This window comes from Bos indicus, chromosome 9, assembly GCF_029378745.1.
Source record: "Bos indicus isolate NIAB-ARS_2022 breed Sahiwal x Tharparkar chromosome 9, NIAB-ARS_B.indTharparkar_mat_pri_1.0, whole genome shotgun sequence".
Lineage (NCBI taxonomy): Eukaryota > Metazoa > Chordata > Mammalia > Artiodactyla > Bovidae > Bos > Bos indicus.
The window spans coordinates 92,698,361-92,770,449 of NC_091768.1; positions in this window are offsets into that span (position 1 = coordinate 92,698,361).

Sequence of the window (72,089 nt, forward strand, 5' to 3'; positions counted from 1 at the left end):
AGGGGACACGGGTTTGATCCCTGGTCTGGGAAGATTCCTCATGCCACAGAGAAGCTAAGCCTGTGCATCTAGAGCCTGTGCTCTGCAATAAGCAAAGCCCCTGCTTGCAGCAACTAGAGAGAACACTCACACAGCAATGAAGATCCAGCACAACCATAGATAAATCAATAAAATTCCAACAATATAATTGCAAAGGATTTTGATGAAAAGGGAAGGGGAATCCTTAGAACTTCCTGTGGCTATGTGACTCCTTAGGGGCTTCCTGATGAGCTCACACTGGATGGAGACACACCTAAGGCATGAAGGGAGTTGATCCTGAATCACGAGGAATGACACCCTTTTTAAAACTGATTTCAGGAGGTGACGCTCAATAATTGGTTTATTCCACAGAATATTGTTTTGCTTTTGAAAGTGAAAGTCAGTCATGTTCGACTCTTTGCAGTCCCATGGACAGTAGCCTGCCAGACTCCTTTGTCCATGGGATTCTCCAGGCAAGAATACAGCAGTGGGTAGCCTTTCCCTTCTCCAGGGGATCTTTCTGACCCAGGGATCAAAGCCAGGTCTCCTGGCATTGCAGCAGATTCTTTACTGTTTGAGCCACCAAGGAAGCCCTGAGTTTTGCTTTTATCTCATGCTAAAATAAATTTTGTATTACTGTTCTGTATACATTTTAAAGAGAACATGTTACTTATTGTGATAGAACTTTCTAAGTATTAACATTTAAATTAAATTAAAATTTTTTAATTAAAAAAAAAATTTCCCCACTGCACCATGTGGTTTGTGGGGTCCTAATTTCCCAACCAGAGACTGAAACTGTGTTCCCTGCAGTGGAAATATGGAGTCCTAACCATTAGACCGCAGGGGAATAGACTGAGACTTGCAAAAAAAAAAAAAAAAAAAACAAGCCAGATAAAACAAAAGACTCTTTAAAACTACATTTGGAGCAAGAGAGAAACAGAGAGGCCCTCTGCCTGGAGCAGATGGTATGATGCTAACAGATGATGCACAGAAAGCACAGTCCTTCAGCTTCAGTTCTGCTCAGCCTGTTCCATCAAGGAAAATCCTGTTCCAATGGGGAAGATACTTGAGAACAAATATTTTGAAAGAAATCAAAGCCTAAGAAATTGAAGAAGTCATAAAGCACCTGTTTTAAATGTATTAAAATTCAGTTTCATCTTTGTTCATTCATTCATCAAATGTTAACACATTCATACACTGGACTGAGCAATGAGAAATGGTCATTCTCAGTTCCTGCATTTTAGTGGAAATAAACAAATGAAATTAACTGGAATATCATACATCTGGTGTTCCATGTACCATGTTAGGGTCATGTATAGGATTCAGTTGGGGCTCTCCCTGGTAGGTGGAAAAGTGATGGGTAGGGATGGAAAAGAATGCTGCTGATATAGGACAGTGAATGCTCATGGACCAAAAATTACATCATGGACTCCTGAGGGACTTTGCCTGTGTGACGACAGGCACTGTCGTGCCGCTGCTGGCACGTTTTGAGAAATCATGATGACCGGAAGTAGTTCCAGAAGACTGAAGATGATTAAAAACTTGATTTTTAAAAATAGGGTCATGCAGAAGAACTGTTCCTCCTGTTCACATCTTAACTGTCTGACTCACACATTTGGTGCACTTTGTTCCAGGCACTTACAAAGTAAAAGAAAGGCCTATTTCACATGTGGGTTTGTTCATGAAGACAGAAGAGGTCCCAGTGATGCCTCTCCTCCTCCTCCCACGTCTGGATCTGGTTGGGATGTTTGTTTCTAGGTTCAGATTTTCTTTCTTTCTGGGAAGAATCACCTTATGACACTTAATGATTCTGGTGGGATATGCTTGGAGGATTGTGTGGTAGGTGATCAGGCCCACCACCTACGGTCAAGCAGGGCACCAGTAGGGTACCAGCTGTGGGGCCCCACAAGTGGAAGGATTAGGTGCAGGGACACTCAGCTGGTAGAACAATTTAAATTAATGTTTGTAGATGTGTTTCCACTTCCAAGCAGGAAGTCTCTAGTGAAGTAAAACAGGACTCTTTCATTCTGTTTCAGCAGCACTATTTTGGCATTGAAATGCAGTGGCCAATATTACAGAGGATAAATAACGAGAGATAGATTGTAAGTTGAGTGAGAGAGTCAAAATTAAACAACTGCCGGCTTGCAATGAAAGACCAGAACATAGAATGTGATATTTATCACAAGTTGAATATAAGGCTCTGAATTTTGTTTGGAAAAAAAATCAATTTTGAGTATAGGCTAGAAGAGACAAAGCGATTTATGTATAATATAAAAAGGCTTGTAAAGTTTAATTAATCATGAGCTCAATATTAACCAGTAATGCAATTGTGGCTGCTGAGAAAACAAAGGTGAGATTTCTTTCCTCTTGAAATTTTTCTCTCTTGATGATTTGCAAATTAAAAAACTAAGAAATGCTTATTTTTAAAAGTGAAATAAAAATAAAATTCTAAAATGATGTAAAAAGGAAATGCTAATCCTCTCCTTGTTTCTATTTCTTGGCCCCCTCACGACAAAAGATTATCCTGCCAGAAATGTCAACAGTGATGAGGTGAGGAAACCCCTCATCATATTAGCATATTCAGAGTATTTCTCTGCATACCCTGGGTGTTGGAAGTTACCCCCAAGTACATTTTTCATGCCAGAGTTTCTCCTTCTATAAAATGGGAATAGTAATAGTACCTACTTTGAGAGTTGTTCTGAAAATTAGATTAAATAAAATATGTAAAGCATTTAGACCAATGTTGAAGACAGTCTAGCAGAGCTCTGTGCAAAGCAAGACTTTAGTCAAAATCCGTAGCCAGGGAAGGCACTGAAGGAATGTTCTGCCTTGGGGGAAAGGATGGAATTTTTACAGGGCTTGAACAAGGAGAGGTCAGTGGAAGTTCAGCTAGTTTTGGGAGTAGGTGCTGAAAAAAGGCTCCTTAGAGGAGGAGGAGTTGATCTTCTGGACTAGCAGTTGGCTGAGGAATTCAGGTTTTATCAAGAGGAAGGGGGAAGAAGAGATGAGGCACAAAGGCCACCGGAGGGCAGAATGGAAATTAGTCAGTCCTTTGTGTGCCTGCTAAGTCGCTTCAGTCATGTCTGACTCTTCTGCGGCCCTATGGACTTAGCCCACCAGGCTCTTCTGTCCATGGGATTCTCCAGGCAAGAATACTGGAGTGGGTTACCATGCTGTCTTATGGTCTTACATTGGCAGGTAGAATGTGCTCAAAAATGTCGTAGATGTCATTCTGATCTCCTGACATCCTAGAGTGATTGTAAAGTGTCTCACCCCCGGGAGCCATTTGGAAACAAGCCAGAAGGTCTCCATGCTCCTGGGGCTCACAAGGAACCTCCTCCTTCTGAGGAGGGAGTAGCTCCCCTTGGGCACTCCATCACCCTTTTGTGGAAATAAACAAAGATCACCTAAGTGAGAAAAGCAAAGGCTATCAGTTCAGAGCTTGCTATGTATAGGAGTTCCAAACTCACCGTCGCTTGAGTTTGGGCAGGGACCCAGTGACAGCATTGGGGTGGGATGGCTGGGGTATGCCCTGATGGAAGTTGTGGGCACAGGGATGCTGGAGGTGACTGACTAGGACCAGTGGATACAGGTGATCAGTTAGGGGTGTGCATTTAACTTTCCATAATTGATCCTAAGTTGGAAGTGGAGAAAAAATTAGGGAAGTTCTTGGTTACCAATCAAGACCTGGCTATTTGGGGCCAATAGGTAATAGATGTTTTTGTTTGGCTTCCTGGATTGTTACTAAAGATGGTTACATGGCTTTCTGAAAGTCTGACTTAGAGCAGACTGGCTTCTTGGGTGATTTATTATAGATAAGGGGTTAGTTTCCTGAGTAGGTGTGGGCCAAAGTTCTATTTTCATATATCTATTTTTATATAGGGTCCAAACTTTGTCCATTTATACCTTCAGATTCAGACTCTTACTTTGTTTTTCCTCTCATTATCTCTTCCTTTCTAAGCTCTAGTTATTTTATCTGGTCTGGGAACAGGATAAAAAAAAAATGCCTTTAATTGATTGAGTATTCATTCAGGTTTACTGTTTCTAAAATAAATTTTGTGATATAAAGGGCTAAGGAGTTTGATGCTCATTCTTGAGACTTGATTCTTCACATTTAGAAGCTAAGAGTTCTTATTCTGTCTTCTTAGGGACAATGACAAGGGCTTCCCAGGTACCTCAGATGGTAAAGAATCTGCCTGCAATGCAAGAGACCTGGGTTCAATCCCTAGGTTGAGAAGATTCCCTGGAGAAAGGAATGGCTACCCAATCCAATGTTCTTGCTTGGATAATACCATGGACAGAGTAGCCTGGTGGGCTGTAGTCCATGGAGTCACAGAGAGTTGGACATGGCTGATAGACTAATACTTAACTGACATACAGTCAATGAGAAGGAATTGATAAAGGACAACATGTGAAAGGGAAATAAAGAGCTAAACAGTCCATAGCAAACACATATGACATAAGACTTACTATATGTGCATTATGTAATACCAAGTTCCTCTCCATAGAACTTCCAAACAAATCAAGCATGATTGAAAGAATTGTTGAAGAACAAGATTTTAGAACCAGGATATTGAGTGTAGAATGCTGCTGCTGCTGCTAAGTCGCTTCAGTCATGTCTGACTCTTCTCGACCCCATGGACTGCAGCCTACCAGGCTCCTCCGTCTATGGGATTTTCCAGATATTTGGTATTTGCTATATTGATCTTCCCTGGTGGCTCAGATGGTAAAGCATCTGCCTGCAATGCCTATCACGTGGGAGACCCGGGTTCAATCCCTGGGTCAGTAAGATCTCCTGGAGAAGGAAATGGCAACCCACTCCAGTATTCTTGCCTGGAAAATCCCATGGATGGTGGAACCTAGTAGGCTACAGTCCATGGGGTCACAAAGAGTTGGACACGACTGAGCGACTTTACTTTTATCACTTTATAGGTCTCTGAGTGCATATGTTGATGAAGGCTACTGTCTGGATGCTAAAACTGAAAGGTATTTCAAATGAGTTCCTTGAATGTTGGCACATGCATCGTCTGTAATTTCTCATCAGGGTGATTAGTCTACAGTTAATTTCTACTTGCAATTCTCACAGGGCACTGGCATTTTCATTTCAGTATCAAGTTCATTTTTTTGTAATGCAAGTGCTGGAGCATGGTTATAGCAAATTTTCTTGACCATTACCGAATAAAATACAGGTTGCCAAATAAATGAGAGCTCCAATAAGTTGGAACTTTAGTCATATTTGTTCCATTTGATTTTGAATTAAGCAATATTTCCTAAAATATTTACAAACTAACTTTTGGATGGTGCAAATGATAACATTTAAAGATAAGGATATTAATATTATAGAAGTGCATGATAAAAATAAACCATGGGGAGTAGTCTTTCAAGTATCCCTATCATGCTGGCACTAATGAGAAATTTTTGCAATAAATACATTTTGCATGTGACATTTAGAGCAGTTGATTAAAGGAAAGGACAGATTGAAAGTGAGCCAGAGCAGAGATAAGATTGGTATTTGGTATAGTCTCTCTTTTCTCTTTATGATTGCATTAGTGAGCTACTGATGGACAGTGGCTCATGAAGCCTTCCTTGTAACCTGCTGGGATGCTTACAGTTAAATGGTTGCTAAGTTCTGTTTTCTTGGTCCTAATATCTCTTCTTGAATAGCTTGGGGTGTATAAGAGGTGTTTTTATTGATTTGTATGAGTGCAGTTGCTTTCAGAAGACTTATAATTTGACTAAAGGGGGCATCTGTGAAAAAGATATGGTCAGGTATGTCCAGCTGAACAGAATACTAATATACCTTCGGTAGAGGCACATTATGCTTTTATTTCTGACTATACATTGAATTATTTACACCTTCAAGGCAGCTGATTGAACTGTAGCATCAGTCAATTAGCAAATCAAAAATTTATATGATTCCAATTTAGCATGGAGTCCTTCTCTCTCTCCTTTTTTCTTTTTAGATTTTCACCCTGACAGTGACAAATTACTCCTCTGCTGGCTGAGATTGGAAATTAAAAGCATTTAGAGTTGCTCATGCATTTATGCTAATGAGAACTTCTGATATGATTTGCATGCAAAAGAGGACAATCTGAAAGCTCATCAGTTTTTCAGGCTTCCACATTTTGATGTAGCAGAATTTTTTTTTTTTTCTTCTGTTTTTCCACGGAGCAAAATTTTTTCTCCAGGAAACAATACAGAATGTGAACAAAAAGAGTTCTTTTAAGTCAGAAAGTTCTCCTTCGTTTTTTTACCCTCCAGATTCTTGTCAAATCGTTTGCTTGCTCCTTCAGAACTGCAGCCCACATTCATTAGCATTTTAGATGTTTATCAAAGGAAGGATCCAGTATCTGCCACACAAGATTATAGCTCTGCTTCATTTTCAATTCAGCAAGGGAAAAAAAAAAGAAGACCTGAGGACAGACAGGAAGAGGGACATGCACCCTGACAATCTTTTTCTTACATCCACCCGAATTAATCCCATTTAGAGAAAATTTGATTAATCACCAAAGGTGGCAGTTTTACCTTTCATAGAAGGCACTGACAAATTTTAAGCTGAGACGTAGTATGAAAGTCCTACCCTGATATTTGTATAAAACAGAGCAACGTTAAAAATGAATACAGAAAAGTGGACGGGGAAAATGAGCGGGGAAGAAATGTACTATCCAAAATTTTTGAAAGGGATTTCATTACGTCTATAGATGTGCAATTATTAGACCATTAAGATGACAAGGGAGGGGGATTGAAAGAATGGGAAATGCTTCTTTTTAATTTTTATTTTTCTTAGAAATGACTACCTCTCTTGAGATTCTTCTAATTTGGTGAAAGTTAAATGCCATCTTATCAGAATGTCGTTGATACTGTGGGAATTTTATTTTGCCAAAATAAGCCTGCTTTGTTAATTGATTTCAACTGTTACCACTGGAGGGTTTTATTTATATTTAATACAGTGCATTTTGTGCCAACTATGTGAAGGGCAATGTATGCTACTCCATAAATATACTGTCCACCCAAACAGAGGCATTGGGTTGGGGGACAGGGAGTTTCTTCTGCTTTAAAGGCATATGATTTTCTTATTTACCTAAGATATTTTAGGGGTGATCAGCACTGGAGTTTAATGATGGAACTATGGCTATCAATTTGTCTGTTAGCATTTGGTGTCCTTAAGCTGTTTTAATATAGAAAAACATGTGCAATTCCATTTGAAGACATCGCCTGGTCTTTGTAATTCATTCAGATCACTTTCTACTTCATCTGTTAGGCTTGTGCCACTCCCTACCCTTACCCTCACCCCAATACCTCTTTCAGGAGCTTGGACTTTGGTGCTTCATCTGACTTGACTGAAAATGTCTATTTCCAGGAATCCAGTGTCCCTGGATTTCTCCAAGCGTAATGGACACCCAGATCAGGCATTTCATTTTGGGTACCACCTAATATTGACTGGCTGGCACTTTAACTTCAGGTGAAAGACTCCTAGCTCTGGGTCCTCCAGATTTTTCCTACTATAACTAATTGACTGGCTGGGTCAACTAATAGTTTAGCTTAAGGGGATTGAACCCAAAGGGGTTTTCTATTTTGGGTTTGGAAGTGGCATAGGTGGAATTGTGCCCTCCCCCCCACACACAATTTGTATGTTAAAGCTTGAAGTTTCTATAAGAGTGAATTTAGAAATAGGGCTTGTATGGAGATAATACAGTTTAAATGAGGTCATAAGGATGGGGCCCTGGTTCAAAAGGATTAGCATACTTACAAAAAGTGACACCTGAATACTTACACTCACTATTCTCATTCCTCTCTCTCTTTTCTCTCCTCTCCCTCCCTCTTCTTTCTGCTCTCCCACCTCCCTCTGCCCCAAACCCACCGAATGAGGACACAGCAAGGAGGTGGCTGTCTGCAAGCCAGGAAGAGCCTCTCACTAGGAACTGAGTTAGCTAACATCTTGATCTTAGAGTTCCCAGCCTCCAGAACTGTAAGAAAATACACTTCTATTATTTAAGCCACTCAGTCTATGACATCTTGTTATGGAAGCAGAAGCAGACTAATAATACAGGGAGAAGAGATAAGAAATATATTATTTCTAGACTTGGAACTTAATTCTTTATTGTGATTTATCTTATGCTTCCTGACTATGGTCTAACCTAACTGATCTTATGAAACAAACTTTTGATCTATTATCTTCCATGATCATTTAATTAAGTTATTATCTTTGTATGAAATTATATAAATGAATATGCAATGGCATAAAATTCTGTTCACTGTAGATAGATGTATGTACAATATAATCATTGAGCAGAGTTTTAGCAGTAAGATTACTTATAGAATCTATCAGATATCTGTATACCCTCCCACCTATTCAGCACACAGGGAGGGAAGTCTTTTCTGCACAGATATAATAGGGCAATTTGTCACCTTGGAGGAGAGTTACATAATCTTATGCTCAGAAGTTGTATGTCTTCATTCAACAGCTAAAAGGCAAGAACAAGCCAGAATCAGCTGTTATTACATGAAAGCTGAAGACTCTAAAGCTTAAGTTTTAAGACATTATATTTAAAAAGACTGAGAATTCTCTATAGTCAGAGTGTCAGCCATACTATAAAATTATATTGAAATTTTCCTGGTAGAATTCATGATTTCCTGTTTTGTAGGCTATCTGTACAAGGGAAATGACTGACATCTTTTTATTTAAGCAAGGTGAATTGTTTTCCTTGCAAACTTTCTAAGAAAATGAAATGACATTTTGGTGCTAACCTCTTGGTCTTGGTCGATTCATTTATCTTTTGATGGCTAGAGAAGTCTTAATGCCAAACACTGTGAAGCTGAAATACAGCTGGGATAGAAGGGGTGACAGCCAAGAGGGGAGGAAGTGGTGGCAAGTCCGGGCAGCCCTGTGGCTGAAACAAGCTCCTTGCCTATCATAAGGTACAGGAGCCCTGAATTACTTTTCCTACCTGACTTTGCCCTTGTCTGTCAAGAACTGTGTTTTTAGTATATTACTGGTATAATTATTTCCTCTTCTGTCTCATTAGTTTTTTTATTCTTTTTTTTATTATCTATTTGTTTTTCATTACAAATGATCTCCAATTCTTTAAAGGGGTGTCAGTAAATCTGACAATCACTAACATTTATTGAAAGCATACTGAGTGCTCAGTGTTTTAAGTGCTAACTGTTGACATGTGTTGCGGTTCTGTGAAGAAGATAGTATTTCACAGTTGGAGGAGCAGCTGTAGACTTAGAAAGGATTCACAGTTCGCCCAAGGCTCAGAGTTTCTGTACGTGACCTAGCCAGGACTAACACCTGGGCTCATTTGTCTCTGAAGTTGGCAGTGATATTAGTGGTAGAAGATTGCTACCTGGAATTCCTCAGATAGTATCTCCTGAAGTATTCATTGAAAATACCCAGCTTTACAAAGAGATAAAGAAACTATCTCTTTGGAGAGGCCCGCTTGCTGGATTCTGTCCACTGCATATAAATGTGCGGAGTAGTGTTTTGCTTCTACATGTTGAGTTACGGTTACTTGGCTGTTCCTTTTCGGTGATTATTACAAAGAAAACTTTTCAGATTAAGGATGCAGATCATGTTCCTTGGCCCTTCCCTTATCAGTACAGATCTCCACCCTGAGTCAAGACAGTCCTCTAGTACCTGCACCGATGTCACCTCATGGAACATGCCTCTTGTGTAGCAAAAGCACCATCCATTTTCCATTCTCACGGATCCTCCTACGATATAACAGCATAAGCTCATACGTACCCTAAGCCATTGTCTGTGTCCAGCTGATCATTCATTTACTGAAGGCTTTTGAATGTGCTTATGCAAGAGAAAGCAGGCAGACAATACTCCCTATTTCTCTCGAACACGTGCTTTCATGGGCACAATTCTTACTTTGACAAATTACAATGATGGTTTTGCCAGATGGAATATGGACTCCCCAAGGAAATGTGAGGACTCTGCAAAGGCAGCAAAACTTGTTCTACTTGGAACTGGAGGTGATAGTCAGAAGTCAAATAGAGGTTGTACCAACAACCATTTTCACTTATAAAGCCCACTTTACAAAGGAGTCCCAAGACACAGTGCGTTTAGACTTTTTAAAATGTCAGTGGTTAAGGACAACAGAGAGCAGCAGCAAACATAACCTTTAGTGTAGCCCTGAATGCTGACAGGGAGGAAGAGGCTGTGTGCTTTTTATAGGAAGCGTGTTACACGCTTTTAAACCCACCATTGTTCCAAATGTGAAACTTCAATCAGATGCCAGTTTGAGTTTTGTGTTATTGTGTGATGATGGGATGTGATCCTAACTCAGAACTTCCAAGCATTTTGCTACATGAAATAAAAGTGCTTCAAGGCAGGTCTACTTTGTAGAGACTAAGACTTATGGCCAATCATTGTTCTTTTAAAACAAAATACAGCACAAGCATCTTATACTCTATTTCTAATATTTAAGCATGCATTTCAATTCTTTATCAAAGAGATTGTTGTGCTTTTCCATTCCAAACTAATGGCACTGATAATTAACAATGCCCATGTGGATGTCAAGGGGCTTTCCTGTACTGTGTATGTGTAAAATAAAAATTTGCCTTTTATAGACATAATAGTATAGTACATTAAAGATCAGTGGTGTTACATTCTACAATTTCAGATGCATAATTTACTTTATGGTTTCTTTAAGAAAAAGCTGCCATTTTCTAAACAATGCAACCCATAAAATATGGCAGTTGATTAAATAAAATTGTATATATTTATATAAAATTATAAATCTATAACTTTATGTATTTTTATTCAACTGACTGTTTCTACTGATACTAAGTCACTGTAGGATACAAACATTTTCTCTGTGTACTTTTCTAATCTCCCAAAGGTTGAAATGAAGAAATAGCTGACAAATTAAGCAGAGATCAACAAGTAGTTTAAGTAAATTTCATTGCTTCATATTATCAATTCCTTCACAAATACTACTCCTTCCTCTCCTTTTTGTGGTCATGATGGGTGAATGAAGAAATCAGATACTTTTGCAGTGAATTTTTCAACTTTGATAATTTATTTTATAGGATTTCCTTTGATTTATCATTATGATTCAAATTTTAGTCTCTAGAATTATGAAATTGGATTCATTTTATCTCTAAATATAAATCAGAAATAATTGCCAATAGTTTCCAAATTAGTCCAAGTCCATCATGAATCTGACTCTTGAAACACAAACATTCTTTTCATGGATTATAGATCTTCAAATTTTATCATAAAGTACATAAAATTTAGTGATGGGAAAGGTTTGCTATGTTATATATCTCAAGTCTGACATGTCACATCATTTCTGTGGTCAAAGACCTAATAGAGTAGAAATTAATTTATCTTTTTCTCCCAGATGGCTGGGGACTCTGCTTTTAGGTTTGCAAGTCTGCAAGTTGGCTATGGAAGTGTCATGCTATACCTCTGATTTGGATATTCTTTACCTTGAAGCTCATGCTGAAAGAGTGTTGGCTATTTGGTGTATGTTTTCTTAGACATGGCAGAAGCCCAATAGAGAAACCTATATGTATAATCACCTCTGTTTCTGTCATGTCATTAACTTTTCATTTGCCAAAGCAAGTCAAATGGCTAATCCCAAGTCATGGGGTAGGAAAGTATATATTGCTTTTCACGAGACCATGGCAAATATGTGGATCATACTAATACAAGGGAGTGACAGTTGTGGCCATTTGATCCATTTCTGCTTAAACCAGCTATAGCGGATTTTGTTACATACAGGTAGTAATATCACAGACCTCAATGAGGTGAACAGTATTACTGACATTATTTTATAAAAGAAGATGCTGTGGTAGAGAGGAATCAGTTACTTGCCTAAAGTCACATGGCTAATAAATGTAAGAGCTACATGGATTCAAATCATGTCTGGATACAGAATCCTGAATATCCTCCTGTATGGATGATGGCCAGCTTGACACAACAGTTTCTGTCATGAAAGTTTGAAAGTGAAGTCGCTTAGTCATGTCCAACTCTTTGCGACCCCATGGACTGTAGCCTATCAGGCTCCTCCATCCATGGGATTTTCCAGGCAAGAGTGCTGGAGTGGATTGCCATTTCCTTCTCTAGGGGATCTTCCCGACCCAGGAATCAAACCCAGGTCTCCTGCATTGCAGGCAGACGCTTTACCATCTGAGCCACCAGGGAAGCCCTGTTTCTGTCATGAGTTTTGGTGAAGATGAAGCAGTTTTATTAACATTATTACTAGTCTTTTGTTTCTGTCATGAGTATTATACAAAAACAAAAGATTAGTAATAATGTTACTAAAACTGCTTCATCTTCACCAAAACTAGGAGATAGAATATTGCATTATGTTGTACTGTGCTATATTGTAATATAATATAGTATATGAAAATGCACAAAGTATACCAAAAGTAATCAAAATTAGTACAGAAATCACAGGAGTGAAGAGGTTCTGAACTCGTTAGAAGAAGTAAAATTGAGGTGATCAATGATGGCAGAGCTCAAGAAAAATTAGGGAAAAAGTAATAAGCCAGTGTCACCTACATACAACAAAAGCTGGTCAACCTACTAAGGACCACAGAGAGATGGAGCAGAAAGTGTATGAGGGGAGAAAGGTCAAAGAATAATGAGATAGCAGGTCTAAGAAAATACTGGCATTAAGCTGGGTCTGGTGGCTCAGACGGTAAAGCATCTGTCTACAATGTGGAAGACCCAGGTTTGATCCCTGGGTGGGGAAGATCCCCTGGAGAAGGAAATGGCAATCCACTCCAGTAATATTGCCTGGAAAATCCAATGGACAGAGGAACCTGGTAGGCTACAGTCCATGGGATCGCAAAGAGTCGGACATGACTGAGCGACTTCACTTCACTTCTTCAAGCTGGGTCTAAATTTATAAAAAGGAGATGTCATAGCATTGATTCACAGATGCCTGTGGGAAGTAGGTGGGCAGGGACAGCACAACTTGCTCTTGAGGAACACTCACTAGAAAACATTGCTCTGGCCAGATTAAAAGGCTGAGATTTTGCTACTTAATACAAAACGTTTAAAGGAGGGGGGCTAAAAAATATTTTAAAAAATCACAAAGCACAAGCACAACTTAAAGAAAAGATGGTGAAGAAATAGGGAGAGTTGAAACATGACCTGGCAGAATTTAGGAAAAATGTAATAGAATAAAAAGTCCTGATAGAGATACAGACAGGAAATGGTGAGAGGCCCAAAGGAGAACATACAGGGTAGTAGGTACAGACAGAGATCCAAAGGCTTGACCAAGAATAGTGACCAAAATAAAATGGAAAATTATGAAAAGATTAGGGAGAACACTCAAAATGTAGTATAAGGCAAAGAAAGGGCAACATATACACAACTGGAGTCTGGAAAAGGAAAGAACAATGGAGTGGAACAAATATTTAAAGATATAAACAGATTTAAAAAATGAGTCTCTCTCTACACATATGTTTATAGACACTGCATGCCAAAGGAAATAACACCAGACTAATCAATACTGAGATGCAGTCTAACAAAGTTTTGATGTTTAAAGGAGAGGAAAGAAGCCTCTATACAGACAGATTATAGGGGAAGGTATTATAATCCCTGGTTTCAGACTTTTCTATAGTAACATTTGACTCTAGACTTGAGAAAAATTACATTATCATAAAAATATATTATAATATCTGTCATTATTAGAAAAAGGAATAAAATAGAATGTCTACATATAGACACTGAATACAAAGTGAATGTAAGAAATAGGACAAAATGGTATCACAAACCAATGGGTACAAATAGATTCTTCAACATAACTAATGTTGTGACCTCTGAGTGGTCAACTGAAAAAAAAAAAAAAACTATATAGTTTTCGGTAGGATAAAAAGCAAGAGAGTTCCAGAAAAGCATCTATTTCTGCTTTATTGACTATGCCAAAGCCTTTGACTGTGTGGATCACAATAAACTGTGGAAAATTCTGAAAGAGATGGGAATACCAGACCACCTGACCTGCCTCTTGAGAAACCTGTATGCAGGTCAGGAAGCAACAGTTAGAACTGGACATGGAACAACAGACTGGTTCCAAATAGGAAAAGGAGTATGTCAAGGCTGTATATTGTCACCCTGCTTATTTAACTTATATGCAGAGTACATTATGAGAAAGGCTGGACTGGAAGAAGAGCAAACTGGAATCAAGATTGCAGGGAGAAATATCAATCACCTTGGATATGCAGATGACACCACCCTTATGGCAGAAAGTGAAGAGAAACTAAAAAGCCTTTTGATGAAGGTGAAAGTGGAGAGTGAAAAAGTTGACTTAAAGCTCAACATTCAGAAAACGAAGATCATGGCATCCGGTCCCATCACTTCATGGGAAATAGATGGGGAAACAGTGGAAACAGTGTCAGACTTTATTTTTTTGGGCTCCAAAATCACTGCAGATGGTGACTGCAGCCATGAAATTAAAAGACGCTTACTCCTTGGAAGGAAAGTTATGACCAACCTAGATAGCATATTGAAAAGAAGAGATATTACTTTACCAACAAAGGTCCGTCTAGTCAAGGCTATGGTTTTTCCAGTAGTCATGTATGGATGTGAGAGTTGGACTGTGAAGAAGGCTGAGTGCCAAAGAATTGATGCTTTTGAACTGTGGTGTTGGAGAAGACTCTTGAGAGTCCCTTGGACTGCAAGGAGATCTAACCAGTCCATTCTGAAGGAGATCAGTCCTGGGATTTCTCTGGAAGGAATGATGCTAAAGCTGAAACTCCAGTACTTTGGCCACCTCATGCGAAGAGTTGACTCATTGGAAAAGACTCTGATGCTAGGAGGGATTGGGGGCAGGAGGAGAAGGGGCCGACAGAGGATGAGATGGCTGGATGGCATCACTGACTCAATGGATGTGAGTCTGAGTGAATTCCAGGAGTTGGTGATGGACAGGGAGGCCTGGCGTGCTGCGATTCATGGGGTCGCAAAGAGTCGGACACGACTGAGCAACTGAACTGAACTGAGGATAAATTTTAAATAAATTAAAAATGTGAGAAAACTATAAATGTTCTAGGAGAAAACATGCAATAAGTCCTTAAGAAGAAAGTGAAAAAGTCTTTCTAATCATAACTCATAATTCAGAAGCTGTAATAGAAAAGATTGATAAAACTGCATAAAAATGAATGTTGTACGTGGTTAAAAAGGAATATAAGTGAAGCCAAAGGACATTCAATGATCAACAGGGAAAACGTATTTTCAACTTATATAATAGATAAAGAGTATGTATAAAAACCTCTCATTAGTCAACAGAAAAAATATATAAAAGACAGTTTACAAAAAAACCTTATCAACATATGACAAGAAGTCAGTCTCAGCCTTAGTAAAGAAATCCAAATCAAATTTTATTAAAAAAAATTTTTTTTACCCTACTGGAAAAAAATATTTAACTTACTACTGAGTTACTGCTACTTACTACTCAGTACTTACTACTGAGTACTAATGATAACTTACTACTGAGACTAAGGAAGCTGACATTCATTACTGTTGAGAGTACTGATTTGTACTACAACAGAGGGCACTCATACCACCTTATAATATTTGCAATTTTATCCTTTTTTTTCTTCTTCAGACTTCACTTCTGAGTATGGAATTTACTTTTATTTCATCATCATCAAATATTAAATTTTGTCAAGCACTTCTTCAGCCTCTATTAAGATCATCATGACCTATACTCAATTAACAAATATTAGTAGAGATCACCTGATTAAATCATTCTTTTTGTATCTGTCAGGGAAGCGTCAGAAAAATGCATGTTATTCCTGGTCATTCAAAAGTATGAACTGAACTTCAGGATGTCTGACTCTTTGCGACACCATGAGTGAGACTGAAGCATGCCAGGCTCCCCTGTCCTCCACTATCTGGTTGGAGAACTAACCATAAATTTTCTGCGACTTCGGCCCTCCAGTTTTCTGCCAATAACTTCCATGAACCAAACCTAACCAGAAACCAATATAATGTGAAATCAAGGAAATGGAGTTTGCATGGTTTAGAACCCTTTCGAACAGCTGAATGGGAAAAGTTAGGGATGCTTCTGAACGTAGTGAAAGTGAAGTCGCTCAGTCGTGTCAGACTCTTTGTGACCCCATGGACTGTAGCCTACCAGGCTCCTCAGTCCATGGAATTTTCCAGGCAAGAGTACTGGAGTGGGTTGCCATTGCCTTCTCCAGGGATCTTCCCAAGCTCTGCCAAACCTTTGTTACATCTCCTTTCTTACCCCCATTGTTTCCCTTTCCTTTTGTTGTTGTTGTTGTTCAGTTGTTAAGTCATGGCCAAATGATTGTGACACCACGGACCACAGCACATCAGGCTACCCTGTCCTGTTTCTTTTTTAAACTTGGACATTTATTCTTTTATTTCTGATTAGATTTCCCAGAGTTGGCATTGTATTGTTAGTCTGAAGTTTGAAGTTAGCTTTTTTAATAAGTCTGCTGTTCATTTTTTGCCTTTCCCTGTAATTTTCTTCTTTTATGCTTATTTAGTTCTTTTGAATCTAAATGATTGTTCATTTTCTATCACCCTGGGTTGAATGTTTCTTTCATTTATTATCAGTAAATTTAATTTTGTCAATTTAGTATGCATTAAAACTTCATTTTTCTCTGAATACTGCTTAGTCAATATCCTATGAATAGGTAAAATTTTTACTTCATTTATTTCTAAGTAAAAAATCTAGTTTTCTTCTCTTTATAATGTAAAGTGTTAAAGTTAAGTTTTGAAATGTTTACATGTATGGGAAGTAGTGAAATGGTATGATTATCTAATGATCACAATAAAGATTAACTACAAATAGATTTGAAATTTGTCTTATTTTCATTTTTAGTTTTTTAAAGAAATGAAATAGTAAATAAAGTCCAAACTCACCAGTTATTCTCACTTTTCTCTTGCTAATGGGATAGATGTATATCATTTTATGTATTTTTAATAATTTTATGTATCAAAAATCAATATGTAGTGACTTTTGTGCTAAAATTTCCAAAATTTTCTCATATACTAAACATTATTATACATAGGTTTTTCACTTAATATTAATATTTTAGGTTTCTCATAGGTGTTGGTATTCATGTATCTAGTTTGTTCATCTAAGTTTCCAAATGGTACTTAATTGTATAAGTAAGCCATTGAATGTTTTACTACAAGACAGTTTGTTTCGAAATTTCTTTTTACAAATGGTGTGACAATAACAACCCTTTTGCATGTTTTCTTTTACAGATATTCACTCTAACATAGCTATTTAGAAATAAAACTGCTTGAAAATAAGATATTTCTAAATTAAGCTACACTCAATATTGCTAAATTTTCTTCAAGAAAGTTTTATCAGTTTACACTTCCACTAGCAACTCCCACTGTCTTACAACCTCACCAGCATTTGATGTTGTCACTTTAAATTGTGATAATGTATTTTTAATTTCTATCCAGATTTTTAGCTCTGTAGGTTGCTTGTTAATATCCTTTGTTAATTTTCCTGTAGGATCTTTGCATTTTTCTTATTGATTTGTAGGTATTCTTTTATCCTCTATATTCAAATGCTTTACAAGTTATATTGGTTACAAATATCTTTTCTCATAAATGACTTCCCACTGGTATCTGTTACAAAGTCAAGGTTTTAATTTCAATGAAGTCCTATTTAATGAAATTTTCTTCGTTAGATATGATTTTTGTTTTAATTAAAAAATCATTTCCTACTGTAATGCCAGCAAACTATGCTGAGTGCTTCATAGTTTTACTTTTTATTAAAAGTATTTATTATTAAAGGGTGTGCTTATTAAAAATACAAGGCAAACTTAGGCTTTAATCCTTCTGAGCTAAAATTTAGTATATGGTGTGAGGCAGAGATTTTGTCCTTTTCTGTATGAAAAATTGTTTCACTGACATTTACTGAATGTGTCTTTCTCCACTGATGTATGTCTTCTCTGTCACATATGAAAGATATCATTTATATGTGGATTGGTTTCTATGTTATATTTTCTGTACCAATATTTGGACATCTTTGTACTTGTATTTTCAGTTCAGTTCAGTCGCTCAGTCGTGTCTGACTCTTTGTGACCCCATGAAGCGCAGCACACCAGGCCTCCCTGTCCATCACCAACTCCTGGAATTCACTCAGACTCACGTCCATCGAGTCAGTGATGCCATCCAGCCATCTCATCCTCTGTTGTCCCCTTCTCCTCCTGCCCCCAATCCCTCCCAGCATCAGAGTCTTTTCCAATGAGTCAACTCTTCGCATGAGGTGGCCAAAGGACTGGAGTTTCAGCTTTAGCATCATTCCTTCCAAAGAAATCCCAGGGCTGATCTCCTTCAGAATGGACTGGTTGGATCTCCTTGCAGTCCAAGGGACTCTCAAGAGTCTTCTCCAACACCACAGTTCAAAAGCATCAATTCTTCAGTGCTCAGCTTTCTTCACAGTCCAACTCTCACATCCATACATGACCACAGAAAAAACCATAGCCTTGACTAGACAGACCTTTGTTGGCCAAGTAATGTCTCTGCTTTTCAATATGCTATCTAGGTTGGTCATAACTTTCTAGTACAGAGTATTTGTCTATCTTTGTACCAATTTCTCCCTGTTTTAATTACTATATTTTTATAGTAGGTCTTGACATATAGTATAGAAAATCCTCCATCTTTGTTCTTGAAAATTGCTCTGGATATTCATCACCTTTTTTTTTTTTTTGGTATAAATTTTAGGATTACTTAATTTTCATGACAAATATTAGAGTTTTGATTGGAATTCATTTAATTTATAGGTTAATCATGGGAGAATTTTACAATCAGTGCTTCTTATGTTTCTTTTTATTTGTATTTTCGACTGTGTGACTTTCAAAAGAGTTTCATAACTTTCCCTATGAAGTCCTTGTTTGTCTTTTTTTCTGTTTATTCCTGAATATGTTATTATTGTTGTATATGCTATCTATTAGGAAATTAAAGTATTAACTATGACTATGGGAAAGAAGAGAGCTAAACAAGCCAATTGAGAAGGAAATACAGAGTGAAACGAGATGAGATCTTTTCAAGTAAGATGACTAAAGAACTGTTGCTATGTCTAAATTAGGAGAGGGATGAAAAGACATACTTGCCAGCATATATTTGACTTCATATGACCAAAGCCTAATTAGAGAACTGGTACACAAGGAGATCCAACCAGTCCATTCTAAAGGAGATCAGTCCTGGGTGTTCTTTGGAAGGAATGATGCTAAAGCTGAAACTCCAGTACTTTGGCCACCTCATGCGAAGAGCTGACTCATTGAAAAAGACTCTGATGCTGGGAGGGATTGGGGGCAGGAGGAGAAGGGGATGACAGAGGATGAGATGGCTGGATGGTGTCACTGACTCGATGGACGTGGGTCTGGGTGAACTCCGGGAGTTGGTGATGGACAGGGAGGCCTGGCGTGCTGCGATTCATGGGGTCGCAAAGAGTCGGACACGACTGAGCGACTGAACTGAACTGAACTGATACCTCATGTGTATCTAGAAGGACAGTTGATATGTGTCACCTTATCTGAAGTTTGCTGGTCTGAATGTTTGGAGCAATAGCAGTAACTAAAATGAGGAACACCACGGCCAACCCATGGCAGTAACATTGACATTTATAATATAGTAACAGTGGCTCTGTTTGGCTAGAGATTGACTTTTGTGTGGACCATAATGGCCTTGGGCATCAAATCTCAAAGCCAAATTCCATACTAAAGTACTCAGCTCCTACAGAAAGTGAGGTGGCTTAGTAGAAATATTTGGGGAAGAGGGAACAGAATTTTGATAGTCTTGATATTACATATTGAACTGTCTCTCAGATGCAGAGGAAGTACCTGAGCTGCTGTCATTCAAAGGCATTTCACAAACTTGGTTTCATGTTCCTTTCTTCCAATTGAAAGTAAAATCCCTATATTTTACACTGTTGACTCAGGCTTTATTGATATTCTTTTTGATGCAACATTATTCCACTGTAACATACCTACAAAATCACAAAACTGAAAGTATTCAAGTAACTGCAGCATGACTGACTATGAAATGAAGAAAATTCTGATACCCAATAAATCAAGCTCATTCACACACACACACATACACACTCACATCCTCTCTCCCATACACATTCAAATCAGCCTTTCTTTTTAAAAAAATACTCAGAAGTTTTAATATTCTATTAAAGAGTCCTTTAGAAAGTCATTTTATGAATATTTATGGGAAATATTTGCCAGTTTATCTAGTATTTTTTAGATTCCCAGTTCCCAGAGGGCTAAAAATTCATATTTCTTGTGGTATGGAAATCCACATCATACCTAATGTAGTGTAATGTATGAAATAGCTTCTTAGTGCCACTTGCTTCTCAAAGTCCATAATCGGTAGAGAAAGTTCTACCCTTTATAAAAGCTTCCTATAGCAGTAGTTTTATGTTGCATTTTTGCCTCCTGCTTATTCTACATCAGGCAACAGACAGAGTGAAATACAGGATTGGAATGAACCCATTGCTGATCTTGTAAAAATTGAAACAAAATTGTTAAACAAAAAGGAAAATTCCAAAGAACTGCAGGTGCTTCCATCATCGAAAGATTTATAATTTTAATTTCCCTACCTTAACAAATGCCATGGTCATGCTTGGGATATAGATTTTTTTTTTCTCCAAAGAAGTGTTTGGGAAACTCCATAATGCAAATAACACCCAATGAGTGAGAAGGTGAACATCAAAGTCTAGAGCAGGCAATGGGATGAAGAAGATATTTTAAGCAAAAAACAAACAAACAAAAAATGCATAAGCAGTTACAGAGAGCAAGGAGACAAAGAAAAAGAATGGAGGAAAAAGTGTCATTGCCTAATAAAAGCTCAGTAAACAGACACTGATGAAGAGAAGCTGGGTGTATACCAGCAACCACAGTCAGATTCAGAGAATGCTTTGAAAGAGAACGACTATTGTTATTCAAATAGCAAACTGATGCTCTTGATTTGAAAATTTAATTTATTTTAAAATTTATGTTCAGTAAAATTCGTTCTTTGTGATATGGCTCTCCTCAATTTCAATATATGTCAATAGCATCGACCGATCACTCTAGTCACCTGTCTAAATAAAATCAGCAATGAATGAACACACACACACGTGCACACACACACACACACCCTGCAACCTTCACAAAATGTCATGAAATTTTCTGGCCCCTACACACAAAAGACCAGAACATTCACTGAGAAAAGGACAATAGTGATCTTGTTAACATTCTAGTGATCTCCAAGGGCATAGTAAGATTGTCCTGCCCCAGAGACCTTTCCTATTGTCCTAGTGACAGCAATTTATACGCCTGCAGTGCGGAAACTCTGCACCCAGCTTCATTGGAATCACTGTTTTCATGACTTAAACTTTAAGGTTTTCTGGGACAACTTGTCACTGAGATTTGTACCACTGAGATAAATATTAGTGAGTAAAAATTCTCTACCTTTTTTGATGAACTCTCTTATCACGAAAGAATAGCCTAGAAAAGGGTTATTTCCAAAAGCTTTTGAGGGAGTTTTTGCAATAATATTGGATTGAAAACTGGCATCATGTCATTATTTTTTTATATAACCCTGCACAGTCATAAGCAAAAATATTGTGATGGCCTCATCAGAAATTCCACAGTTAAATTATTTCCAGATAAATAATGTAAAAGATGACAAACCCCCTTTTCATCCAGGAGAATATGTTCTTCCTAGAGACAGGATTAAAAGACTGCAAGGTATAAAGGAAATTTCTATCCATTTATACTCAGAACAAGGCTCTTACACACCATATAACGTACAAGTGAAAAAGAAAGATGCTTCTCTGGTATTTATCCACCTTGATACAGATAAATGAGAGCTTTATATGACTTGAAATGGTATGAAAATGAAAATTGCTCAGTCATGCTGACTTTTTGTGATCCCATGGACTGTAGCCTGCCAGGCTCCTCTGCCCATAGAATTCTTGAGGCAAGAATACTGGAGTGGGTAGCTATTACCTTTTCCAGGGGATCTTCCCGACCCACGGGTAGAACCCAGGTCTCTTGCATTGCAGGATTCGTTACTGTCTGAGTCACCAGCAAAGCCCTTGAAATGATATACATATTGGTATTTCATTCCCTTCTAACACTAAGACACAATAGAGTGTGGGTGGGACTTCTGATAGCAATTAATACAGAAATGGACTTTTTTTTTTTTTTTAACAGAATACTGGTAAGATACTGCTCTTACCTATGTAGTACTGAAAACACGCTAGCTGGGTCCATAACATTAAATAATTTCAACAGCATCACTATTTGAGTTTGAGATGCGGTCTTCTGTTAGGTGCTCCTTAGAATTTTTTTTAAGAGATACATTATTTTCACTTTCCAAATAATGTTTTAATTTGGCTTCTTAGTATATACAATGCTATTTCCTACTCTTTCCCGCTGGCTCTCAAATCTTAAAATTCAGTTGGGATCAAATAAGGGCATGAGGTCTCTCTTCCAGGTCTCCACACCTTATAGGGATAAGAAGAGCCACTTATGGCCGCATATCCAGGAAGGCTTTATTTGTTTGTTTGTTTCTAAGTGAAACTTCCAATTTTCCTTGTAAAGGCCCCTATCTATTCCTTCTTTGTAATACCACCACCAACTTGAATTTACATGGCAAGAAGCTGATTTTCCCTGTATTGGGAAAAAGAGGCTCAAACGGTCTGGATTCAACAGCTGTTAAACATATTTATTAGAATTAGACCTGAGTGAAGATTGTTGTGTGAGCCAACATTTTTCATACAGCTCTAATGAGCCCCGATTGTACTGGTAAGTCTTGACCTCTAAAACTCTCAAGTTTGCCATGATGGAGGAGACATATAGGAAATTGTGAATTCCAGTTAACACTCCTAAAAACTGTAAGAGATTTAGCCCCAGCTAAATCTCAGAAAACAACTAGAGAATTCTGTGATTGTACTGTCTTGTATCATATGAGGTCTCAGAGATGGCTTCGGGGAATGCATTTAATCCATCTTTTGTCCTTCCTTATAGGAACAGGGTCTGTGCTAAGATTCTGATTGCTAGCTTTCCTGAGGGACCATACTTTGTATGCGTCAATACATGCTAAGTGTTATACCAAAATAATTGAACACGTGATTAATAGCTCCTACATATATACTGAGCACAGGGTGGTAGTCTTCAAGAGAGTGTCTATTCTTCACTGAGAATTGAGTTTAAGCCAGACATCACTGAACACAGTCTGGGGACTATACTATTAATGAATGCTTGACTTTCTATTCAAATTTCCTCTGCTGCTTTAGAAATTTTATTTTTATTCACATGAAAATGTCTGTTAGTGACTGACAAGATATCCCTTATGTCTTTCAGACAGAATGTCACCAACATCATCAGATATATTGCTAGCTCCATGAGGTTAGTTTTATCTAAAGCACATATGCTGGATCATCAAAAAAGCAAGAGAGTTCCAGAAAAACATCTATTTCTGCTTTATTGACTATGCCAAAGCCTTTGACTGTGTGGATCACAATAAACTGTGGAAAATCCTGAAAGAGATGGGAATACCAGACCACCTGACCTGCCTCTTGAGAAATCTGTATGCAGGTCAGGAAGCAACAGTTAGAACTGGACATAGAACAACAGACTGGTTCCAAACAGGAAAAGGAGTATATCAAGGTTATTTATTGTCACCCTGCTTATTTAACTTATATGCAAAGTATGTCATGAGAAACACTGGACTGGAGGAAGCACAAGCTGGAATCAACATTGCCAGGAGAAATATCAATAACCTCAGATATACAGATGACACTCCCCCTACGGCAGAAATTGAAGAAGAACTAAAGAGCCTCTTGATGAAAGTGAAAGTGAAGTCACTCAGTTGTGTCTGACTCTTTGCAACCCCATGGACTGTAGTCTGTAGACTGTAACCAGGCTCCTCCATCCATGGGATTTTCCAGGCAAGAACACTGGAGTGGGTTGCTATTTCCTTCTCCAGGAGAGCTTCCTGACCCAGGGATTGAACCCAGGTCTCTAGCATTGTAGGCAGACACTTCACCATCTGAGCCACCAGGGAAGTTTGCTGGAACTTCCCAACGAACTTCCCTGGTGAAAGAGGAGAGTGAAAAAGTTGGCTTAAAGCTCAACATTCAGAAAATGAAGATCATGGCATCCAGTCCCATCACTTTATGGCAAATAGATGGGGAAACAGTGGAAACAGTGGCTGATTTTATTTTTTGGGGCTCTAAAATCACTGCAGATGGTGATTGCAGCCATGAAATTAAAAGATGCTTGCTCCTTGGAAGGAAAGTTATGACCAACCTAGATAGCATATTCAAAAGCAGAGACTACTTTGCCAACAAAGGTCCATCTAGTCAAGGCTATGGTTTTTCCAGTGGTCATGTATGGATGTAAGAGTTGGACTGTGAAGAAAGCTGAGCGCCAAAGAATTGATGCTTTTGAACTGTGGTGTTGGAGAAGACTCTTGAGAGTCCCTTGGACTGCAAGGAGATCCAACCACAGTCCATCCTAAAGGCGATCAGTCCTGGGTGTTCATTGGAAGGACTGATGTTGAAGCTGAAACTCCAATCCTTTAGCCACCTGATGCGAAGAGCTAACTCATTTGAAAAGACTCTGATGCTGGGAAGGATTGAGGGCAGGAGGAGTAGGGGACGGCAGAGGATGAGATGGCTGGATGGCATCACCAACTCAATGGACATGGGTTTGGGTAGACTCAGGGAGTTGGTGATGGACAGGGAGGTCTTTTGTGCTGTGGTTTATGGGGTCACAAAGAGTCAGACACGACTGAGGGACCGAACTGAACTGAAAGCATATAGACTGATGAGTAAATGAGTGAACAAATTAATGCTTACATTTCTCATAAGTATTATCAGGTTTCAAACTAAATCTGCTTTTGTTGGTAGATGAACATTTGATGAGAATTGAGGGAAAGGCCAGAAAGTTCTCCAGAAGCCACTGAAATTACTCCCAGGCCACAGTGGGCTTATTTGATTTGCAGGATGTTTTTGTTTCTAAAATGGTCATTTGGGATTCAGACATGGACTTGGCACATGAGTGTTAAATCCTGGTTCTAGGCAAGGGCCACTATTTCTCTTTTCTATTCTTTTTCAAAGAATATTACTGATTAATTAAGTTCTTTCAAAGACCAGTTTTGACTCATGAGTTGCACTCAAGGGTCTATAATTCTGGACTCCACATGGATGTGGCAATCTCATAACTATTGTAGGGAACATGTAGGAAGATGCAGATACATTTGATTTGGTTTAATGTAGAAAGTTAGAAAAGATAGCAGTCTAATTAAGGAGGTGCAACTATTCATCTGTCAACAAAGATTAGAGAAAATCCTAACCCTACTGGAACTCATTGCATAATACTATAATACTCGAAGAAGGCTTTCAAAATTTTTTTCCCATTCAATCCAATTAGCAGATTAACTAGCAATCTCCAGTGCTTGAAAATGCAAAAATTAATGGACTTTTATAAAGATTCCACACTAAATGTAGAATTATTGAAGAGCATTACCAGTGGCTTAGCAGTAGCTTTTTTCCTGAAGCATCCCTGAAGGCATCTAAGAAAAAATTAAAAATGCCACCTATATTTCTTTTAAAGGTAAGATGCACTATTCAGTAAAAATACCCCAGCGGGACATTTCTGCCTAAGGCTGAGATTAGAAGATTTCATGTTCAAACCCAGTCAAAGGCCACTGACTGCAAGATGCCAAACTGAAAGTTAACATTAAAACCACTGTAAACATAGAGCTAATAATTAGCAGTTTGAAGAATAACAAAAATTATATGGCTGGAGTAACTGAAGAATAAGAACATCATCACAAGGGCATCAGAATGAGAATCCAGAAACATGAATTATATACACATTTGACTGAAGGAAAGCCACTCTGTCAGTGGAAAGTGTGCTCTTGCCCTAAATTCTATGATTCAGTGAAGCCACTAACAGAAAGATAAGCCTGTTAGACATCCCTGGTAGCTCAGCTGGTAAAGAATCTGTCTGCAAGGCAGGAGACCCCAGTTCAATTCCTGGGTCGGGAAGATCCACTGGAGAAGGGATAGGCTACCCAGTCCAGTATTCTTGGGCTTCCCTGGTGGCTCAGCTGGTATAGAATCCACCTGAAATGTGGGAGACCTTGGTTCGATCCCTAGGTTGGGAAGATCCCCTGGAGAAGGGAACGACTACCCACTCCAGTATTCTGGCCTAGAGAATTCTATGAACTACACAGTCCATCAGGTCACAAAGAGTCAGATATGACAGAGCCATTTTCAGTTTCACAGACACTTTCAGTGGCAAAGGTAGATGGCCACCTTGGGAGACTGAGAGTAGTGGTATATTAGTTAGGGCTCCCCAGAGAAACAGAATCAATTTTTATATCTACTTCTACTTCTGTATTTCAATTGATCAATAGGAAAAAAATTATTTTAGGGAATTGGCTCATGCAGTTATGGGGGCTGGCAATTCTAAAATATGTGGGGCAGCTGAGTGTGCTCAGTCGCTCAGTTGTGTCTGACTCTTTGTGACCCTATGAACTGTAGTCTGCCAGGCTCCTCTGTTCATGGGATTTTCCAGGCAAGAACAGAAAAGTGGGCTGCCATTTCCTTCTCCAAGGGTAGCTGAAAGGCTGGAAATTCAGGTAAGAGTTGATGTTGGAGTCTAGAATCCAACTTCCTTCTTCAGGAAGCTCTGATCTTTGCTCTTAAAGTCTTTAGCTGATTGGATGAGCCCACTCACATTATCAAGGGCAACCCACTTTACTCGGTCTACTGCTTTAAATGTTAATTACATTAAAACAAATACCTTCTTAGCAACATCTAACCTAGGTTTGACCAAATATCTGGGCACTATAGCTTAGTTATATTGACAGATAAAATTCATAGTAGGCTTCTAGAATTTTGCCAGAAGGCTATTTTAATAGACAATTCTGGTGAACTCAACCCCAGGCTGTAGTCTCGTCTTCACTTGAAGAGACTTAGAAACCTGATTTTATCAACATCTTGGGAGGTATATGCCTTTCAAGATAAGACCCATAGTAACAAAGCTCATAAAACTGATAGTCAAGTGGGAATGCCAGCTTGTGAACTTCAAGTACACCTGTCATGGGAACTGAACACTTGCACTGGAATGACCAGCACATTCTCTTTGGGTTGACACATCTACTTAAGAGACCAAATTGAAGCAAAAGTTAGCTTATTGGACAAGAAATCAGGACAAAGAATTAGGTAATTCAAATGTTTAGTAGCACAAGGTTAAGACAGGTTGACATAGGTTTTCACAGTAGGAATATTTTCACCAGGGAGGTTAGCATTTTGCTAGGTGTTTGTTTTGGCCAAGCACCCACTTTCTTGGATGGGGACAAAGGGACAAGGAGAATTACCGCTTCCCATACTTTGCTCTGATCTTTGCCTTCCACATTTTAGGTTATGAACTATTATAAAACTTCTGGAAGATGAATGTATATTTTAAAACAATTTCTATAAATGGCAGAATATGACACGATCTAAGAAGCCCAAGTTGGGAGTCTGATGATTTGGTTTATTTTCTCTCAGATAGGCTGAAAAGACTTTTCTAGACTTGCATTGCAGACACTTCCTTTTTTGATTGAAACCTTGTTAAATATGTTAATATATTTATCATGTTAAATTAAGTTTTACAGGTCTTGTATTCCTTCTAGTTCTTTAAGATGACTACTTATTTTCTTCAGATGTATTTATCTTCAAGAGTGAATATTCTGTTAGTTTTAGTGCTGGCATCATTTACCAATGATACTTAATATTTATCAAAGAATAGAGGAAGGAATGCATGTACAATTTCAACTCTAAATTTAAAGTCAAGTTTAGAATCTAAAGAATAGATATTTAACATGGGTGTTGGATAGGACTTGGCTCAGAATGCTATTACAAATGCTCTCATCTGTAAGATGAAACTAATACACTTAAAACTTGGGATTATTTTGAGGATTAAAGTGAGATAATGTAGACAAAACAACCAATACTGTCATAAAGGAGGTGATTAATAATCAATCATGGTCAGAAATTGTCTGAATTTTCTCATTCACCTCCTTCCTTGCCTTGGAATTTGTATGTATTTGAAGATGGACAATAAGGGGAGATATTTATCTTTCATGCAGAGTCAGGATGCTAATACTTAGCAGAGCTGGAGCTGGAGCTCATAAGAAGACTTATAAGACCTCCTCCCTCAGTTCTTATAAATTTTAGACAAATTGGCAATGAACAAACAGATGATGCTCTCTAGTCATGCTCTGAGATAAGGTATATCTGAGCAGTTGATGACAAAGCTGAGCAGGCCTAGGTCTGAAATAGATGACGAATCTAATGAAGAATATTGAAGCAGATGACTAAAGATGAAGGATGTCATGAAATAAAGCAATCGCTCTCTAACATAGAAGGGGACAAGGAGAATTACTGCTTCCCATACTTTGCTCTGATCTTTGCCTTCCACATTTTAGGTTATGAACTATTAATAAAGCTGCTGAAAGATGAATATATATTTTAAAGTAATTTCTATAAATGGCAGAATATGACATGATCCAAGAAGCCCAGGTTGGCGGTCTGATGATTTGGCTTATGTTCTGATTTAGGCAAGTATTAGCTGTCCAACCTTTGGCACTTACTTGAATGCCTTAAACTTCAGTTTCCCCATGTTAATAACTCCCTTTAGGGTTGTATTGAGAATTAAATACTTAGAAAGGTCTTTTGTAAGGTGCTATTCAAATGTTCATCATTCAGATATTCAAGTATCAGTTATTACCATAATTAAATAACTTTGTAATTGAAAAATTTTATGTACAATATTCATTACATTTCTTAGTACCTGTCATATGGGATCATAAATTCCTCATGAACCTGAATAATACATGTGTTTTATACACAATATATTTTTAAAAATTGATTTTAAAAGATATGTGGTTATCCAAAATGCAAGTTACTTTAATTTGAGAGGCATCATCATATTTCATATTTAAGGGTACAAATATTTGTACACATTTCATAGTCAAGTATTTAATGTGTTTAGATGATTTTAGGTCCAAAATCACAAGGAACAAGATTTCACTGTAAACAAAGGGACCAAGAGGAGTTAGCATGTTAGATGTAATCTCTTAATTGACCTGGAAACTGGTTTCTATTTTCAGTTCTTAGCTGGAAGGGAAATGTGTGTGGACCATAACTGAAGATGTATTAATAGTCATTGTATCCACCAAAAGCAAAAATTTTTGGACCAGAGCAGTCGTCACGTCACAGGCAGAGGGCTGAGGAAGCACATGGTGATGTCTGAAGGAAAATCAGGGCAACAGGCTTCTGTATCCCAGGTCTTTCTGGTTATGTTCTCTTTGTAATTCTCTCTTCTGCCTCAAATTTGTTCTTAAAAAGGTTTTCATCCTGTAAGAATCAACTCAAATTCTGCCCTCAGTGTCCCTCGTCTGGGTTTTTATGACACATATTGTGTGACATTCCTACTCCATCTTTTTTTTTTTTTTTCTGGTGGTACCCCACAGCCTGTGAAATCCTAGTTCCCCAACCAGGGATCAGACCCAGAGACCCCACAGTGAAAGCACTGAGTCCTAACCACCGGACTGCCAGGGAATTCTATTCCACCTTGTGTCATAATTAAAATTATTTGTTTATATAGACTTTTACAGCCTGTAAAGTACTTACACATATATCATCTTCACTGATGGTCAAAAGTAACCTGTAAAGAAGGTATCCTTTTGGTTCTTGTTGGACTGAAGAGGAGACACCTTTCATTCAGGGAGGCTCAGAGTTGGAACTGAAGCTCCAGAGGCAGAACCTTGGTCTTCTGCCCCAGTTCAGATCATCTCCAGTCTAAGTGGCTGCCTTCTTGCTCTCACCATCACCACTGAGTGTGATTAATCTGAGGATGAAGGTGTGTCTGAACTGTTTCCCCCCTCTCCTCTGCCTCATGCTTTCTGAACTGGACACTGCTGGACTCCCACCCAGGTCCCTGGACTAATTCCCATTTGCTTCCACCAAGCCCCTGTGAATGCTCTTCTTCTTTCTTATTTGCAGTTGCCTAGAGTTACTCCAGAGAAGGCAATGGCACCCCACTCCAGTATTCTTGCCTGGAAGATCCCATGGACGGAGGAGCCTGGTAGGCTGCAGTCCATGGGGTTGCTAGGAGTCGAACACGACTGAGCGACTCCCTTTTCACTTTTCACTTTCATGCATTGGAGAAGGAAATGGCAATCACTCCAGTGTTCTTGTGAATCCCAGGGAGGGGGGAGCCTGGTGGGCTGCTGTCTCTGGGGTCGCACAGAGTCAGAAACGACTGAAGCGACTTAGCAGCAGCAGAGTTGCAGCACCAGCTTTGCCCCAAGGAAGAAGGCAAAAAGAAGTGCCAGGGAGTTTAAGTCCCCTGAAGGGTAACTGACAATACTCTTGCTTCAGATTGGGGTGACTCTTTACCTTCCAGAGTCCTTTTTTTGAAGAGTCAGGCTGTATCTACCTGCTCTGAGACTCCTGGAGATGTGTCTGTTTGCTCCTCCCTATCCTGTCCCCTCAACCTCTCACTCGTTGTTGTTCAGTAGCTAAGTCCTGTCCAACTCTTTGCTACCCCATGGCCTACAGCATTCCAGGCTTCCCTTTCTTCCAGTATCTCCCAGTTTGCTCAAATTCATGTCCATTGAGTTGGTGATGCTATCTAACCATTTCATCCTCTGCCGCCCCTTTCTCCTTCTGCCTTCAGTCTTTCCCAGCATTGGAGTGTTTCCAATGAGTCAGTTCTTCGCATTAGGTGGCCAAAAAGTTGGAACTTCAGCTTCAGCATCAGTCTTTTCAATGAATAGTCAGTGCTGATTTCCTTTATTGACTTGTTTGATCTTCTTGCAGTCCAAGGGACTCTCAAGAGTCTTCTCCAGCAGCACAATTCAAAAGCATCAATTACTGGGCCCTCAGTCAACTCTCACATCCATCCATGGCTACTGGAAAAAGGATAATTTTGACCATACAGACATCTCACTATTGTAGTTTTGTTTTTCTGGGAGCATTTTCTTAATACATCATTTGCATATGAATTTTCTTCTGAGAAACTGACCTTCCCCACTCCCAGACCTAAAACATCTGACCCAGACTCCTTCCCTACCCTCAGACCTAGCATAACATGTTCAACACAGTAGACATAAATGTGAAAGGGATAAAAATTGGCTGTGAACTAACCTTACAGCAGATAACCAAGAAACGGATGTATATGATCATCATCATTGTGTAGCAAACATAAGTGTGGGCCTGCCTGCTATTTATTTATTATCCTAGTCATAAAAATAAGCATGACCCCTTTTTAATCAGTTACAAGAGGATGATTCTATTTTTAACTAAGGGTATTTGTTACCTAAGAGTTATTTTTTCTCCCCCATAGGATAAATAGTAAAAATATGTTAGATTTGTCAGAGACACTAAGATTGACTAGGGCATTTAATTATTATATGATTTTTATAGATAACATGCAAAAATATTGCATATAATATTTTTAACTTTAAGTAGCAATGTCTATTGCTGTCGAAGTAGAAGACATTTCTTTCCCAAGGTAAAAGCTTCGTTTTGTTATCAGTTTTCCAAGTGATCTAGATGTATGGAAAAAGGCCCATAGATAATGGAAAGGACATTTTCTAATATCATTTAGTTTTCCCAAGAAATCCCATTCTCTATTTGAGTAAAAAGACAAACACACGCACACACATGGGCTCATACACAGCTCAGAATGTGTTAAAGTATATGTTTTCCCAACTCTATATGCTATATGCTTAAATGTCTACAAAGCAGAATCTTCTCAACCCATCTTCAGCCTCCTCAACCATCTAAGAGGTCTCTGCTTTCCCAAGATTTCCACACATGCCTCTTGTGGCATGTGATGTGTCTTCCCTGAAACTATGAATGTTCTCAACTAGTTTTATCCTTAAATCCAGCCTATGGGCTTCTTGAGATAGTCTGATACATATTCACAGCCATCACCACATTTTTAAAAGCCCTTTGAACATCAGAATTACTCATAAACCTTTATAACTCAGTAAATTTAATTTTCCTGATTAAAAACATAACACTCTTGCAGAAAAGGGGTTTCCAGGAGATGCAGTGGTAAACTGCCTGAGAAGTCAGGAGACATAAGAGACACGGGTTTGATTCCTGGCTCAGGAAGATCCCCTGGAGGAAAAAATGGCAACCCACTCCAATATTCTTGCCTGGAGAATCCATGGACAGAGGAGCCTGCTGGGCTGCAGTCCATAGTGTCTCAAACAGTCGGATACGACTGAAGTGACCGAGCACAACTAAACCCCACTTGGATCAAGATGTTAGGTTGATCCCTCAGTTGGGAAAATACCCTGGAGGAGGGCATGACAACCCACTCCAGTATTCCTGCCTGGAGAATCCCATGGACAGAGGAGCCTGGTGGGTTACAGTCCATGGGTCACAAAGAGTCAGACATGACTTATTGACTAAACAACATATTATGATAGATATTTCCTTTCATCATCTTTTCTATGTATATCTAATATATATACAAACACATTTAAGTATTGAATAATTGTTTTTTAGTTATATATTGTTGCAGCAAAATAGTTTGGAATCTGACTTTTCTGATTTAATATATCAGTAGAACTTGCCATTGCTTTATTCTACAAATTTATGACTTTTATATGTTATCCATTATTCCATCACATTGCAATATCATAATTTATTTAATCTGCCTCATATTTTTGGGCTTTTGCATTGTTTTCAATAATTTATGCTTGTAAATAATACTGTAATAAATATAATACTGTAATAAATATTCTTGTACATGTAAATACAATCTTAGAAGTAAATGAATATAACCCCCAAAATATATTATTTTTAGAAAGTATGTGCCAATTTATGTTCTCATGAATGGTGAGAGAACTATTGCACAATCCCCCAACCAGCCAAAGGCAGTTTCATTAAAAAGAAAGCAAGCACTTCAATTTCACAGATGAAAAGTCTACCTCATTATTTGTTTTAATTCACATTTAATTTATTTTTATTATTATTATTTTTAAATTTGCATTTTAGAAGAGTGGTAAAGATGAATTATTTTCACCTTTTCTAAGGGCAGTTTAGTTTTTCTTAGTTATTTTTATGGTTCAATATGGTAAAGATATTAAAACTTTGTTATATATTGATACATTACAAATGTTTTTATTATGTATATTATACTTAAAACTGCATATAACATATGTACAGTTTAAAGAAAAGTAATGCAATGAATGCCCATGATTTCTAAACTCAACCTTAAGAAACAGAAAGTCACTCATTCATTCGGGCCCTGTTTATACTTTTTTCTCATCACTTTCCCCTCTCCCCACTGCAAAGGTAACCATTAACTCAAAATTTGTATGAGTTTTTCCTTTGCTGTTTATATCTTAGAAATATTTGCATACTGACCATCATATTTTTACTTCTGCATTTGTACTTTATATGCATGCAATAATACTGTGTGTGTGCGCTGGACTGCGGCTTGCTGTTTATTTAATAATGCACTTTTTTTTGAGATTAAACCATGCTAATGCATGAAGCTGTAGTTCATTCACTTTCATTATTTTATGTTATTTCATTGACACATATTTGTAACATTTAACATTGTTATATTCTTATAAGCAATGATGTGAATACATGCTATCCCAGGATTTTTCATCTGGTCAAAAATATCGGTGATTTTTCTAGGGATATAACAAACATGGAATTAATGGAGCTTCATAGGTGCTCAAGTACAGTTTTATTCAGTCATATCAATTGCTTTTCAAACTAATTGTCCCAATTTATATTCCTTTCCAGAAATACGAATATAAACTGGGGCTTCCTAGGCAGTGCTAGCGGTGAAGAACCTGACTGCCAATGCAGGAGACACAAGAGACGTGGGCTCCATCCCTGGGTGGGGAAGAGCCCCTGGAGGATACCATGGCAACCCACTCCAGCATTCTTGCCTGAGAATCCCACAGACAGAGGAGCCTGGTGACTGATGTTATTTTGCTGCTACTGTAACTTTTGTCACTTTTCGGTGTCCTTTTCTGTTTGCTGCTTCTGTCTATTGATCTTGCTTCTAGCAAACTCACTCAGTTTTCTTACTAATCCTATTACGGGGGTTATTTAGAGGCTTTTCATGGGTAATCATACTGTCTACAAATGACACTTTCAATTTTTCAAAACTGCTCTTAAATAAAATTTTTGTTTTCTGTTTAAAACATATACCTGGGTACAAGGTCAAATCTCCAAAACAAGAAAGTTTTAGAGAAATCAGTATCTTTATTCTGTTCATTTATATGGCTTTCAACTTATTTTTAAGAATCCCTCTTACATTCTTAGATAAATAACAAACTAAACTCATTTTTCAACACGTTTTTAAAAAACAGAATATCCAGGATACCACTCTACAGTCACACAGAGATGCTGCTCATTCTGTTAGACAGCTGTACCACATTTCATTGTGTGTATGTACCATACACACAATGGAATTTAAGTGGCTTTCTGCGAGTAGATATTTGAATTCTTTTTTCCATTAATTAATTTTTAAATAAATAGCTTTGTGTAAAACCTTTTAACATTTTTATAAATGTATCTTTGAGGGCTATTTCTTAAAGAAGGGTTGCTGGATCAAGGAACATGTGCATATAAAATTTTGTTTGATGTGGACAAATTCCTTTCCACAGGTTCATGTTATTTTGCATCCTTACCAGCAATATCTGAGGTCAGCCTCTCCAACAGGGTATTGTGTCAAACATTTAGGTTTTGCAAAACTGTGGTGTTGGAGAAGACTCTTGAGAGTCCCTTGGACTGCAAGAAGATCCAACCAGTCCATTCTGAAGGAGATCAGCCCTGGGATTTCTTTGGAAGGAATGATGCTAAAGCTGAAACTCCAGTACTTTGGCCACCTCATGCGAAGAGTCAACTCATTGTAAAAGACTCTGATGCTGGGAGGGATTTGGGGCAGGAGGAGAAGGGGACAACAGAGGATGAGATGGCTGGATGGCATCACTGACTCAATGGATGTGAGTCTGGTGAGTTGCTGATGGACCAACCCACCAGGAGTTGGAGATGGACGGGGAGGCCTGGTGTGCTGCGATTCATGGGGTTGCAAAGAGTTGGACATGACTGAGCGACTGAACTGAACTGAACTGAACTCTGATATATGAGAAATAGTATCTCAAGGTCACTGTAATTCTTTTGCTTTGAGTAATAGTTTAGTATTTTTCGCTTTGTCTCTGAAATTCTGTTGTTTTATGAAAATATTTCTAGATGAGGTTTTCCTTTTAATCATTTTGTTTGTGTTTCTTTGAAGTTTCTGAATTTGAGGGTTGCAGTCTTTTACCTATCTTGTAATACACTTGACCACTTATATCTCCTTGAATTTTCTCTTTTCATTATTTTATTTATTTGTTCCTCATGGAAAGAATAGAGTCTGATTTTTTTTTATTCTACTCAGTTTGCATCAGCTGTTCTCAACACTGACTCTGTGCTCCATTCTAGATATTTATTCTTCATCTAAGTCATCAATTCTCCTATCATCTGAAATTAATGTGCTATTTAATTTATTCATTGAGTTTCTAATATCAATAATCATTCTTTTGTATTCTTAGACATTCTCTTTGTTTCTTTATAATGTCTTCCTAGTCAAGTTTGGTGGTTTCTTCTTCCTTCACTGTCAAGCCCCTCTTTTATTTCTCCAAATGTGTTAATATACTCATGTTTGTTTCTGGTAATTCCAATTTCATCTCTCTGTGTGGATCTGATTCTGTAGGATGTTTTTCTCTTGATTTTAAATCATAATCTTTTGTTTCTTTGTTTATCTATCTTTTTGGTTTTGAGATGATGGTCCCTAGGAACTTATCTGTAGAACATTTTGAAAGTTGAATTTAATGGGTGGGGCACTAGAAATGATTTACATTTACTTTGTCTGGTACGTGGACACCACTTGAAAATCAATTTTTTGATTTTGATTTTTCAGGCCACAAAGGTAGTGTGACTTCTAGCCCCAGACACAGCTTATAGTTAGGAATTCTTGGGGACATGGATTCTTCCTTTTCCCTCTATCCTGAGCTAAGGGTAAAACTGGCAAGCCTACTTCCAGGGTTGGTTTTTCCCCCTGGTTCAGCCATTGAAGTCACTTTGCAGAAGCGTGATTAATACAGTTTCTAGCCCCAACATCATACTCAACTCAGCTCCCAGGCTTTGTCTCGTGCCCCTACACTAATGTGACCTTTTCAAATCCAAACTCTAGGCCATCAGGGATTGGCAGATTTCTTAAGGCATCTCCAGACACAGGAGGCATTTTTATTACTCATCATTTCTGGCTTCTGGTTGCTTATTTTACTTTATTATAGCTTAAACTTGATTTCAAAGAGCTCTTTTCAAAGTTTACTTTTGTATCATGTGTACAGAAAAGTACACAAATTATAAGTGTACAGCATACTGCAGTTTTACAACATGAACATATCCTCATCAGTATAGGCCATTCCCTGGTATCCAAAGACTCTCTTCCTACCTCCTTCCAGTCCGCCCAACATGTGACACAGCAATGAGCAGAAGTGACTACAATGGTCCACAACCACAAAGATAATCTCATAGACAATGTTGTCCAAAAGAGGCCCCAGGTAGGAGAAAAATGGCTGCATCATTCCATTTAAGCAAAATTCAAAACCAGGTGAACTGAAAGAGGTACTTACTTCTGGAAGCCAGCTCCTGGTGTTATCGTTTGAGACACAAAGGTTTAAAATTTTTCATAACAAAATCTAATTTTTCTCCCTGTGTTATTTATCCCATTTTCTTTGGAGCAAGATAGTTGTGTCTCTAAATGTCTTCTAGGCTTTCTATTATAAATAAATTTTCTGGTATTTATTTTAGTTTAGTTTTTTCAGTTGTTTCAGAACAATGTATTTATAGGTTTTATTATCATTTCTACTTTATTATTCATTCAAGCATCAATATATTACTCTGCTTATTCCTGTCCTATTTTGATGATCACAGCTTTATGTTATATAGGTTTTAAAATATCTTAAGGCATATTCCCCATTTTCCTATGTTTAATCTTGGCTGGAAAATGTTTTTAGGTGTCTTTTTTCCTAGAAGAATAAATGAGTGGTATATTTTATGAGCCATGTGTATGTAAAATATATTTCCATTGCTTTCACATATGAACACACACACAAAATCAAAACTTTGACTGGGCATAGCATTCTTGAGTCTACATATTTTTATTTTGATGAACTATAATTATTCTTCCCCTAAAATGTAGTATTGCAGAGATGATTGAATTTGATGCTTAATTTTAGATAATTTATATATAATGTGTAGCCTTTCTGAATTTTATATAATGGCTGAATAGGATATTCAGTGGAATATTCTTCCACTTCTTTCTTCTAATCAAACGTTTTTTTCAGTTTGCCTTCAGGATTTGGATTCAGTGATTCTATCTTGAGTACAGTGAATTTTTCAATGTGTAAATATGCTTATAGGGCTAATGAAAAATATTTTAATTATATTTTTGAATTTCTCTTCTAATTATTCTGTACTCCTCAGACACAACTCCAATTCTAAAATTTAGTTTTGACCCTGTCCAGTTTTGTGTATTAATTTTTCAATCACCTTTTCTCTCCTTGGTCTGGTGTCTTTGCTTTTTGCCTCTGTTTCAAATCTAGGAGAGTTTCGGAACTTATTCAACGTCACTAATTCAGTATTCCGTAGATTGATCTTTCTATTTAATGCCTTTAATTTGAATATAAACACTGTAAATCCCACAATAATATGCTCAATAATAATGTGAATTTTCATATAACAATGGACTCTTCTTCAGTATAAGCAAATTGCCAATCAGGAGCAGTTAAAGATATTATCTTCTTGGGATGACAGGAAGACGGGGCCAATAAAGAAACACTGGGTTTCTTGGGAAGCATGGAAGAAGAAATGGTACCTTGTTTTCAGGATTATTTCAGTTTAATTTTGCTGAATTGGGCAGTTAAAAAGTATCATCCTCCTAGGAAACTCCTGGAACTGCTGCCACTGTTCTTGAAAACAGCCAACTGCAGAGCCAAGAATAATCTCTATTGACATCTGGTGGAGTAGGTAGGCTTCACTAGGTGGTACCAATCAGTAGCGAACAGCAGCATCAATTTGGGTTGTGCAGTTTAATCTTGCCATAACATAATTCTGCATTGTATGCAGTTAAATTTGACGGGTATTAAACCCACTCCGGTATTCTCACCTGGAAAATCTCACAGGTAGAGGAGTCTGGTAGGTGATAGTCTATGGGAGTGGAAAAGAGTTGGACACTGCTTAGCGACTAAACAACAACAATAACAGCAACAACTTTATCCCTACTCATCATTTAGTTTCAAGGAACCCTTCCTTAGCTCACCCTTCTTTGTTTACATCATGATCTCCCCCCTTTTTAGGGGCTTTTAGGTTCTTTTATATTCCTGCATTTCTCTAAAATCTGGACAGAAGAAATCTAGGCAAACCCACACCATATTGGATATTCTTCTCACAGAGTTCCTCCTAGTTCTTTATTCCTCTGCCACTTTCCCCGTTCATATACTTTAAGATCTAAATAACCTAACCCACAGTAACTCATAATTTACTCCCCTCCATGACCCCCACTTACTCTGTTGTTTCTCAGAGTAGCTGAATGACTTAGAGAGATGGTCATGATTGGGTTGGAAGTAAGTCTCAATCTGAAATCTGAAGTTCACACCATACAGTTGATAAATAGCTACTCTTTTATTGATACTTGTTGATCACAATTAAAACACTTGAATAGGAATAATAATAGTCTCCTGAAGATAAAATGTACCAAAAACCAATATTTTAATTTCTGGTTATAGCATTGTGCACAGCATCAAAGAGGTCAGCAGTGCAGGAAAATGGTATTTTTCTTATGGAAATCTGACCTTAAAAGGAACAACTGTTATTGCGATTTGAAGGACATTGAAATTTCCCTCTTGGCATGGATTCTCATCCAGCTCAAATCCATGCCATTTCTCTACACCCTCTGGAATTTGTCTGTCTTCTCTGTGAAGTCTTGCTTCTCATTTTTCACCAGGGCTGTAGTCTTTGTGGATATCATGACAAGTATGGCTCCCCTCTGAACTGAGGTTTGTGAATGAGTCTGCATCATAAATACTTCTAAAGAGGAGCCAACAGATCAAAGTCAACACTTGCCAAGAACCAAGTCTGTGACAGATACTGGCTAAGTACTCATTATTCTGTTTAATTTTTATACCCACATAATGAGAAAGGAATTATTCTTAGACTCATCTGACACATTAGAGAATTAGAACAGATAGGTCACTTCTCCAAGATGACACAACTAGTAAATGGCACCAGCAAGCCTCAAACCCACCCCTACCTGATATGTGAGCCCATGGTCAATGCCATATTCTCCTAAGACCATCTCCAACCTTGTTGGAGTGGGGCTAATTTGTGGGAGAAAATGTCTAGGCACCAAGTGAAAATACATTTCTTAAAATAATGCACCTGGAATGACATTGCTGAAGCTCATTTGTAATTAATTGCATTGGTTGAGGATCTACTCAAATATATACTGATCAACTTCCATAGTCAAATAAAAGAAAATATTTATAAGCATATCACATCTGAGCATATAATAAAACATCATATTTTCTACATATTAGAAAATGTAGGAAGATAAGGATCAGTCACTAAGTCCTGTCTCTTTGAGACCCCATGAACTGTAGCATGCCAGCCTTCCCTGTCCTTCGCTATCTCCCAGATTTTGCTCAAACTCATGTCCATTGAGTCAGTGATACTACCCAAAGATGTGATCCTCTATCTCTCCTTTCTCCTGCTGTCTTCAGTCTTTCCCAGCATCAGGGTCTTTTCCAAAGAGTAGGCTCTTCTCCTCATGTGGCCAAAGTATTGGAGTTTCAGCTTCAGCATCAGTCCTTCCAATGAATATTCAGGACTGATTTCTTTTAGGATTGATTGATTTGATCTCCTTGCTGTCCAAGGGGCTCTCAAGAGTCTACTCCAGCATTGCAATTTGATAGCATCAGTTCTTCAGTGCTCAGCCTCTTTTATGGTCCAACTCTCACATCTGTACCTGACTACTGGGAAAAACATAGCTTTGACTATACGGAACTTTGTTGGCAAAGTAATGTCTCTGCTTTTTAATATGCTGTCTAGGTTTGTCATAGCTTTCCTTCCAAGAAGCAAGCATCCTTTAATTTCATGGCTGTGGTCACTGTCCACAGTGATTTTGAAGCCCCTCAAAGTAAAATCTGCCAATTTTTCCCCATCTACTTGCATGAAGTTATGGTACTGGATGCCATGATCTTCTTTTTTGAATGTTGAGTTTTAAGCCAGCTTTTTCACTTTTCTCTTTTACCCTCATGAAGATGCCATTTAGCTTCTCTTTGCTTTCTGCCATTAGAGTGGTATCATTCTCTCTGACTAACAGCAAATGATATATTTGTCATACTTTGATATCAGAAAGGAGAGAACAAGTGGTTAAGTTGTTAAGTTTTGTGTGATATTCCTTTTAAATGAGAAAATATATCTATTTCCTAAAACCTAGCTTAAATACATTTTATATGGAATCTTGTAACCTTATAATTAAATTTAAAAGGAGTTAAGAGGAATTACAGAGATACTATGTGGGAAGTGAGGAAAGAAAGCTACAAGTTTTCTCAGAGACAAGTGCACGGCTGAGACGTAAAGGCTACATACAAAAGCTGGTTTCAGTGCTCACTCTGTGTTTTCTCCTGATCTCCACCCAGGGTGTCCCTGATCTTCTAGGGAGTCCCTTACATGGTGGCTTCTCTGGTGGCTCAGATGGTAAAGAATCTCCTGCCTGCAATCCAGGAGACCCAGATTCGATCCCTGGGTTGGGAAGATGCCTGGAGGAGGAAATGTCAACCCTCTCCAGTATTCTTGCCTGGAGAATCCCATGGACAGAGGAGCCTGGCAGGCTACAGCCTTTGGGGTCACAAAGAGTCGGACACGACTGAGCGACTAACACTTGACATGATAGAGACCTGAGAGAAGGCAGGAAAATACTGTGAAGTGATTTAACAGGAGGAGAAAGAACCCAAAGAAGATCTGCTTAGGAAAACCATTTCAAGATCTACACTTCTTCTATTAAAATTCCCGAGTCCTCACACCTTGTTGTTCTGAAATCCTAGTGACACACATCAGATCTACACTTTTTGGAAGTGAGGAGCTGAGCTGGAAAATGGGGCAAAACATGGCCAAGTGGGACAGAACAGAACTCCCTTTAGAGGACAGCCTGTGGTTAATACAGAACAAGGACCCGGATATCTGAGTCAGCAGCATGAGGGGCAAACATTTTGTCTTTCTTCATGTGCTGAAACGTAGGTCGCTGACCAGTTTTCTTAAGCCAGCCCCATTTGTCTTACTGTCAATTACTTACTGAAATTCCTCTAGATGCTGGCAATAGGTTTTGCTTTGGGTTTGATGCTGTGTGAATCCACAAACTTTCAGCGTAGAAGTCAGAGAAACTTCCTAGGCAGGTGTCTTTTTTTCACTTCAAAGGGTAAACTTTGTAGATGAATAAATAAACAGATGAGAAATTCTTAGGAAAACACTTTTAACTTCCATACCTAAAGCCCATCTCTAATTGGATATATTGAATTTATTAGTATCCAATAAGAGCAGCAAGTGATCCATTTTAAGTCACGTTAGATTATTTGTGTTTCTCAAAATAAACACACTTTATTAGGTACTTTATGTAGAAGTAGAAACATCAAGTTGTGAGTGTGTGTGTGTGTGGTTGTTCTTGGAGCCTCTAACTCCGGGGCTCATAATAAATGATTCTATTCTCCTTCCATAATTTGGTCAGTTCAGTTGCGTTGGCCTCCCTCTACAATATTTTTGCTGATGATTTTTGTTCAATTTCTTATTACTCTACAGATTTCAACTCCTGAAATTTTATACCTGAAGCCTTGCTATGAAATATTCAAAAGATGCTATATTTCATACTGCTGAATAAGCAGTTTGTTTATTCTCCCTTGGCAAGTATGCTGCATAACATTGTTTCTAGGAAGGGAGTTTATGTGGGATGATTAAAAATTCCATTTTCATAACCTGTCTCTGATAGACGGCCCATCCAGCCCCAATATTTGTAGAAAACTATTAAACTGTAGATTATAAAAATACACTTCAGCAAGTGGCTTTCATTTCCATTTTACTCAGAGGATGACTTTTAGGCAAGAACTTCCCCATTATCCTTCAGAATGACTCTTTATATATTTATCCTTTTTGATTTTCTTCTTTTATCAGACAGGAAGGACAAATATTTCTCCTTTCCGGAGCTGACCACTCTATCTGTGGCCTGAGTCCAGCACTCACTATCTCTTCTGAGCCCCAACTCTCTTATTCATTGTCCTTCTAATATTGTGATCTCTCTTTTCCACTGCTTGTTTCTTCTCTTCCTTCAAATATACACTGGCCTTTATTTATTAATAGAATTTTTTTTTCATTTGACTTCCATTTTACTTCAGCCAGTCCAAAGGAGCTATTTTAGCTTTTGTTTGAACCATCAAATTCTGACCTTAATCCCATGCAATTTACTCTAACCTTTCTGATAATATTGAATATGCAGTCGAGTTTGCCAATAACCTTCTAGTTGCCAATTCTAATATTTTTCTCATTCCTCTTTTTCTTCGCTATTGGCAACTATTGACCAATCTGTCTTAAACTCTCTACCCTTGAATTTCATATTACTTTACATTGATTTTCTTCTCAATTCTTAGTCTGCTTATTTTCTTGTCCCTTTTCCTTTTCTGACTCCCTTTTCCTTTTCTGACTCCTTTCTGGCCCCTTATACCATTAATTTCTTAGCACTAATATCACTGCCTTTTTCTCTTCTTCAAGTTCTTTCCTAAGAGATTTCACCCATTTATAGGGCTTCCTTTTTTTACCACTCACCCACCATTCTGGGTATCAATACAGATATGTATTTACAATATCTCCTGATCACCAATCCAAATTTGCTTCTTCTTGTTGAATTATTTTACCTAAAGGACCAGTTTTTACTCTCAAAGCAAATCAAAAACAGAAAACAGAATAGCCAAGTGAACCAAAGCCCAAGGCAGCAATGGCACCCCACTCCAGTACTCTTGGCGGGAAAATCCCACGGACGGAGGAGCCTGGTGGGCTGCAGTCCATGGGGTCGCGAAGAGTCAGACACGATTGAGTGACTTCACTTTCACTTTTCACTTTCATGCATTGGAGAAGGAAATGGCAACCCACCCCAGTGTTCCTGCCTGGAGAATCCCAGGGACAGAGGAGCCTGGTGGGCTGCCGTCTATGGGGTCGCACAGAGTCGGACACGACTGAAACGACATAGCAGCAGCAGCAGCAGCATAAAATAAATAATAAACTGAACAATTCCCCCTCAAATTCTACAGAACTTATTACCCTTCCTTCAAAATGAGAAACGAGTCTCTATGCTTAGGTTAACTTTTTTTTTGATCTGTTGCCTATAATTCCTTCAGGTTCTTTAGCTTACTGGAGGTAATTATTTGTGGCTCGTCCCCCCTCCCCTTTCTCCTCCCCCCTCCCCTTTCTCCTCCCCCCTCCCCTTTCTCCTCCCCCCTCCCCTTTCTCCTCCCCCCTCTCCTTTCTCCTCCCCCCTCCCCTTCTCCTCCCCCTTCCCCCTCCCCTCCCACCTTCCCCCTCCCCTCCCACCTTCCCTCTCCCCACTCCCTGCTCTGGTCAAGCAGCCTCTGAGGCCCATAGGAAGTCAGGGTCAGCATGGACTAGAAGTCAAACCAGGAGGGATAGAGACCTCCTAACCAACACTTTGGGTGTGATGGCCACCACACTATTGATCAGGAACAGTTTATGATTGCTGAGGTCCAGTGTGAGAGGCAGACGCAGGGCTCCTTGTTCAAAAATTATGAAGAATTTTAGGTGGCAGCAGAAGCTCATTAAACCAAATGTGGTCTCCATCAAAGCATGGCACCCTGCGTGGCTTCCTGTCACAAGCTTGTGATGCCAGCCTTGCTGTTCACCATCCTGAGCAGCAGAACCCCTGTCAGTGAAATGAAGAGGCTGACTGACACGATCTCTAAGGTGACACCCCATTTTGCTCTAAAATTCAGTCCTTCTAAGCCGCCTTCCTCTGCAACAACTCCTGGATCCCTGCCTTGATTCCTTTCCCACCTTGCCAGTTATAGCAATGCCCAACCATGTGCGGGTAATTTCATTTTTACCTATCTCCAATCTTTCTTCAATCCATTTTACTTAGATTTTTAGCTCCAAACATTATTCCTAAATTAAAGGCTCAAGTTCAGACTTGACTTAGGCATCTATATTGCTGTCCAACCTTATAAGATCACTGTATTAATTGCCTAGGGCTGCCATAACAAAATCCCACAAATGTGTTTTCTCACAACTCCAGAGGCTGCACCATCCAAGATCAAGAGCAAAGTGTCAGTAGGGTCGGTGTCCACTAAGGCCACTCGCTGTCTTTGGTTTCCAGTTGGGTACCTTCTCGCCACGTCCTCACACGGTCTTTTCTCTGTGCTCACACATCCCTGGTGTCTCTCCCTGATCCTGTAAGGACAGAAGTCATATTGGGTTAAGGCTCCACCCTTTTTAAATTGATTTAATTTTTGGCCATGCCGCAGGGCATATGGGCACTTTGTTTGCTGACCATGGATCAAACCCGTGCTCCTTGCATTGGAAGCACGGAATCTTAACTACTGGACAACCAAGGAAGTCCTAGGGTCCCACACGTACATCCTCATTTAACCTTAACCCAAGGGACACTAGTAAAGAACATGATTTAAAATGCAGGAGACCTAAGAGACATGGGTTTGGGAAAATCCTCTGGAGGAGGGCATGGCAACCCACTTCAGAATTCTTGCCTGGAGAATCCCATGGACAAAAGGAGCCTGGTGGCCTATGGTCCATACAGTCACAAAGAGTCGGACAGGACTGAGCGAATAACACTTTCACTTTCAGTGTCTCAATACCATCACACTCGAGCTAGGGTGTCACCATATGAGTTTTGGGGGAGACAATTCAGTCCATAACATGCACTCTTCATTTACATGATTCTAAGTGTATAGAGAGAAGCTCTGTGCAACCCTGACATATTGACAACATCACGGGAAACCCGAAATGTGAATGAAAGAGTGAGGGCTCCCTTCTGTCAGATGTGCAGCTCTCTGATCAGGTTCACTGGGTCCCCTGTGTTTTTGCTTCTGTTGTGCCCCATGGATAAAGCCAGCTTGATTCTCCCTTCCCATGTCCTCTCCCTTTACCTCTGGTTTGCCACATCACCTTCCCCTCCTTAAGCGTCACCTCAGTAGACTTTTGCCATGTCTTCTGCTTGACTGTCATCTCCCTTTCCTCTGAATCTCAAAGCCATTTAAGGTCCTCCCCACTCTTTTAAGATCTTGTGTCCTCCTCTAACTGCAGCCTTATATACCTAGCGATCCCAATGAGTACCTAGCTTCTTTAAGGAAGAGACTGTGTCCTATAACAGTGCTTCTCAAATTCAACATGCATAAGCTCTCCCTGGGTTTCCTAGGTGGCTCAGTGGTAAAGAACCTGTCTGCAAAAATGCAAGAGATGTGAGGAGATGGGTTGGATCCCAGGGTCAGGAAGATCCCCTGGAGAAGGGCATGGTAACCCACTCCAGTATTCTGGTCTGGAGAATCCCATGGACAGAGGAGCCTGGCAGGCTACAGTCCATGGAGTCACAGAGAATTGGACATGACTTAGCAATTGAGCATGCAAGCTCCCCCTGGGGCTCTTGTTGGTAGCTGATTCTGAGTCAGTAGCTGGTGGGACCTAGGATCCTGCATTTCTAACAAACTCCCAGGTGATGCTGGTGCTGCTGTTCCATGGGTTTCATTTGAGCAGCCGAGGAAAAGGTTCCCCTTTCTCACTCTCCTTTTCCTTACAAACAAGCAGCATGCAGATATTTTCATAATGGATTATACTCTATTGATTAAATTCCTCTTAACCTTCATGTTTTAATTCCATTTAGACCCAGGATGCTGGGCAGCGTGGAAAGCTGTGATCTCTGGAGTTAAAGTCTAGGAAAGGTAACATTTACTTAGACATTTATGTGGCTCTGTGTTCTTTGTTAGGGGACCACAGGGTAAAGTGGATAATAAAGCAGCAATTCCAATCAGTTAAAGTTCAATTTTCCTCCACAACATAAAAGTTTGTAGGCCTCTATTTCCAAGAGGAGGCTAAGCATACACTGCGGTGGGTTGGGTAGAGCAAGAATGGAACACATTGCGTTTATTCTTTGAACATGCAGTACATTTACTTCATGTGAAATTATTTATCTCTTAGCATTTACTTTATTCTGGAGGAAAAATATAAATGTCCTTAGGGGATTTCGTTTTGTGAAGCCTATTCTTTTACTCTTGTCCTTCTCACTTTCGACATACAATAACTTTTGATGCATTAAATTCTAATGAATAAGAACACATTTTAAAGGCCTTTCTTTGTATTTTATTCAGTAGCTGACTTTAGTTGCCTACAAAATGCTTTCTAAATTCAGTTTCTTATCATGGGTTCCATCCAGAATAAAATATATACGACCCCTGGAGCACACAGCTGTTTATGTACCAGGCCAGTACGTCTCAGGGAGAGGTCTGCACGATGCACAGGCTATAATTTAAAAAATAAAAATAAAATCCCAACTCCACATCAAGTATTTAGAGCTGCTCAGTGGGAAGAAAAGACAGAAAAGGAGAAAGGAAGGCTGCTTATTAATTAGCTCCTTTTGCCTTGAACATTTCTACGCTGTTTTTAAGTCATCTATTTTCACATACAGTGTTTCAGAGCATATTCTGGCATGTTTTAAAGTCAAATGGAAGATAGAGGGTCTGAAAGATGCAGACATTTCTAGAAAATTAAATTCTTTTACAACATTTTTCAGTAACATGTTCTGAGAACTGAAGAAGAGCCTGTGTCTAAGTTATCACCTTTTCAAAGAATGCAGAGGGTGGGGTGGGGCAGAACAACCTACAAGCCTTTTTTGGGAAAGGAGATGCCTTCTAGGGGTGCTGCCCTCAGGGAATCCCTAGAGGAGGAATTTTCAAAGTGCCTTTAGCAAAGTGCTGATCTTGCGATAAGCCAGAAACTCAGAGCAGTCCTTAGGACTGCTGTCTGCCATCATGACAGCCAGTCCAATCAGCTCAGTTCAGTTGCTCAGTCATGTCCGACTCTTTGCGACCCCATGAACAGCAGCACGCCAGGCCTCCCTGTCCATCACCAACTCCTGGAGTTCACTCAGACTCACGTCCATGGAGTCAGTGATGCCATCCAGCCATCTCATCCTCTGTCGTCCCCTTCTCCTCCTGCCCTCAATCCCTCCCAGCATCAGGGTCTTTTCCAATGAGTCAACTCTTCGCATGAGGTGGACAAAATATTGGAGTTTCAGCTTTAGCATCAGTCTTTCCAATGAACACCCAGGACTGATCTCCTTTAGGATGGACTGGTTGGATCTCCTTGCAGTCCAAGAGACCCTCAAGAGTCTTCTCCAACACCACAGTTCAAAAGCATCAATTCTTTGGTGCTAAAGTTTCTTCACAGTCCAACTCTCATATCCATACATGACCATTGGAAAAACCATAGCCTTGACTAGATGGACCTTTGTTGACAAAGTAATATTTCTGCCTTTTAATATGCTATCTAGGTTGGTCATAACTTTCCTTCCAAGGAGTAAGCATCTTTTAATTTCATGGCTGCAATCACCATCTGCCGTGATTTTGGAGCCCCCCAAAATAAAGTCTGACACTGTTTCCACTGTTTCCCCATCTATTTTCCATGAAGTGATGGGACTGGATGCCATGATCTTCATTTTCTGTATGTTGAGCTTTAAGCCAACTTTTTCACTCTCCTCTTTCACTTTCATCAAGAGGCTTTTTAGTTCCTCTTCATTTTCTGCCATAAGGGTGGTGGCATCTGCATATCTGAGGTTATTAATATTTCAATAGTCCAATCAAGTACCCCCCAAAATCCTGTCCTACATCTGCTAGATGCTGTGAGTCCAAGGACAAAGGGCTCTGACTCTGCTAAGAGTTTCATGTCAAGAAGCTTAAAGACATTGATGACAGAGCCAAGTGTGACATGCTACACAAACCTGCGTGTCAAGGCCACCGTGAAGAAGAGACATCACCACCATATAGCAGCTCTTTCTCGAGCATGGCTGTCTCAGCCATGCTTTCTCTGCCAGGCTCCTAAAGGACATGATGGGCTTTTCCATTCAGTTTTAAGTCTTATCAGTTGCTGTAAAGTCAACCCTGTTCGTTATTGGCAAGGGTGGAATCTGGTCATGGTTTTCCCATTGTCATGGCCAACAAAGATAAGTTAGCTCAGTATAAAGTACAGCCATGAAATTAAAAGATGCTTACTCTTTGGAAGGAAAGTTATGACCAACCTAGATAGCACATTAAAAAGCAGAGACATTACTTTGCCAACAAAGGTCCATCTAGTCAAGGCTATGGTTTTTCCAGTGGTCATGAATGGATGTGAGAGTTGGACTGTGAAGAAACCTTAGCACCAAAGAATTGATGCTTTTGAACTGTGGTGTTCAGAAGACTCTTGAGAGTCCCTTGGAATGCAAGGAGATCCAACCAGTCCATCCTAAAGGAAATTAGTCCTGAATGTTCATTGGAAGGACTGATGTTGAAGCTGAAACTCCAATACTTTGGCCACCTGTTGCGAAAAGCTGGCTCATTTGAAAAGACCCTGATGCTGGGAAGGATTGAGGGCAGGAGGAGGAGACGACAGAGGATGAGATGGTTGGATGGCATACTGACTCAATGGACATGAGTTTGAGTGAACTCCGGGAGTTGGTGATGGACAGGGAGGCCTGGCATGCTGAAGTCCATGGGGTTGCAAAGAGTCAGACACGACTGAGCAACTGAAGTGAACTGAACTGAAAGTGTCCTTCGGGCATGATGTTATACAGGATGATACAAGTCTTCTTCAGGTTTGTTATTAGTCTCTTGTACTATATTTTCACCAATTTCAAATGTCTTGGAAACTAGATGATTGATTGATTGCTTCATCCAACCATGGGCCTATTCTTTCATCCATCCATCTGTCAAATGTTTATTGAGTGCTTACTACATGAGAAAGTCATTCATCGTACTTATACTCAGGAGACTCACAGATGAGGGAAGAAGACGGACCAGTAAGATGAGGACTATGGTTTAGTGTAACAGGTGGGGAGAGAAAATAGCTCACAGGGAGCTGGAGCCTCCTGAGGAGAGACGCCTAAATCAGTGCAAGAACAGTGTTCCCATCTCCAGGGGACACCACGCACATTGCAGGGTGAGTGAATGACACTTCCAGGGGATGTTCAGTGCACAGTCTACTCAGTCTGCAGAGGGAAACTGGGTTTGCAGGAGAAGCTGGTATTTGCCATACCCCCAGAGAGGTCAGTATGGAGGCAAGAGGACTGTGTCTGTGAGCTGTATATTGGATTTTGGGTTGATGGTAGAACAAATAAAGATCAGCAAGGTGTGGGCTTCCCTGGTGGCTCAGTGGTAAAGAATTTGCCTGCAATGTAGGAGATGCTAGAGACACGGATTCGATCTCTGGGCAGGAAGGATTCCCTGGAGGAGGGCATGGCAGCCCACTCCAGTATTCTTGCCTGGAGAATTCTATGGACAGAGGAGCCTGGTGGGCTACAGTCCATAGGATCGTAAAGAGTCAAACACGACTGAAGTGACTGAGCACTGAGCAGGGGAAGAAGAAGGGGATGGCAGAGGATGAGATGGTTAGGTAGCATCACCGACTCAATGCACAGAAATGTGAGCAAACTCCGTGAGATGGGGACAGACAGGGAAGACTGGCATGCTGCAGTCCATGGGGTCACAAAGAGTCGGACACTACTTGGCAATGGCACAACAACAAAAGACCTGTGAAGCAAATTCTGTGGGGTCTGTCAGACAGGCCACAGGCATTTAAACTTCATCACTGTCGTGGAAACATATCTGACAGATGTTCAGCAGGGCAGAGCCTCGTCACTGGTGTGACACAGAGGTGGGGGGGAAGGTGTTGTGTCCTTAGTGTCTTCGGGGGAGACTTCAAAGTAACCCCAGAACTGTGCTGCCCATTCCTGGTCCCAGGAGAGCACAGAATAAGGGGTAGACCCAGAGAGGGAAACCCGACCTCTCTTCTGACACTTCACAGTTTTGCTTGCGGCTGGTCCCTGTTGGTCTCCTGAGTGGTTTTTAGTGATGTTTATAGCCTGCGAAGTTGGAAGTTCCTCAAAGGAGTCCAAGAGAGTTCTCTCACCAGCCGTCGGGTCTCTTGCTGTGCCCTTAAGCAGACTGGCATAAAATTGTGACCTAAACCAGCCTCACCATCAGAGGGTAGCTTTGCTGTGTGTCTCTAGGAACCTTACCTTGCTTAGTAGCTTCAAGAGTCCAAACGACTGATGACATAAAATGGTGCTGAAGGACTGGTGAATGCAAAAAGAGGGCTCAGTGATTTTCCTGGGCTTCAGCACATGTGGAAAGCAGCAGAGCCATAGCCAGGCTCTTAGAAGACTGTAAGAAAGAGCTTAGGTCACCCTTATGTGAACCATCCCAGTACTGGGAACGCCCAGTCTTACATCCTAACGATCGTCTCCAGTGAAAGAGAAATCTCAGCTAGGATCAGTACTCACTTCACTGGTGATTTTGAAACCATGGTCAGCATACCTTTTAAAATATAGATTCATGGTTCTTGTCCCTAAGCTGCTGGACCAGAATATCTGTTGAGAAGCCTGCAGATCTGTATTTTAACAAGCTCTGCTGCCTGTGTGACTTTTTATGAAAATTTGAGAACTACTACATGGACTGTTCTTATGTATGTTGCTATGTAGTTATCTGTCAAAATATCTAGAAATCTTTAAACATTTAAAAGTTACAGGCAACAATTCTGGAAAAAAAAATGACTCTGATTTTCAGCTATAATTCTCTGATGATTGAATCAGCAGATCCAATGCCAAAGGACATCTCTCCCCAAACACTGCAGTTTATTGTTAGCTATGTTTCAGAGCAAGCATCCAGCCTCAAAGAAATGATAGAACTTAGTTTAAAACATAAAAGTCAATGTGTAGAAACCAAGGATTTATTAGCAAAAATATTCTGTAAGCCCTACAACATTGATATTCAAATGCTATACATTTCATAGAGATTTAACTTACTAGGAAATGCCAGTATAGCATATACCATATCCTTAATATAAGGAGCCATGGCTGCAGGGGCACAGGAGGGCCTAGAGGAGCTATCCCATGTTGAAGGTCAGGAAGGGCGGCGTTGAGGAGGATACCCTTTGTCCAAGGTAAGGAGCAGTGGCTGTGCTTTGCTGGAGGAGCCATGAAGAAATACCCCATGCCCAAGGTAAGAGAAACCCAAGTAAGATGGTAGGTGTTGCAAGAGGGCATCAGAGGGCAGACACACTGAAACCATACTCACAGAAAACTAGTCAATCTAATCACACTAGGACCACAGCCTTGTCTAACCCAATGAAACTAAGCCATGCCCGTGGGGCAACCCTAGAGGAGTGGGTCATGGTGGAGAGATCTGACAGAATGTGGTACACTGGAGAAGGGAATGGCAAACCACTTCAGTATTCTTGCCTTGAGAACCCCATGAACAGTATGAAAAGGCAAAATGATAGGGTACTGAAAGAGAAACTCCCCAGGTCAGTAGGTGCCCAATATGCTACTGGAGATCAGTGGAGAAATAACTCCAGAAAGAATGAAGGGGTGGAGCCAAAGCAAAAAAGAATACCCAGCTGTGGATGTGACTGGTGATAGAAGCAAGGTCCGAGGCTGTAAAGAGCAATATTGCATAGGAACCTGGAATGTCAGGTCCATGAATCAGGGCAAATTGGAAGTGGTCAAACAAGAGATGGCAAGAGTGAATGTCAACATTCTAGGAATCAGCGAACTCAAATGGACTGGAATGGGTGAATTTAACTCAGATGACCATTATATCTACTACTGTGGGCAGGAATCCCTCAGAAGAAATGGAGTAGCCATCATGGTCAACAAAAGAGTCAGAAATGCAGTACTTGGATGCAATCTCAAAAATGACAGAATGATCTCTGTTCGTTTCCAAGGCAAACCATTCAATATCACAGTAATCCAAGTCTATGCCCCAACCAGTAATGCTGAAGAAGCTGAGTTGAACAGTTCTATGACGACCTACAAGACCTTTTAGAACTAACACCCAAAAAAGATGTCCTTTTTTATTATAGGTGACTGGAATGCAAAAGTAGGAAGTCAAGAAACACCTGGAATAACAGGCAAATTTGGCCTTGGAATACGGAATGAAGCAGGGCAAAGACTGATAGAGTTTTGCCAAGAAAATGCACTGGCCATAACAAACACCCTCTTCCAACAACACAAGAGAAGACTCTATACATGAACATCACCAGATGGTCAAAATCGAAATCAGATTGATTATATTCTTTGCAGCCAAAGATTGAGAAGCTCTATACAGTCAGTAAAAACAAGACCAGGAGCTGACTGTGGCTCAGATCATGAACTCCTTATTGCCAAATTCAGACTGAAATTGAAGAAAGTAGGGAAAACCACTAGACCATTCAGGTATGACCTAAATCAAATCCCTTATGATTATACAGTGGAAGTGAGAAATAGATTTAAGGCCTAGATCTGATATATAGAGTGCCTGATGAACTATGGAATGAGGTTCATGACATTGTACAGGAGACAGGGATCAAGACCATCCCCATGGAAAAGAAATGCAAAAAAGCAAAATGGCTGTCTGGGGAGGCCTTACAAATAGCTGAAAAGAAGAGAAGCAAAAAGCAAAGGAGAAAAGGAAAGATATAAGCATCTGAATGCAGAGTTCCAAAGAATAGCAAGAAGAGATAAGAAAGCTTTCCTCAGCGATCAATGCAAAGCAATAGAGGAAAACAACAGAATGGGAAACACTAGGGATCTCTTCAAGAAAATCAGAGATACCAAAGGAACATTTCATGCAAAGATGGGCTCGAAAAAGGACAGAAATGGTATGGACCTAACAGAAGCAGAAGATATTAAGAAGAGATAGCAAGAATACCCAGAAGAACTGTACAAAAAAGATCTTCATGACCCAGATAATCATGATGGTGTGATCACTGACCTAGAGCCAGACATCCTGGAATGTGAAGTCAAGTGGGCCTTAGAAAGCATCACTACGAACAAAGCTAGTGGAGGTGATGGAGTTCCAGTTGAGCTATTTCAAATCCTGAAAGATGATGCTGTGAAAGTGCTGCACTCAATATGCCAGCAAATTTGGAAAACTCAGCAGTGGCCACAGGACTGGAAAAGGTCAGTTTTCATTCCAATCCCAAAGAAAGGCAATGCCAAAGAATGCTCAAACTACCACACAATTGCACTCATCTCACACACTAGTAAAGTAATGCTCAAAATTCTCCAAGTCAGGCTTCAGCAATATGTGAACTGTGAACTTCCTAATGTTCAAGCTGGTTTTAGAAAAGGCAGAGGCAAAACTAATACAATTATGTAAAGTTTAAATATAAAATAAAATTAAAAAAAAAAAGAAAAGGCAGAGGAACCAGAGATGAAATTGCCAACATCTGCTGGATCATGGAAAAAGCAAGAGAGTTCCAGAAAAACATCTATTTCTGCTTTATTGACTATGCCAAAGCCTTTGACTGTGTGGATCACAGTAAACTGTGGAAAATTCTGAAAGAGATGGGAATACCAGACCACCTGATCTGCCTCTTGAGAAATTTGTATGCCGGTCAAGAAGCAACAGTTAGAACTGGACATGGAACAACAGACTGGTTCCAAATAGGAAAAGGAGTACGTCAAGGCTGTATATTGTCACCCTGCTTATTTAACTTACATGCAGAGTACATCATGAGAAACGCTGGACTGGAAGAAACAAAAGCTGGAATCAAGATTGCTGGAAGAAATATCAATAACCTCAGATATGCAGATGACACCACTCTTATGGCAGAAAGTGAAGAGGAACTAAAAAGCCTCTTGATGAAAGTGAAAGTGGAGAGTGAAAAAGTTGGCTTAAAGCTCAACATTCAGAAAATGAAGATCATGGCATCTGGTCCCATCACTTCATGGGAAATAGATGGGGAAACAGTGTCAGACTTTATTTTTTGGGGCTCCAAAATCACTGCAGATGGTGACTGCAGCCATGAAATTAAAAGACACTTACTCCTTGGAAGGAAAGTTATGACCAACCTAGATAGCATATTCAAAAGCAGAGATATTACTTTGCCAACAAAGGTCTGTCTAGTCAAGGTTATGGTTTTTCCAGTGGTCATGTATGGATGTGAGAGTTGGACTGTGAAGAAGGCTGAGCGCTGAATAATTGATGCTTTTGAACTGTGGTGTTGGAGAAGACTCTCGAGAGTCCCTTGGACTGCAAGGGGATCCAACCAGTCCATTCTGAAGGAGATCAGCCCTGGGATTTCTTTGGAAGGAATGATGCTAAAGCTGAAACTCCAGTACTTGGGCCACCTCATGCGAAGAGTTGACTCATTGGAAAAGACTCTGATGCTGGGAGGGATTGGGGGCAGGAGGAGAAGGGGACAACAGAGGATGAGATGGCTGGATGGCATCACTGACTCGATGGACGTGAGTCTGGGTGAACTCTGGGAGTTGGTGATGGACAGGGAGGCCTGGCATGCTGCGATTCATGGGATCCCAAAGAGTCGGACATGACTGAAGAACTGAATTGAACTGAACTGAATATATAGTCTCTTTTGCCATGTTAGGTAACACAGTCACAAGTTATAGGGATTAGGGCATGGAAAATTTTGTGAGGCTATTAGTGCACCTACCACAGTCCCCCACTCTGCCTTGGAAGATTCACATGCACCCCAAATGCAAAATGCATTCACTTTACCCCAAGCTCCTGAAAGTTTCAACCCATTACAGGGTCAACACAAGACCAAAAATCTCATCTAAATATCATCTTGAAAGTGAAAGTGTGAAAGAAAGTGTTAGTTGCTCGGTCATGTCCAACTCTTTGTGACCCCATGGGCTGCAGCCTGTCAGGCTTCTCTGTCCATGGGATTCTCCAGGCAAGGATGCTGGAGTGGGTCACCATTCCCTTCTCCAGAGGATTTTCCTGACCCAGAGATCCAACCCGAGTCTCCTGCATTGCAGGCAGATTCTTTCCCATCTGAGCCACCAGGGAAGGACAGAAGTCCCAAATCTTATCGTTTATCAAAATTCACTGTAGGTAAGGTTCTAGATGCAATCCATTCTGCACGCAATTCCTCTCTATTTGTGAACCTGTGAAATGAAAAAAGAAAAGTTATCTGCCCCTAAAATACAATGTTGGAGTGGGCATAGAATAATAGTTATAGACATTCCGGTTCAATGAAGGAGAAAATGGAAAGAAATTCAAGTCACTGGTCCCACACAATTTAGAGATCCAACTGGGCAAACTTAGTGAGATTTCAACGTTGGGAGTAATCCTCTGGCGTTCAGGACAGCTCTGTGGAATCATGACTCTGCCCTCTGGGTTCTCAGCTCTCCCCTCAGAGGCATGAATGTTGGTTAATTTTCTCCTATGTCTGTATGTTCAAAATTTCATTTGGGTATTTACTTCTAAATTCATCCCAATGTGGCTGGAAAACATGCAGATAGATATTTCTCTATTATTGCTTTCCTTGTGTCAATGAGACATTTTTATATGTACCATTTTAATCTGCTTCTGTTTCTTTTACTATATTGTCTTCAGTTATTTTCTAAATTGTTATTCAGGGGATTACAATTAACCTCTTAATTTAAAACAATCTATTATAATTTGGCTTGACATGAGCTTTCTTTGAACAGCATACAGAAACTTTGTTCTCATCCCTTCCCCCTGCTTTGTACCCTTATCATCATAAGGATTACACTTTGTACGTTGCGTATGGATCAACACAGTTTTGGGATTACCGCTTTATCCAGGTGTCTTTTAAATCAGATAGATGGGAAGCATTAGGAGCAAAACTACATTGTCTTTGTACTCACTATGCAGTTACTTCTTGGGCGCCCTCCATTTCTTCGTGTGGATTCTAGTTACTGTCCAGTGTTTTCTTCTATTTCACCTTGAAGGGCTGTATTTCTTTTAGTGTTTGTCTGCTAACGATGGATTCTCTCCATTTTTATTGACTTGAAAGTACTTTAGTTTCTTCTTCACTTTTAACAGACAGTGTTGCTTGGGTAACAGCACTTTGAACATTTCCTTGCCACTGCATTCTGGCCACCACTATTTTGATGAGACATCTCTCGTTTGTGATGGACATTTTCCCTCTTGCTGATTTCAAGATTATTTGTTTGTTGACAATTTGAGAGGTACAAGTATGGATCTCTTTCAGTTTATCCTGCTTTGTGTATTCTGAGATCTTCAGATGTCCAGATTAAAAATTTTCATCAAATTTAAGAAGCTATTGGTCTTTATTTCTTCAAATAGTCTTTCTGCTTTTTTCCCCCCCTCTCTGCTTATGGGGCTCTCATTCATTATCCATGTAATTGGTATGTTTGATATTATTTCACTCTGTTCATTTTTAAATTAATTTTTCCTTTAATTGCTTAAACTGTATGATCTCAATTGAAATATGGTCAAATTGGCTATTTTTTTATTCTGACATTTCAAATCTGCAGCTGACACCTTTGGTGATTTTTTTCCGCTATTGTAATTTTCAACTCCAGAATTTCTGTTTGGTTACTTCTATAATTTCTATCTGTTTAATGATATTCTCTGTTTGGTAAGACAGAATTCTCACATTTTAAAAGATTTTTTTCACACATGTATTCCTTTAATTCTTTAATCATATTTTACATATCTGATTTAAGAAGTCTTTTTTTAGTTTGTTCAATATCTGGACTTCCTCAGGAACATTTTTTATTGATTGCTTTTTTTCTGTTTATGTGCCATATTTTCCTGTTTCTTTGCATATTTTGTAACTTTTTGTTGAGATTTGAATATTTTAAATAATATAATGGATATTATATATTATAATTATTTATATATAAATATTTATTTATATAGAATTATTATATAATTAAATTATAATAATTCATTATATTATAATATAATGAATATTTTAAATAATATAATGCACACACACATGTGTGCATGCATGTGTGTTCTGTCACTCAGTTGTGTCCCGCTATTTGAGACCCCATGGACTGTACCTGGCCAGGCTCCTCTACCCATGGAATTTTCCAGGTAAGAATGCTGGAGTCAGTTGCCATTCCCTCCTCCAGGGGCTCTTCCTGACCCAGGGATCGAATTGGCATCTCCTGCAACTCCTGTCTTGGCAGACAGATTCTTTTACCATAGAGCTACCTGGGAAGACTTTTACTATAATATATATACATATGTATAATTACACATTATATATTGCATCTCTTATAATTGTATATAATTACCTAATGAAAGTGAAAGAGGAGAGTGAAAATTTTGGCTTAAAGCTCAACATTCAGAAAACTAAGATCATGACATCTGGTCCCATCACTTCATGGGAAATAGACGGGGAAACAGTGGAAACAGTGTCAGACTTTATTTTTCTGGGCTCCAAAATCACTGCAGATGGTGATTGCAGCTATGAAATTAAAGACGCTTACTCCTTGGAAAGAAAGTTATGACCAACCTAGACAGCATATTCAAAAGCAGAGACATTATTTTGCCAACAAAGGTCCATCTAGTCAAGGCTATGGTTTTTCCAGTGGTCATGTATGGATGTAAGAGTTGGACTGTGAAGAAAGCTGAGCACCAAAGAATTGATGCTTTTGAACTGTGGTGTTGGAGAAGACTCTTGAGAGTCCCTTGGAATGCAAGGAGATCCAACCAGTCCATCCTAAAGGAGATCAGTCCTGGGTGTTCATTGGAAGGACTGATGTTGAAGCTGAAACTCCAATACTTTGGCCACCTGGTGCGAAGAGTTGACTCATTTGAAAAGACCCTGATGCTGGGAGGGATTGGAGGCAGGAGGAGAAGGGGACGACAGAGGATGAGATGGTTGGATGGCATCCCTGACTCGATGGAAATGAGTTTGAGTGAACTCCGGGAGTTTGTGATGGACCGGGAGGCCTGGTGTGCTGCGATTCATGGGGTCGCAAAGAGTCAGACACAACTGAGCAACTGAACTGGACTGAACTGATATGATGTAAAATATGCATTATATATAATACTATGTATAATATGTATATGTATATAATAAAATGATAAGTTTGGAACTCCCGTGTCTATTCCCCATTCCACAGGGTTTTTCTTTTGTTGTTGTTATTTGTTTAATGACTATTTCTTTGTTCTGTGACCTTCCTGGACTAATTCTTTATGATCTGTATTCTTTGTCATTTGTGGCCACTAATGTCTCTGCTTGTTTATCCTGTTGTTGTTGTTCAGTGGCCTAGTTGTGTCTGACTCTCTGTGACCCCATGGACTGCAGCATGCTAGGCCTCCCTGTCTCTCACCATCTTCCGGAGTTTGCTCAAGTTCATGTCCATTGCATTGCTGATGCCATCCAGCCATCTCATCCTCTAAAGCCCTCTTCTCCTTCTACCCCCAGTCCTTCCCAGCATTAGAGACTTTTCCAATGAGTCTGCTGTTTGCTGCTGGTGACCAAAATACTGGAGCTTCAGTGGTCAGCTAATGAACAGAACCAGTAAGTCTTCCAGGTTTTGTGGAGTGGTCCTTTGTCTGTGCTGAATGCACTTGCCGGCAGTTGCCAACTCTTCCTCACCTTTTATTTCCCCATGTTTGCACAGAGCTTCATGATCAGTCAAAAATAAGAGATCAGTAAACTCCCAGGTCTTCCCTGAGTATACGCACAGGGAAGGACTTCTAGATTTCCAGGAATATTCTGGAAGTTTTAAAAGCTCTCTCTGAGCATCTATGGGGTTGCACAGAATCGGACACGACTGAAGTGACTTAGCAGCTGAGCTTCTTACTCCCTAGTTTCTTTTAAATGTTTTACTAAGCTTCTTGTTAGCTCCAAGAGGAATCACTGCCTTGGGCAGTTGTAATGTTAAACAATTGCTGCTGATTGTTTTCAGCAAGTGGTTGCACAGAGTGATCTCTGACCCACTCTGCTGCTGCTGCTGCTAAGTTGCTTCAGTTGTGTCTGACTCTGTGCGACCCCATAGACAGCAGCCCATCAGGCTCCCCCATCCCTGGGATTCTCCAGGCAAGAACACTGGAGTGGGTTGCCATTTCCTTCTCCAATGCATGAAAGTGAAAAGTGAAAGTGAAGTCGCTCAGTCATGTCCGACTCTTAGCAACCCATGGACTGCAGCCACCAGGCTCCTCTGTCCATGGGAATTTCCAGGCAAGAGTACTGGAGTGGGGTGCCATCACCTTCTCCACTGACCCACTCAGCTTCACCCAAAACCTGCAAGGCTGCTGACTTTCACAGCTACTGTGGTTGTGAGCCTGCTTGCTTTTCAAGGCTGCTCCAGAGCTACAGAGGTGGGAATGGGGAGAGGCCAAGTTAAAACACCACACCACCTGTGGGAAGTTCTTACGAAGATTCAGCTGCTTTTCTGGAATAATTCTCCTTAGATTGTTGTGAGCCAAATTTAATTTGGTTAATTTCTAGAGTTCTAAACATTTTATCTATTTTTGCAAGTGTTCCTGTTGCTTTAATGGAAGAGTGGGTTTTCAGAGGTCATTACTCTTATCATGCCAGAAGTGCTTCTCTTTCTGCCTTATTAAATTTTACTCATTTAGGACAGGGGTTGGCTGTCAATTCTGTTAGGATATCTATGTGCTCTTAAGATTTGAGTCTCTCCCAGATCTTCCAGTATACCTTGTGCTTTTCACAGACATTTCTCAATTGCCTATTTCTCATCTGTCTCTTTCATAAACTTCTAAATGCAAAGATCACGTTCTTCTCACTTCTTTATGCTCACCGCTTAGAAAAGTGCCTGGTACATGGACCCTGCTAACTATTGTTAAATAAGTGAATCTATCTGACCTACTTTTAAAACACATAAGTTTAAACAACAGATAGCCAACAGATATAATTTTGCTTGTTTCATTCAAAGTTTTAATTCTTTCAGTAATTTGTTTTGGGCATATTTGGTATTTTTACAGAGTGAAAATGTCTTTAAGAATAGATGGATATTTGCCCTATATTTCCAGACAATAGAAAATTAACTTAACCCTAAAGATTTTCCATTTTTTCTTCCTTCTATCCTCTCCTCTATGTCCATCTTGACATAAGAATTACCAAGATCAGACATCAAAGGAGAAAGTAACATAAGGATAGTCTTAGGAGTACATGTGGAAGAGAGAAAGGATAATCATACTTTTTTTCCTTGGTGATGAAGAGGTGGTGTTTATAGGCTGATTACATGAATATGTTTCATGATTTTTTTTTTTTTAATTCTAGCACCAGCAGCAGGGTTCCTTCAGCAGAAATCCTTGATTGAGGAGTTAAGGCAATGAGAAATAAGTGTGACTGCTAATTAGACACTTTGAATGAGCTGAGTGGGAAAACGAGCCATATAGAACAGCAGGGATTGCCTATACACTTTTGCTATCTGACAAACTAAATTTTAAGACCGTAGAGGCAATAGACATACTGCTGTTCTCTCTGGACAGTTTTTATTTGGGAGACTTGTCAAGTCAATGAACATATTGGATAAATCAAGTGAAAAATGAATCACCCAAAAAGTACCCAACTCTTTAATGTACTTTCCAAAAAAGTCTTGATTAAATATCTGGCTGTTGAGTCTGGTGTGTCTAGTATATTCTACTATGTTATATGTAACAAATTCATAAGCTAACGATATCGACATTTTGATTAGCTGCTCTCTTTTCCTTTCATGCTTTTCTTTGTCGCTTAAACAGTAGCTGACTATTAACAGCCGAAGAACACAGAGACATATTCTATACAGCATAATACAATCACTTAGCATGCAGGGTGTGACTGATCTTTGTTCTGTATTACTCTGCCACAACCTTGGCAAGCCTGCATGAGTACCTGATGCACTTGAACTCCGTTTGTTACACTGTCTCAACTCAAGAACATTAGTAATCAAGTCAAACATTAAAAGGTAAACGAACATATATATTCTCTCTGCAAGTCATCCATCCAGAAAATAACAGGTGCAAGTTGAAGAGAAACATGCCACAAGCACATGCAGTAAGCCTGAAACAAAAGTTTCAAATACAGGGTGTCAAACATTTCATAAGATTCAAAAGGGGAGTCACTTTTTCAGATCTTTAAAATAAATCTGCCTGATGAACCCTCAGATTCTTTCAGTTTTCTTTTGTCTTTTTTCAGTGTGTTGCCAAAAGGCTCAGGATGTTAGTTCTATTGGCAGAATCTTAAGAAACAGCAATCGACCCCTTTCTATTTGACATGCAAATTAAAAATAATAATTATAACAACTTTCTCTACAGTGTAACTCTGATTTATAGGGTTTTACTTTCAGGCCAATTTATATAATCAAATTAGGTAATTTGTTTCTAAATTACCTTCTTTGTTTTCTTCTTTTGCTCTAAGTAATTTATTTGCTTGTTTAGTGACACATCTCTCCTTGGTCTAGTTGCGTCATTGTTCAGACTTGCTCTAGATTTTGTACTGGGTCCAGACATATTTCCTGAAAAAACTGAAAAATGCAAATTTAGTTGTAAAGCTTCCCAATTCTTGGACATAAGGGACAACAAATTATCATTTCAAATAAATCTCAGTTCAATTTTCAACCCAGTGGAACAAGGTTCCATTGTGTTCCAGTGATGGCTTGGCCTGCTAGACGAACAAAAGTAACAGGAAAATAGAGGAGAAATCTCCAGCTCTTTTGTTCACAAGGACAAATCAAGGTTTTGTTTCCATGTGTTCTAGCACAGCTGTCAAGTTCAGAACATGTGCCTTGACTAACCATTTGCAAAAGAAAGGCTTAGCCAAAGCAACACCATCTTCATCATTAGAGGCTTCCAGTTTCACGTTCTTTTTCCTGTGTGAATGAGCCTTTCCGCCACAGTCCTGAAGTGCTCTTCCAGCAGTGTTGCCTTCTCAGGAGTAGTGACGGCTGTGCGGCACAGGAAGTGAGTGGAATTGACGCACGTGATGTGGAAGTCACAAAATGCTGAGCCAGCAGCAAACTGGGAGCCACTGACTTGACTTTCAGAGACCTGTTTTATGAAATCATGAGGTGGAACCATGAAGGCTAATCAAACTCTTGCTGAGCTCTCTGGTTGGGATTGATATTGATTCCAGTCAGAAGTTGGCTGCTGCTGCTGCTGCTGCTAAGTCACTTCAGTCGTGTCCAACTCTGTGCGACCCCATAGACGGCAGCCCACCAGACAAGAACACTGAAGTGGGTTGCCATTTCCTTCTCCAATGCATGAAAGTGAAAAGTGAAAGTGAAGTCGCTCAGTCATGTCCTTTTCTTCACCCCATGGACTGAAGCCTACCTCTTATTAAAAGGTAATCCATTAACCAAAAATTTTCCCAAGGTGCAGAAGCTGTTAACATCTTCAAAGCAGTGACACTTCATTCATAAAGATGACTCTTTAGGTCTGCGGACTTCCCTGGGGGTCCAAGGGTTAGAACGCTGTGCTTCCACTACAGAGGGCATGGACTGAGATCCCACGTGCCCTAAGGCAGAACATTGCTACGCAAAGTCATTCTCCTGAAAAACATCTTCCAGGCACCTTCTAAAGTCAAAGACTTTCCAAAGAAAGAATTCATCACTCAGAATTTAATTCACTTTTTATAATATGGGTTCCAATTTTCACAGCACATTGTTATCTATTTAATAAAAACTGGGGCATGTGTATTGTCTTCATTAAATTAAGAATTAAAAATGAGGTTTCAATGTTTTACTTAATATTATCCTCAAATTTGCAAGCATTAATATCTTACAGTTTCTAATTTTGTCATGAGTTTATTAAATAAAAGGCTTATACATGTAAATGACTCAATTTTCATAACCATCAAATACTTTAGGTGATCAGAGCTTCTAATCTTATAAACAAGCTATGTTTACTATAACTTTTTAACAATTATCTCTTTTGAAAATATTGGAATTTAAAAAATGAGGCTTTCTAATTTCAGAATAGGGATATAGACTCTTAAAAGCCTGGAAAAGTTTACATATCTCTCTCATCAACCTAATTCCAGTGCAAGACATGAAGTCTAGAGGATAAAAATAATTCAGGGTGTGAATAGAGTTAGATAAAATGGAAGACTGGTCTAGCCTTCAGGTAGTCCAAGGCAAATAACAACTTTAGACAAAGAATGCTTCATCTAGAAATTTTGAAATCTTAGGCAGGGGAGAATGTTTTGAGGATGAAACACATATGAAATTAAATAGAGTTGGAGGTGCCCTAGGATATTTGGTGGGTGGGCAGGATGGGGTTCCTGTGTGCAGACTACTTTATCTTTCTCACCCCCATGCCCTTCTCTCCTTCACTCTGCTTGCCCTCTCTCTCCCTCTGTCTTGGTCTCTCTCCATTCCACAGTGTGGCACGCCTTTGCTGTGAGGAAAGTGAAGTGCTGAATATGTGATCAGTACAAGTCAGCCACTTCGTGTAATTACATGAAAACTGGCCTGGAAGTAAGATGAATGGTTCTTAGTTCCACCTCTGAGGCTTACAGACTGGGTGATCTCCTAAAGGTCACTCAAGCTCTTGGAACTTCAGTTCTCCCTGAGACCAGATCTACTAAGCAGGATTGTTGTGAAGTACGAATAAAATGATAGAGGTTGGAGTGTTTCATAAACCATAAATGAGCCTCGTCCAAACTCAGCTATTACTATATTTATATTTTATTACTATGTTCTATTTTACATTTAAGTTTTGCCCTGTATTATAATTGCTTTCATAGATTTCATACCCCTCCTATCAGAATGCTCAAATTTCTTGGGGGAAATCACTACTTCTTATTTATCTCACACACACACACACACACACATACCCACCACTTAGCACTATGAGTTAGGGTGGTGTAGAGCAATGACTTTTTAAATAGAAATAACTATATCTAAAGATAACAAAACAAATTCAGCTCATGATGGCTTTTGTATAGTCAAACTGTATCTTCAGAGAGAAGGCTAAACCATTCCAAAGGTCGGTCTGGGAGCCCCAGCTGAAGAGTGGCTCACAGTCCCGGCTTCATCCTCCCCCACGATTCCTGTCTACTCGGTCAGTTAATTTCAGCTTCTCCTTCCCTCCTAGGATAGCCCCGTGATGTCCAAACGTGCCCACGTTCCTGGTGTATCCATATCTGGGTCCTTTTCTAGCCAAGGCGGATAAAACTTGTACAGTACTAAGCACACAGCAGACTTGATTTCTGTTCCCTTTTAAGTTCTATACATTACACTCTGTTCATGCCATTTAAAAAACAACAACAAGAAAGTCACTATTCTGATACTTTTGGAAATGAATTCACTCTTATTTTGTTCCACACAGCAAAACATATACTTTCTATTTCTTGTGACTGATTTACTAGACTATTATCTGTCTGCAGGCATTCTGATTTTCAAAATTGCAATTTCCATGAACACTTTCAAAGACAAAGAAAATCGAGGGAAGAAACTCTGCTGCTGCTTTTGACCTGGGTTACCATAACAGAACGAATATATGCTACTGAAGCTTGAAACACCTCAGCTTTGAACACTCATAAAATTCCAATCTCACAGGGTGCAGCAACTTATGTGCACTGAGCAGTCAAGGGGTTAAGCAAGCTTTCTATTTTATGGGACCTTAAATCCTAAGTGATGTTCTGTGTTGCACATTACGGGGGCAGCCATGAAAGGATATATATAACTTTTTTTTTTTTTAATTCTTCACATCACCTGAGTAAGATTTTGAAAGCTTGGTAACATCCCAGGAGCAAGAAAAGCATAAAAGCATTCAGCAGACACAGAAGGTCGAGTAGATGTGTTAAGATTAGTCACTACTTTGGAAAATATATGTGTGTGCACACACACACGCATGCACAAAAGAAACAATTTCAGAAAGGTTTTAGGCTTGCTTTTATACATAAGAAAAAATGAACTATAACACTTGAAAGAATTTTGTTTAAATGCCAAGGTTTCTCTGTAACCTAGGAACATAAACATGAAAATACCTGCTTACGTTGTATTTCTAAAAATACAATGTGGTCATTGTTTCTTGGTTCATATTCCTTTTTATTATGAAATGTTCATACAGTGTAGCTTTAAAATAAAGTCTTCCATTTCAAACATTGATAAATTCCTGAAGGTCTTACATTCTTTAAATGTTATGGATATTAGTTTTATTTCTTATCGTTTGTCATTCATATTAAGATATCATTGTTGAAGGAATAATCTATGGAAAAAACTTTTATATTCTACATTTGAATGCATTCACTTTATGGGCTGAAAGATTATAATAGGATACAAGTGTAAGGAGATGAAATTCATATGGATGTTTGTGCACAATTCAGTGCCTCCCTTTTTTGTAAAGGGAAATCAATAACCTACTATGCAGAAATACTTAGAAAATAATAAGAATAGCAAAAACCGCCGTCTTATAAGACAGCATATACGCATATGACAAATTTACATGTTCAGCCTTTCTTCATAATTAGAAACAGTTTTAAATTAGACCCAGGGCTAATGAAAAAAATCTTGGTGTTCGTCGCTCTGTGTTAGATATAACTGAAGCAAACTATTTTAATTAAGTGATTCTAATTGGGCAGAGAAAGTACAAGAACAACATTGTTTCAAACTCAAGCTGGTGAAAACTAAGTGCAGAAATAACAGGGCTGTAAAATACAGGTAATAGCACATTGCTTTAGGATTGTTATGATGGATAAAATACGAGTTGCAAATTATTGATAGCCTAAAACAAGCACTTGATAAAGAGGTCTGTTTTTATTATTACTTACTATTGATTTATTTATTGACAAAATGAGGATAATCTCTCTCTCGCATGGGTTTTAGTAGGATTAGTGATATGAGTGATATGTTTTTCCTGCATTTACTTAAATATGTTTTTTCACCTTTAATTTATTGATATTAATGTGATGAATTACACTAATCGATAGATTTGCCCATAGTAACCCAAACCTTCATTCCTAGTATAAAATGAATTTGGGTATGTTGAACTATCTTTTTATACACTGGTAGATTTGTTTTGCTTGTATTTTGCTTATATCTTTACAGCTCTATTTAGGAATTAATTTAGCTTTTGGTTTTCTTTCTCATGTTGAATGTTTTCTTGCTATTTAATGAAAAATATTGGGGAGTTTCTCTTATTGTTTATTATATGGAAGTTTATTGAAACCTAGAATGACTTGCTTCTTGATTATATTGTAGATGAATTTTAACTATTTAACTTATTTGTTATTTGATATTTTAAGATTTTTTTCATTCTTCTTGAGACAGTGTTGCTAAATTAATAACATTGTTAATGATCTCCTTTCAGTAGCATTTGCCTTGTATAAGTTTTTCATCCTTATATTTTCAACTTTTCTGTGTCTTAATGTTTTGAATGTTTATCTTATAAACAGGATACAGCTGGAGAGCTATGTATATGTTTATATCTACATCTATTTCTACAATTTTTTGTGTCTAAAATCTCATTACACTAATTATTAGTGCTGTATTTGTATTTATTTCTAGAACGCTATTTTGTGTTTTAAGTTAAGTGAAAGTTGCTCAGTCGTGTCTGACTCTTTGCGATCCCATGGACTATACAGTCCTTGGAATTCTTCAGGCCAGAATACTGGAGTGGGTAGCTGTTCCCTTCTCCAGGGGATCTTCCCAACCCAGGAATCAAACCAGGGTCTCCTGCATTGCAGGCAGATTCTTTTACCAGCTGAGCTACCAGGGAAACTCCTATTTCGTGTTTTACAGTTGTCTTTTTCTTTCTTTTCTTTCCTTTTCCATTCTTGATTGGTTGAATTTTTTACAAGCGATCATATTATTACTCTTATTTCAATTTCTGTATGTTATAATTACTCTTAAAATTTTTATAACTCATAGCTATGCTAACAAAATCTAAACTTAATCAGCATATGTTTACCTGTCCCTGGATTAATACATGAAGCTTACATTGCTTTAACTTTCCCACCTCACTGATACTATAGTTAGTTTCACATTAGACAGCTACCTATTGTTTTTGTAACTTCACAAATTAGACATTTTATATAAATGCATATATATTCGAATTCAGATACATGTTTACCAATCTGCGCTCCATTCTTTTGTATATCATATCATCCTTCTGAAATCTTTTTCCTACTGCCTTTAGAAGTTTCTGTAGAGAATGCTATTACTTTGTTGTCTAAACTTGTTTTTATTTCAACCTTGCTCTTTAAGGGAAGCTTCGCAATCTAAGCTGACTTTATTTTTCTGTTATACTTTGATGGTATCCTATTGCCTTTTGGTTTCTGTTGTTTCTGTTTAGAAAGAGAATCTTTGTCAGTATTTTACATGCAATCTATTCTTTTTTACTACTCTTCAGAATTTTTTGCCTTTTGTCTTCTTCCACTTTATTTTAATATAACTAGATTTATTTTTATTTATCCTGCTTGATAGTTATTGAGCTTGAAGAATAACACATTTTAGCCTTTTATCAATTATACAAAATTCTCAGCTATTTTTCTTTGAATATTGCCTTTCTTTATCTCTCTGCCTCTTTTCTTTGAATCTGAGGATACGTTTTAGACCTCCTCATTCTTTATGACTCTTATTCTCTCTTCCCTGTTTTCCATCTGGGTTGTCTCTACCACAATATGTTGAATAATTCCTTCAGCTCCATCTTCCAGCTTACTAACTATCTTTTCAGCAGGATCTAGAATAGCTTAAAAATTAGTAGGTGCTTTAATTTCAATTTTTATATCTTCAAAATTAAAAAGTATATATAAATTGTACTTTGTATTATCCTATTTTAATGTTACTTTTCATTTATAGTATAATATTTCCACCTTCTTATATTATTTTTATTAACATTTTATTTCTTAAAATGTTATTTGGCTAGTTTTCAAATCTTTTTGGTTAAATTTATGGCTTCTTCTTTTGTCACATTTCAAATTCTGTCTTATTAAAGCATGTTATATCTGTTTTATGTTCTGTGTCTGATAATTCCAATATCTGATATTTCTTCATATTTTAATCCACTGTTGAGTTTCTCCTGACTCTTGGTTATATGACTTTGTCTTTCGTGCGTGCTGTAATTTCTAAAATAATACACTGTTTTCATTAGGATTTTATTTATGGGAACTATTTGAAGCTTTACTGAAGAAGACATTCCTTCCAACAGGGTTTGTGTTTGTTTTTTCAGGGCGTCTGGGGCACCATCAACTCTGGGCATCTTAAACTATTTTTAAGCTCCAGGTTTTTATCTCATTAACCAATTCAAGTTGGTTAACACCTTTTGGTGCAACGGACCAACTTGGAGATGAGGTTTGGGGGAGGGGACTGTTGGCTCTTTATCCAAACCCTAGTTATGCTTTATTCAAATAGTTTCTAAAAAGCATTGGAATTTGAAATCTTTTTTTTGTTTGTTTGTTTTTACTGCAACAGTTATAATTGTATCCAGAAAATTTCCATCACCTTCTTTTATTTTTCTTTCTACCTACTCCTAATATTAACCTGTACCCTAAGATGCAGGTTATCTTATCATGATAGCCATACAATATCCTATCTTATAGAATAGATAATATCCTATTATCTTATACAATATCCTATCACATCAGGATATTGTAGAAAAGCATCTTGCAAGGTGTTTAGGGCTACCTTCCTTATTCATCCATGGGAAAGTTCCTTCATCATCCCAGACTGTGAGGCACTCTCTCATCTTCCAGTGCCAGGACCACGGATCCCTCTTACCACACTGATGCCCTTCCTCCAGCTCTTTTGGGCCAAATACACGTATTCTTTCTTTACATCTACCAACAACTGCAAGCGTCTATAGTCAGGGACCATGCCTTTCTAGCTGTATATCCTTCATCATCTTTACAACACTGGATAAAGTAAGTATTTAGGGGAAAACGTGTTGATTGATTGGTGGTTCCTCTCTGCCAAGCGTTGGGTCATGCTGTGAATGTGCCTCATCTTGCATGGCTCCTTATTTGACTTGCTAACGTGACCTTTCTTCCAGCAGGGAGCCTGTGCTTCTTCCCTGTTCCCATTTCCTGTTTTTCTAACCCTCTTCTCCTATCTTTTCAATTTCATCCCTTTCAGAACAACAAGGTCTTTGGGGCAGCAAGTATTTCTGTCATAAATACCCATGAAATTTAACCTAGTGACTTAGCCACTGAATAACAGCAACAAAGTATTTTCTTTCTTTCTTTTCTTCTCAGGCCTCTGGCTCGGCCTTGTTTTTGTTGTTCAGTTGCTCGGTCGTGTCCGACTCTTTGCAACTCCATGAACTGCAACACGCCAGGCTTCCCTGTCCTTCACCATCTTCTGGAGCTTGCTCAGACTCACGTCCGTTGAATCGGTGATGCCATCCAACCATCTCATCCTCTGTCGCCCCCTTCTCCTCCTGCCCCCAGTCCTTCCCAGCATCAGAGTCTTTTCCAATGAGTCAACTCTTCGCATGAGGTGGCCAAAGTACTGGAGTTTGAGCTTCAGCATCAGTCCTTCCAATGAACATTCAGAACTGATTTCCTTTAGGATTGACTGGTTGGATCTCCTTGCAGTCCAGGGGACTCTCAAGAGTCTTCTCCAACACCCCAGTTCAAAAGCATCAATTCTTCGGAGCTCAGCTTTCTTCACGGTCCAACTCTCACATCCATACATGCCTACTGGAAAAACCGTAGCTTTGACTATACGAATCTTTGTTGGCAAAGTAATGTCTCTGCTTTTTAATATGCTGTCTAGGATTGTCAGAGCTTTTCTTCCAAGAAATAAGTGTCTTTTAATTTCATGACTGCTGTTGCCATCTGCAGTGATTTTGGAGCCCCCCCAAAATACAGTCTGTCACTGTTTCCATTGTTTCCGCATCTATTTGCCATGAAGTGATGGGACTGGATGCCATGATCTTAGTTTTTTGAATGTTGAGTTTTAGGCCAACTTTTTCACTCTCCTCTGTCACTTTCATCCAGAGGCTCTTCAGTTCCTTTTCGCTTTCTGCCATAAGGGTGGTGTCATCTGCATATCTGAGGTTATTGATATTTCTCTTGGTGATCTTGATTCCAGCTTGTGCTTCATCCAGCCTGGCACTTTGCATGATGTGCTGTGTGTATAAGTAAAATAAGCCAGGTGACAACATACAGCCTGGACGTACTCCTTTCTCAATTTTGAACCAGTCCATTGTTCCTTGTCCCATTCTAACTGTTGTTTTTTGACCTGCATTCAGGTTCTGAGGAGGAAGGTCGGGGTGGTCTGGTATTCCCATCTCTTTAAGAATTTTCCACAGTTTGTTGTGATCCACACAGTCAAAGGCTTTGGTGTAGTCAATGAAGCAGAAGTGGATGCTTTTCTGGAAGCTACCTCTCAGTTTTCCTAGGTTGTGTCTTATCCATATGAAGTCCTGTTGTTGCTTTTTCCTGATGTGAACTTACTTTTGGCTAGGACTTTGAATCTTCCTTGATAGCTTGCCTCATATCTCAATATCCATATATTGTCTGAATTTACCTGTTTCTGTGATTCATGGAGCATTCATATGGGTTGTTACTTATCGAAGACCAATTATCACCAATCTGGTTACTTAAAGTTTTAGAATAGTCAAGGAAAGGAAATAAAGATGCAATAGTTACAATAATTGGAGACAGATAATTCTTATCTCTGCTTCTTTATCTTGAGTTGACAGAGTCAATATTCCAGTGCTTGGTCAACAGATATGAATGCATCTGGTAACTGGTGTTATGAATGTTTTAAAGGTATGGCTGTAACTAGGAACATCAATTTTTAGGGAATATATATTTAGATTCAAATAACACCCACCATCTCCATAAGCCTTATATATCTCCACAATGTTAGCTCATTTTATTTGCCTAAGTTGTTTGTAGGATACAACAAACTGTATAATATAAGAAAAGTTATAATAGTGCCACTAAAATTGATTTTCATGTATCGTCAGGATTAGCCAGAAAGTCATCAAAATCTTATTTTAATCCTCAACTCTCTAAAAAATCCCATGCAACATAATTTTCACCTCTTCTCAGACTTGAGGGATTTCTGGAAACACCATCTATGAATTCTTAATGTTTAATAGAGTGGGGTCAGGGCTGTTGTTGTTGTTCGGTCACTAAGTCATGTCTGACTCTTTTTCGACTCTATAGACTATAGCCCATCAGGTTCCTCTGTCTGTGGGATTTCCCAGGCAAGAATACTGAAGGAAGAATATTTCCTTCTCCAGGGGATCTTCCTGAGCCAGGGATCAAACTCATGTCTCCTGCTGGGCAGGCAGATTCTTTACCAATGAGCCACTAGGAAAGCTCAGGGTCAGCACAGAGGGAGCAAACATGGATAGAAATATACTTTCTACAGATGGAATTTGGCAGGAGTGGAGCACAATCAATATGAAACCTCCAATCTCATATTTATTATTACACAGAAAACACAATAACAAACTTTTTTAGCAGCAAAGAAACATATTAAAATCAATATTAAGCACAAGTATGCATAGGTCCAAAGAAGACACCAGATGAAAACCCTGTGGAGATCAATAAGTACAAAAAATTTCACATATTTTCTTTGTGAGATTGCAGCTAAATGAAGAAATTCATATGCTTGACACTGACAATGTGCAAGATTCTCTAATTAAAAATGTTCCATTCTATGTACCTGCTATGCTGCTGGGCTTGTACCAAACTCTCTCTGCCCATTATTGGCATTTGCTCATGTTGGAGACTCAGATACACCTAGTTAGTATGACTTGTGTTACTTTTAGCCTGGGTGTAGAAACAGGACAAGGTATGAGTTGGCAATGGTGAAAGCTTTGAGAGACAGAATACAGAGGGTGGTGGGCTTGGGTGTATATCTTTACCGGTGACATTTCAAATGTGTCACTCAGGGGGAAAAGTAGAGAACTATAATTTTATTTTTATGTTTACAGAATTTATTTCTCCCCTGAATAATAGAATTAATACTTTTTTCCCTCAATATTTTTCAGAATTGTTACCTAGTCTCCACATCTCTTAACCAGAAGTAGCCTTGTGTATCTGATAACAAATTCAGCCTAGGTA